Source organism: Alligator mississippiensis, chromosome 2, assembly GCF_030867095.1.
Source record: "Alligator mississippiensis isolate rAllMis1 chromosome 2, rAllMis1, whole genome shotgun sequence".
NCBI lineage: Eukaryota > Metazoa > Chordata > Crocodylia > Alligatoridae > Alligator > Alligator mississippiensis.
Window position 1 is genome coordinate 199,807,082 of NC_081825.1, and position 72,089 is coordinate 199,879,170.

The window sequence follows — 72,089 nt, forward strand, 5'->3', positions numbered from 1 at the left end:
ATCAATCTAAGTGCTGAACTATACATACACTCAAGGAGTTTAGCTCAGGCAAGAAATGACTGGCTGAATCTAACTTAGTTCACCTAAGGAGGTATACTATATACACCGGGCTAACCCATGCTCCATCTAACCAAATGTGTATACATGTTTGGAGCGTATCCCCAGGGCTGGGAATGCCTACCCACTTGCTCCAGCCCTGGGGCTGCACTGTCCTACCCACCCCCAACCCCGACTGGAATGTTTTTAGCCCTCACCCCTTGCCACTCCTGGATGGCGAACCCTCTGCAGACCCACAAACTCCCCCAGAGCCACCCCCCATGGACCTACAAGCACTGCCCCCATCCCACCCACCCCTCCCCCCACACCAGCTTATTTAGATGGCTTTCTTGGTGCAGCTCCAGGCACTGGAGAATATGTGCACAAGGAGGGACCCAATCTATGATTGTACAACTTAAACTAAGCTGCATGATCATGGATTGGGTCCTGTGAACATGTACACTGCCCTTAGCAGAAAGCAGGGGAACATATTAAGATAAATAAGAATTCTGAGGGGTGTCTAGTACCTGGATTTCCCACTTCCTTGGTGAGTTCCTGCATAAGAGAATGTCCTGCCTCCTCTAACATTTAACACTCACTAATCATGGGGTTTTGGTGGGTACAGTTTTGTGACTTGAACTCACCCAAGACAGGTACATACAGAGGTGCAATCATGCCTGGGTAGTGCACAGCTTTCTGATGTGCTTATGCAACCATGCTGCATGTGCAGTTGGATTACAAAATGTGTGTAAGTGCCAAAAATGTCACCTGGTCACTGCCATTGAGGTGCATACAGTGAAATAGTATTATGTCCTTCATTTCTACAGCAGCCAACAGTAGCATGATCCATGATTGGGAAATCAGGGACCAATGTACCTTGTTGGCAACTTGGATGAATGCATGAGGCATGTTGCCTCTGGAAGAGTAGAGCCTTAATAGGTTGTTTAGGCCAAGAATTGAAACTGAGAGTCAATGTACAATTTTTGTGGCAGGAGTATGTAAGGAAAGCAGGTTTGCTTGATCAGAAGGCTAGGTCTGAAAAGTGAACTGCAAAGAAAAGAAAAACCAATCATTTTGTTTATGTTGCTTCTGTATCATGTAGAAATAAATATCACTCCAAAGGTTATTTTTTCATTCTGCTCCCTGCCTAGCCCTGCCTCAAAACTATCTGGTTGTCCTGTCCCTTTTTTTTTTTCGTAAGAGAAGCTTAGCAAGATGTTCTAAATACAAAATTGGTGATGGAATATTGCACAAGCTGCAGCTCAGGCCTCCGCTCCAATTAAAACAGAAAAAGAAAGCAGTGGGGATCCTGGTCCTCAAGCTAACTTGCCTGTACATATTCTCCAAGGATCTGTAGCAAAGAGAGAAAAATGAAGACTGAATATATTAGATTTTTTGTTCACATTTATGAAATATTCTTTATTCTAATGGAAGAGTAAAACCAATGTTTGTTTTTCACTTCACTGTTCTCTTCTGACTTTTCAAGGTGCCTTTTGCTGAGTGCTTTGAGGACAGCACAGAATCCATTGTGCTAGCTGCAATGTGCTAAGAAAAAAGGTTTTATTATTTATATAATTATTATTTTATTTTTAAAAAATAATATCATGCAGAGCTCATAGCTTTTATGGCTTGTGAAGGAGTCAAGCCATGATCAGTTTAGGATCACCTGCCAAGTTCTGTGCATCTCTAAATACCTGTCCTGAGTAGTGTGCTGACTGGCTGGCAAACAAAGCTTACCTTATCGCTGCCTTAAATGTTGGATGCAAAGCTATGTGAATTTTCTGTTTCAATAAAGCAACTTTTTGTAAAATATTTTTGTATTCTTATTGGAGAATTCAAGCATTAGATATGAGAACATGCATGTGCACACAGACACATATATGTGCATGCAGACACACACAAAATATGGCTAGAATTGATTTAGAACTCTAATCTAAATCTTATGGCTGACCCATCCACCTAAAGGGTCAAAATCAACTCTCTGCCCCCAAGCCTCTGACTTTTGTGAAATACATAATTATAGAAATGTTGCGAATCTATTTCAGTGATCTGCACCTTTAAAACCTTAAGAGTTATCTCTTCTGGCTGGTACCTGTTTCAAACTGTTGCCAAAGAAACAAGCCCACTACTGTCTGATGGAAGCTACTTTTTGTTCTTTCTTTGTTTACTTTCTTCTCTTAATTTAAAATGAAACATTTGGACTTCTCCTTGAGTACACAAAACATAAAGAGGGCATGAAGTGAATCATTCAGTAATTATGACATTTTCAAATTGGGCATGCTCTCCTTTCTCTGTACACTTACTCATACGGCAGTGTTTTCAAAAATACTTTGAATTGGCCTAGCGCCGTTCCCACTGAAACTAACAGAAGTTGAAACCCCCTACTTATAGTGCTTAGAGGTTTGCATAACATATATTCTCAACAGTTGCTTTAGTTTTTAATAACAAGCATTATTAAACTTACTGAGTTTGGTGTAAAGAGGCTCTGTAATTAGAGAAAGAAAAAGAGAGAGAGCATTTTGGAGGAATCATAGGAAAGTAGGGCTGGAAGGGACTTCACAGGGTTATCTAATCCAGCCCCCTACATAAGCCAGTATTGTCTCTGATTAAGCCAAGTATCTGTCTAACCTCCTCTTGAAAATTTCCATGGATGGAGATTCTACATTTTCTCTAGGTAGTCTTTTTTACTGTTAACCACCCTGGGCACATCCAGATGAGTGCACATGTGAAGTTTGTGGTACCTCAAAGCTGTTTCAGGTGTCATAAACTGCATATGGTGCACATGCACCCATCCACTGTGCTGCTAATTTGCAGCATGGTGCCAAAATTTGACACCAGGAGGTTCCAGTGTCAAAAAAAGCCACATCAGAAAAGCAGTGTGGTGCACACGGCAGCAGCATATGCTTCCAGAAATGGAGCCTGGCCATCGAAAGTCATACTCTGGCTGCCGGCCAAGCTACGAGTGACCACATCAGCATCATTGCTGCCTAAGGAGGCCCCCAGGACCCCAGATAAGGCTGCTGCGGCCAACACAAATATGTGCCGCTGCTGTTTGTGCCATGGAAAATGCACATCCCTGCATGTGTGCACTCATCTGAATGTGCCCCCTTAATCAGAAATTTTCTCCTAATTTCCAACCTAAATTTCCTCTTCTGCAGCTCAAATCTTCTGGAGGGCCGACTTCTGTAAGCTAAGAAGGTTAGTAGGAGAGGCACTGGGGTCTCGGATCTTTAATGAGATGCGAGTCCAAGTTGGGTGGTTGTTCCTCAAGGAGACAATCCTCTGAGTTCAAAGGGAGTCAGTCCCAATGCGCACCAAGGGAGGAAAGAGTGCTAAGAAGCCCCTGTGGCTCAGCAAAGGCATCCAGGGATGCCTGAGGGCAAAAAAGGAGGCGTACAAACAGTGGAAGCAAGGGGCTATCACCAAGGAGGATTACGTCTCCGTTACTCGGGACTTCAGGGAAGTTGTTAGGAAGGATGATGGAGCTAGGGCTAGCAACCAGAATTAAGGATAATAAAAAGTCCTTTTTCAAATACATAGGAAGTAAGAAGAAGGCCCCTAGGGGTCCCGACATAGGGGTAACGTGGGGCCCCTACAGGATAGGCTTGCCAATCTGGTGATTACAGCAAATGAAAAAGCTGACCTCTTCAATGAATTCTTTGACTCTGTATTTCTGAACAGAGACCTGGACATCTCCCCCACTGGAATTGCGGACAAACCCAGGGGAGGCACCGCCATGCCTAGGGTCAGGGATGACCTAGTTAGGGAACTTTTGGAGGTGCTGGACGTGTTTAAATCAGTAGGTCCAGATGCTCTCCACCCGAGGGTGCTGAGGGAATTGGCAGGGGTCAGAGTGGGGCCCCTGGTATGGCTCTGTGAGCGCTCATTGGGCACTGTCCAGGTACCAGAGGATTGGAGAAGGGCCAATGTGGTCCCCAGTTACAAGGGGAAAAAGGAGGACCCCAGCAATTATAGGCCAGTCAGTCTTACCTCAGTCCTTGGGAAGACCTTTAAGAAAATTATCAAAGAGCATATCTGCAAGGGCCCAGCAGGGGAGGTAATGCTCAGGGGCAACCAACATGGGTTCATTGAGGGCAGGTCCTGCTTGACTAACCTGGTTTCTTTTTATGAACAGGTCACAAAGTCCCTGGATGAGGGTGTCGGGGTGGATGTTGTCTTCCTGGACTGTAAGAAGGCCTTTGACACGGTTTCCTACCACATTCTCTTAAAAAAAACTAGGTGGCTGAGGCATTGATGCCTACACAGTCAGATGGGTGGCAAATTGGCTAGATGGTTCCACCCAGAGAGTGGTGGTGGATGGGTCATTTTTGACCTGGAGGGATATGGGCAGTGGAGTCCCCCAGGGCTCGGTCCTGGGGCCTCTACTGTTCAACATCTTTATCATCAATCTGCATGTGGGTATGGAATGCATGCCAAGTTGTGGGGCAGGGTGGGCACGCTGGAGGGGAGGGACAGAATCCAGCTAGATTTAGACAGATTACAGAGGTGGGCGGATGAGAATAGGATGGAATTCAAAGCAGACAAGTACAAGGTACTGCATCTAGGGAGAAGGAACCATCAATGCACCTATAAGGTGGGATACACCCTTCTTGTCAACACAGTGGCAGAAGGGGATCTTGGAGTCATTGTTGATTCCAGGATGAACATAAGCTGCAAATGTGAGGAAGTGGTCAGTAAGACTAACTGCACCTTTTCGTGCATGTACAGATGCATCACAAGCAGGTCCAGGAGGTGATCCTTCCCCTCTATGCAGCATTGGTCAGACCACAGTTGGAGTACTGCGTCCAGTTCTGGGAGCTACAATTCAAGAGGGATGTGGCTAGCATTGAGAGGGTCCAGAGGAGGGCCACTCACATGGCCAAAGGGCAGCAGGGGAGGCCCTACGAAAGAGAGGCTAAAGGGCCTGAACCTATTCAGCCTCCACAAGAGAAGGCTGAGAGGGAATCTGAGGGAGGTTTAGAAACTCACCACGGGGGACCAGTGGGAATTGGGGGAGGCTCTGTTCCCTTGGGCACCACCCGGGGTTACTAGGAATAATGACCACAAATTGTTAGAGAGAAGGTTCAGGCTGGACATCAGGAGACATTACTTTACAGTTAGGGCTGCCAGGCTCTTGAATGAGCTCCCAAGGGAGATGGTGCTCTCTTCTACCTTGGGGATCTTCAAGAGGAGGCTGGACAGATATTTGGATGGGGTGATATGACTCCAGTACCTGTTCCTTCCCGGGGCAGGGGGTCGGACCTGATGATCTGTTTAGGTACCTTCTGACCCTAAGCACTACGATACTATGAGTTATTGCTCCTATGGCCACATTGAAAAGCCCATATCTATCCTCTCTATAACCATCACCCGTCAGGTATTTGAAGACTGTAATCAAACTTATGCTCAGTCTTCCCTTTGCCAAACTAAACAGCCCTAGTTCTTTCTGCTTTTCCTCATAAGTAATGCTTCTCAGGCCTCTAATAACCTTTGTTGCTCTGTGCCCAACTTTCTTCAATCTGTCCACATCCTGCTTGAAGTGTAAGGCCCAAAGGCCCCAACAGTGCTCAGTAGAGTGAAAAAATCACTTCTTTTGCTTTGTAGGGGACACTTCTGTTAATACAGCCTAGTATGCTGTTGGTCCTTTTTACAACAAGAGCACACTGTTGACTCATGTTCGGTTTATGGTTCACTCTATCCCCCAGCTTCTTCTTTGCAGTATTGCAGCCTAGCCAGTAATTTACCAGTCTGTATTTGTGCATCCAATTACTTTGTCCCAAGTGTAGGACTTTGCATTTGTTCTCGCTGAATTTCATCTGATTCATTGCAGACCATTTTCCCAGTCTATACAGGTCATTTTGGATCTTAGCCCTGCCCTACAAAGTGTCTGCTACTCCACCCAACTTGGTATCATCGACAAATATGCTAAGCACGTACTCAATCCCATCACTGAAATCATTAAAGAAGATGTTGAGCAATACCAGACCCAGGCAGACCCCTAAGGAACCCCACTTGATACCTCCACCCAACTGGCCATTGAAGATTACTCAAGGAGCCTGATAATCCAACCAGTTATATGTCCACCATACAGTACTTTCTTCTAGCTTACCCTAGCTTGTTAATGAGAATATCATGGGTGACAGTGTCAAAAGCCTTGTTAAAATCAAGGTTTATCCCATCCACTGCTCTCCCCTCATCCACAGAGCCTGTGACCTTATCATAGAAAGGAATCAGGTTGGTCAGAAATGACTTGCTCTTGCTAAATCCATGTTGACTGCTCCTGATCACCTCCTCCTGATCCACTAGTTGCTTTACAGTGGATTCCTTGAAGACTTGTTCCAGGCTCTTTCCAGGTATAGAGGTCAGGCTGACTGGGATCTCATTTCTACTTTTTCCCTTTCTTAAGGATTTACACTATATTTGCTTTTTTCTAGTCATCTGGGCCCTCACTCGATTTCCATTAATTCTCAAAGAGGATAGCTAATGGCTCTGAAATTACTTCAGCCAATTCCTTCAGTAGCCTAGGGTGCATAGCATCCAGTCCTGTTGACCTGAAAGTGTCTAGCTTCTCTAAGTAATCTCTGACCTGTTCTGCCATCACTCCAGGTTGTTTGTCTCCTTTTCTGTCTTTGCTGCCAATTGCACTTGTCATCTTGTAGCTGCCCATATTAATGAAAACTGAAGTAAAAAAGAGATTTCTGTATCATCTGTAACTAGATTGCCTTTGGCATTCAGCAAGGTTCTTATGGTTTCTCTGGTCTTCCTCTTATTATTGACATATTTATAGAATCCCCTTTTTGTTGTCCTTTATGTCCCTTGCCAGCTGTATCTCAAATTGTGTCTTGAATTTCCTAATTTTCTCTTTGGACATGGTGTGATACTCTTAAACTCTTCCCTATTACTATGACCAAGTTTCCACTTTTTGTAGACTTCTTTTTTGATGTTTATCTTATGGAAGAGAATACTGGCCTCCTGTTGCACTTCTCATTCTTTCATTGCATAGAGATAGTTTGTTTCTGCACCCTTAAAAGTGTCTCATTAAAGTATAGTCAGATTTCCTGGAGACCTTTTTCCTTCACCCTTGCCTCCTAGGAGATTCTGCCCACCAGTTCCCTGAGTTTTAGTCTTTATTCTGCTGCTCTCCTTCATTATTCCCCTTAGGATCTTGTGGTCACTGTCACCCAAATTGCCTTCCATCTTCACATTCGCAACCAATATATCTTTGTTTACGATCAGCAAGTTGAGAAGAGCTTCCCCCCTACTTGGCCTCTCTCATCTAGCTCAAAAACTTATACCCATCATAATGTCAGAATATTCTGGATTGCTTGTGTACTGTTGTGTTTCCCTTCCAGCAGATGTCCCAATAATTAAAGTCCCTCTTATGAACCAGGCCCTGCGATTTGGAAGCTCCCATCAATTGTTTAAAGAAGGCCTTGTTCACCTCTTCCCCCTGATTTGGTGGCCTATCATCCCCACTGCTACCCTCTGTGCTGACCTTTACCCAGAAGCTTTCAACAAGCTTACCTTCTACTTCATACTGAACCTCAGAACACATGTACATTGCCTTTATATATAGGACAATACCTCCTTTTTTCCCTGTGTATCCTCCTGAAGAAGCTATACTCATCTATGACTGTACTGCAGTCGTTTGTACTATCCCACCACATCTCTGTGATCCCAATTACAACATAATCCTGTGACTGTACTAGTACCTCAAATTCTTTCTGTGTGTTCCCTCTATGCCTTTTACATTAATACATAAACACTTTGGGCATGTCCAGATGAGAGTGCATGTGCAGTTTGCAGTGCCTCAAAGCTGTTTGACCAGGCTCTGGCTGCTGACCTTGTCCAAGCAGCCAGATTGACACTGCTACTTCCCCAGGAGGACCCCTGGTAAGGTAAGGTAAGGCTGGCCCCAGGTGCTGGCCCCAGCATTCCCTACCCACCTGGGTCAATTTGTTGTGTGGCACATTCAGGGGCATGCCCTTGGTCAAAAAGCAGTGGCACAAATATGTGCTGCTACTTTTTGATCTGTGGGAAACACACACCCCTGCACATGTGCACTCATCTGGATGCACCCTTTGGGCACATCCACACAAGCGCGCACATGCCTCTTGCCCCACCTCAAACCCCTTTGAGGCAAGGCAACAGGCACATGCGGGAACAAAAAAATGTTCATATGGAACGCCCTTTGGGTGCGTCCACACATACAAGCACATGCGCTTGCAGCGGCTCAAATAGAAGTGGTGCAAATTTGAGCAGGGGCTTTTTGCCCCAATGCATGTGCTCAGACATACACTTTGTTGAGGAGGAAACTGTGCCACTTGGGGCAAAATAACCCTGCCTGGCTCCTCCCGGATCTTCAGCCAGGGGGAGCTAGAGCCTGGGGCCAGCACCTGTGCTGTCCCCAGCAATATAAAAAACTGCCCTGTCCTGGCCCCAGCAGTACAAAAAGCTGCCCTGGCAAATAGCTCAGGGCTACTCACTGTCAGGAGCTTCTGGGCCCTAGCCAATTGGTACCTGGGGACACTACCCCTTGTGTCAGCTGGACTGCTGAAGCAGCCCTGAGAGTTCCCTGCACCCTCTACCCACTGCAGTAGTCTGGCAGGGGGGCTACTGCCTGGCTGTGACCTGCTGCACACCTGCCAGACTGGGATGAGGCATCTGGCCCTCTGGGCCAGGTGCCAGTGGGTTGTGGCTGCCAGGTTGGCCTCTGTGCGGCACTACTGTCCTGTGTGCCCCCTGCCTGGCCATCTGGGCAACTATTGCCCAGAAGATGTTCCAGGTGTGGTGTCCTGCTTTGAACTGTCAAAGCATGTCCTCCTGGCCCCATTTGGCCAGGAGGTCAGCCAGAGCCAGCTGGGTCCAAGGTGAGCTGAGCAGGCAGGGTCCTGCCACTGGCCTCCCTAGCAGGAATTCTGGTGTTCCCTATTGGAAAACTGAAAAATCCCTGATACAAAAAATCCCAAAGTCATTCTGTAAAATATCCCCAAATCCATGTTCCTCCACAAGTAAAACAAAAGACCACTATATAGAGAGAGAGAGAGTGAGAGACAGAGAGACAGTGTTCAGTTGGGCAATGTTTTATTGATGTATCTACAGTGTTAAAGCACTGGCTGTTGGGGGGCTATGGCCACACAGGGGTTACAGCTCCCAAAAAGGGGCCAAATGGCCTCTGCAGGGGCTCCCCCCCAGCAAGGCCCACATGCCCCACTCCAGCCCCCCAATTACTGCCCCACCTGGCCCCATCCCCCACCAGCTGTTGCAGCCCCCCCAATGGCTGCCTCGCCCCCCCACTCCCCCAGACCCTAATGGCTGCCCCGCCCAACCCCAGACACCAGCACTTTAAAAAAAAAGCCAGAAAAAAAAAGGAAAAAAAAGCCTCTACTTCCCCAAAGAGCAGGGGCAGGTGGGCTCCAGGACCTCCTGGCAGAGCCCCCCCCAGGCAGCACAGGGCAGGATGGCCCAGGCTGGGGCCATTGGAGCTGTCCCTCTGCCCCCTGCTGTGCTGGCGGGGCCCCAAGTGATCCTGACAGCAGGCGGAGCTGTCAGTAAGTGCCGGGGATTTTTGTTTATTTTTTTTTAAGTGAGCATGCTGGGGTGGGGGGGCAGGCCATGGGTTGGAGGGGCTTGGGGGGTAGGCGGGGGTGGGGCCTGGCACCACAGGGATTGGGGGCCTGGAGGGGCTGAGGCGGGCACCACAGGGATGAGGGGTCTCGGGGGGGTAGGCAAGGGTGGGGCTGGGCACTGCAGGGATTGGGGGAGTTGAGGGGGGGGCTGAAGGGAGCTGGGGCCAGGCACTGCCGGGATCAGGGGCCTCAGAGAGGCAGGGGGTGGGACCAGGCACTGCAGGGATTGGGGGGCTGGCGGGGGTCCCCCCATAGTCCCCTCCCCCCTCCTCTGGCTCCCCTGACCCCTTACTCACCAGCTTTCGAGCCCTGGTGCTGAAGCACTCTGGCAGCCACAGCATCTCCCTGGAGGACCCAGCCTCCAGTTTCCTCAGGGCTCCATTTTTTTAAACTTCAGTTCTTTTAGACCCCTTGATTATTTGAGTCTGGTCTGACGCACTGGATTTCCAGCGCATCAAAGCAGGCTGCATGAACGTGTATAGGAGCCCTAAGAGTATGTCAGAATGTGGTGCTTTGCAGAAATTGCCTGAGCTAGCTGTGAATGCAATGCCTCATGTATGAAAGTCTACATAGTGATTTCTTAAGAATAGAACATGAACAGCTTAGAATTTTATTTTTAAAACAATAATCTCTATCATTTAAGTTCAATAAAATCTACTAAGAAAGGTGCTTTCTGTCCTTCCAGCATGATGATGCAATCTAGCCATGTAAAGTTCCAGTCACCCATCCAGGTTGAAATAGTTGCTTTAATAAAATCATTTCACACTTTTCCAGAGGAGAAGTACACTTTGTGTTTGCCTGTAGGAACATAAACTTCTGTACAGAGCTATAAAATGAAAAGAAAAAGGTATCAGAAAAAACATTTGTGAATGTATTTTTTTATTGTTCCTGGCAGTTTAAATTACACAAGAAGTGAGTCCTTAACAACTGAGAGAACACCAGTTTAGAAAAATAGTCAGTGAGCCTTGTAATGAGGTAGGTATGAAAATAAAATAAAAGAATAGTAAAGAAAAGTCTAAGAAACTCTCAAGCAACAAATCAGCTTAAAAGAAAATTTTACAGTAACCTTTACCTTGAGTGTCTTCAAACCTCAGAAATATAAGGCTGTGGAGAAGTAATTAGTTTTTAAACATGTATATCATTTACTATTATGAACTGTTCAAAAGTCTTTGCTGCTAACAGAAACCAAGTTCACCAGCAAGGAAAGATAATAATTTTGATGTTAAGATACTAAAATGAGACCCAAAACATCTGGTTGGCAAATGATGATGGATCAGACATTGCCAAATGAAGCAGATAAGGTGTGGCAGGACACGTCCCACCATAGGTAATCAGCTTTATTGGGTGAAATGCACATGGCCTCATTGTCCTGCATCAGGCAGCGGCCAAGTGCCAGACAACAGGCAACATCTTCCCTTTTGCTGAGCAATCCCCTGTGCCCTTTTCTGTCTTGTGCCTCATTAAAGAACCTGTGCTGGGACTTGTGCTGACCCGTGTCTATGTATGAAGCATGGGTTGATGTGGGGGTTAGCTAGGAGCTGGGGGTGGCATAGGACCTGGGGAATTCCTGGAGCCCTGTACCTCAGTGCTGGGGCCTGTGCTGACCCATGCTTCAGGCAGAGGCACAGGTCAGTGCAGCCCCTGGCATGGAGGCACAGGGCACTGGGAATTCCCTGGATTCGGAGTAGCCCTGTGCCTCCTTGCTGGTGCCTGCAGAGTGGGTCCCAGAGTGGAGGCAGGGTGCCAGGGATTCCCTGGGTCCTGTATCTCCATGCCCAGACTCTCATGGGATTTCTCCACTTACAGAGGTGCACTCCTGGAAATCCTGGGGTGGATTTCCATAAGTGGGGAACCCTGACTTTTCCTGCTTACAGAGGGGTGCCCCAAGATTCCCCAGGGCATGTCTATGTAAGTGGGGAAACTGGGCAGGTCCTCCCGGGGCTTGCGGAGCCTGACCCTGCATGGTAATTCCTGGTGCACAGGATCGGGCCCCTCAGGCCTCCAGAGCAGATATTAGGAAGAAATTTCTCACCAAGAGGGTAGTAAATCACTGGAACAGGTTACCCAGAGGGGTTGTGGAATCTCCATCCTTGGGGGTTTTTAAGACCTGGCTAGACAAAGCCTTGGCTGGGATGATCTAGTTGGGAATAATCCTGCTTTGAGCAGGAGGTTGGACTAGATGACCTCCCAAGGTCACTTCCAAGCCTAATTTTCTATGATTCTATGAAATAGATGTCTGCTGCAACAAAGCAGCACTATCAACATTAGTTTTTGTCACAGCCACTGATTTGGCATAATGAAGGTTAAGGATGGCTATTTGCTCACCATTTGTCCTGCCATAAAAATATTTTTGGTGGCACAGATATGATATCAGGCAATGTCTGTTTCTACCTTTAGAAACTTCCTTTATGAACTTCTTCAAGTGTTTAATTGTTGCTGTGTCTCAATGCTTTTATTTGTAAAATGGACAGAGTCACACTGCATTTATCCGTTGTATGGCATGAACTGTTTCTTAGAATGAGTTCATATTGCACTTGCCCTAATCAGGTGGGTTCTCTGGCCCCTGTGTAGTCTGAATAATAATAAAAATGGCTGTAGCTCCACTACTGGGAAAGGAAAAGGATGGGGCTGAGAGCAAATCACACTCCTTGCAACCAGGAATTGGTTTCTGAGTGTGACTAACTATAATATGAAGAGAAAAATAAAGAGCATAGTTTTAAGGCAGTAGAGTACCAATTGGTGCTTTGAGAGTTATCTGACTTTCTTCCAAGTGGAATGCAAACTATATTGAGACTGATACTCAGAAAATCAGACCCTCACCATTCATCCATCATCTGTAAAAACAGAGGAAATTAAGTTTTCTGATTTATTTTAGAGCCCCTACTGGGTTTTTATAGAGATCAAAGAGCTAATACATGGGGGGTTTTATAAAATGTTTTTATTTTTACCTTTTAAAATCTGCTATAGTTTGATATTTAAGTGAAACTGCCCAAAAGGACACAGTACTCTTTCCCTACTCCAGTTTCTATCTTGCTAGTAAATCACAAAAGAGGCCCAGGGAAATTTTCTCTTTAGGGTTGCTTGCAAATTTGTTGTTTCAATTATTTACAAATGGGAAATGCAGTTTTTGGTCAATTATTTTTTTTTCTGTGTGAAAACCTTGATTTTTGAAAATAAAAAACCCATTGGAAAAACCTCGTTTGTTTGGGCTGACCTAAAATGTTTCATTCAAACCCTGTTCAATAAATCATTAAACTGGATTTTACTATCAGGATATTACTTTGTGGGAGTTGTAGCACAGGTCTCCTTTTTTTCCAGTAGGACTACATCTCTTGTAAGCCAATATAGATTTTGTCCTGCCCACCCTTTGTGAATAATGGGAGTCCCTTCAGTTTGGTTTGGGTATACTAAGAAGATTGTAGTCTAGTCATAGAGCCTGGCCTGTGAGGGAAAATGGAGACATCAGGTTCCCATGGGGCAATGAGCCTGAAAAAACACAGTTTAATGTTGAAATCAAAACAAAACATTTCAACATTCACAGAATGACGTATTTCTGAAATTTTTTATATAAAAAAATGCAATATTTTATCCCAAATTTGGCTGGAAACAAACATAAACTCCTATGGAGTGGAAATTACAAATTACAAATTTGCTCAGCTGTATTCAGCTTAACATTTTGTGAAAACACACAGATACTGGTAGAATTGCAAATGTAATTATTGATTTGGGGCACTTTGATTTATGGGTGTCTATCCAGATACACTACACAGGGGCCTAAATCACTTTTGAAAAACTAAGCTCACAGACAGTTGTACATTTGAAATGCTTCAAATTCCATTTCCCTGCAGAGTGCTTTAAATTCAGAGCCCTTCAAGGCCATGGGTAGATGGGCAGCCCCCAGTTGTACCTCCCCCTCCCCTCAATAGAGTGCTTCACAATTACTGTTCTGGCATGCAGTAGTGTGATCTTCAGGCAGGCAGGAGGCATGATACAGGATAGCTCAGTCCTATGGCTCTGCTCCCCCTGGACCTGGAAAGACTAATTCCTCGCATGGCTCTTGGCCTCCTGAGATTGCCAAAGATACCTGAGTACACCAGAAATTACGGATTCGGGTTCTGCCCTGTTCTCCTTACTCCCCAGGTTGGGTGAGTGGGGAAACAGTATTCGATGCCAGAGGACTGCGAGATCTTTGTCATAGTCCATAGGGTACATCCACATCACTAGAAGCACATTCAGGATGAAGCACTTCAAAGAAGTTGCTGTGTTTAATCCAGGTAATTTTTGGAGTTCTTTAGCCATTTTTAGGGTCCTTCATAAGGTGTATATTTCTGTCTGCTTGCCTTTTGCAGCACTTCAAATGTAATGTCTGTCCAGGGCCTAAAACATACTGCTTGGCATATGCCGGTGAGCTTTTTGTTCACCCACCTGTTTTTATTTAGTATTAGTGGCTTACAGGTACCATGGCACACATTGGCACAGGGTGGGAACTGTGCAGGTATTTAACAGGAGTCAGGCTTAACAGAAACATGGGGAAAGACTGTTTAGGCTCACTCAGGTTAAGGCATTGAAGCTGGTCTCATGTGCTGAGTTGTTAATACAATAGTTAATAAAAGTCTTTTACTGAAACCTGAGCAATTTGTTTTCTCAAAAATATGATAAAATACATGAGTGCAATTTTATATAGAAATATAAAGTGCATCTCTACCCTGCCTTCTGCATGACTCAAAACTGTCATTCTGATTCTTTCTTTACCGTGTGTATGATAATAAAGAAACACTACTCTGAAAAAAGCAATTTTGAACAGATTGTGTTGGTAATTAGACAGCTCAGGTTATATGACAGGATAAAAGGATGATGAAAGATCCAAGATTTTAAATACACCCATTTACTGTTTCAATTATTTTCAAGTAACAATCATTTTATTTGTTGGTAAGTTTTTGTTTTTGGTGAAACCATTGTGTGACAAACTTCTTACAGCCAAAAATATTAGTTTATGAAATCCCTCTATGTTACTCTCTTTTCACATTAATTCTGATGCTCTTACAGTGGGTAAACACTACGTCACTTGTAGTCCCATTGAAACCAATGGGACTACCCATGAAAAAAGTGCTACTCAGTATAAATAAGGTGACAGAGATTAGGTATAAATCCCTAGTTTCTAAGCCCAGCAGCCAGAATAGTTAAAGGAGGGTCTCTTTCCTTAGTCTAGTCATACTATACTGTACAGTTATAGGTAATAACATACGTTATTCGAGCTTCCCATATAGTGTGGGTATATGACACCCTTCACTTGACTAGTCCTTCATGATGTATTAAAGGGCTGGAGCACTATTTCAGGGTGGAAACACATCACCTGTGTGGTGCCCCTGAGCCGCCTTAAAACGTTTGAAGGTGGCACAGAGCCCACCCCTTCCCCCTGTCCTGTGCAAGACGGGAATACAGGGGGCCAGAAGTGCTGCCCGCATTGCTGTGATTGGTGTAGGGGCTACGGGCAGCTAAGCCCACTCCCCCCTTCCCACCCTCAAGAGAGAGCAGCCCCCCTGGCACTGTGAGAGCCTGCTTTACCTAACTCAACTGTGGCTAGACACTGGGGAAAGTTCCAGTTGTTCTTAGTTGCTATTCATTTAATTTTTCCCATATTCCTGAACCCAAGTTCAAGCCCTGCACCTGGAGATTTCAGAGCCCTCACGGAGAAGCCTGGGCCCCGATCACTGAGAGTGGTTGTTTCCCCAAGGCAACTTGAGCTGGGAGAGCCAGCTAAACCCCCTCTGCCCCAGTTTTTGGAGAGAGCCTGTGCTCAGGGCAAAAGTTGCTAGGATTGGATCAGTGGGGGGGTAGCCAAGCCACTTGGAGTCTGCCATTCAGCTGGCCTTGGCTCAGGGGATCCCTGCAGCCCAGCCCTCTTCTCTCCCACCAACATACTCCAGGATGGGAACATCAAGGCTGTGGATAGCTGGCTGAGCTCTGAGGCAGCAGGGCCCCCAACCCTACACCCCACAGGGAACACAAGGGGTCATGGAGGAAAGCTATGAAATCCTGATTCAGCTGCTTTGAGGGGAAACAGTCCCCCTGGAACTCTCCCCAGCCCAAGACTTGCCCCAACCCAAGCCTCACCCCCAACTCCAGTTGTCATCGATTCCCTCCCTCCCACACTACACAGGCACCTTAAAAGCCCCTCCATCACCCACCAGATTACACAGTTTGATGGGACACAGTACTTTATTACAAACAAAATAAGTGCTTTTTGGCAACAAACATGGAAGACTGAAAGATTTGCAGAGTCTTGGGGACTTTGATTTTTGTGTCATGGAGCTGCTCCCTGCACCTTGCACTGTGATAAACTCAATCTGGGAGGGGGATTGGAGTGGCAGGAGAAATACAAAGGAAATTGAGGCACTGTTACTTCTCCCATATTACAACAATTTTGCTAACCCCACCCAGTTAAAATTTTGCCACCCACCACTTTGAATAACCAACAAGCACATGGACACAATCACAGGTAGCCAAGACCCGCTCTGGCCCTAGACTGACTGCCTGTTCTTTCAGGCCGCTTGCTGGTAAACGGGTGTGATATACCCAGCTGCTTTGTAAACTACTTTAAAAGTGCAATGTGTGCTTACTAATGGGGTGTTATTTCTTTACTGTGAGACATTGTGGCACAACCTGAGCTCCCACAGCAGCGACATCTGTTTCTAGCCAAAAGATCTTAAGATCGCTTTTAGAGGTACAATCTCATTCCAGCTATAATGAGGAGGAGAGAAGGAGTTTTATACTAGTGTGCACTCTCAAATGTATCAGCCTGACACACAAATAATTTTATTTTTTCAGGCTTACCAGAAACTGAATAACCCATTCAGATTCCTAGATTTTTATCCTGTGGCGTCTTTTCCTTTGATGAGTCATGCCCTTTATTCAACAGATAAATAAACTATTTAAGATAAAGAACTTCATGCTTAACTGAACTTTAAGCTCATGATACACTTAATCTGACAAAGTTCATGAAAAAGCAATAAAATGCTGGATGCAACACTTTTAACTATAAAAAACTGGCTTTCATTGGAATAGTTTAAACCTCCTAAGGATTGCATGATCAAATATCTAATATAAAAAAGATCAAGTACTCTGGGGCATAATAAAAAATGTAGAATTTGAGCCATCAAAAGCTTCTGTGCAGTTAAAAAAAAATTACTGTTTGCAATGGGGAACATTCCATTATAATGCCAGTTGCCTGGAATGATGGTCTTTTCCTACAGTTAACAACAGTTAAAAGCATCCAGTATTAATTTGACGGGTGGGAATCTGTCAAAATGAGACTAAGATAGCCTAACTTTTTAATGCAAGTGAGAATTTGAGCACTTATTTTCTGCATCATTGATCCTGGGAACAAAATTGTGTGGAACAGTATGCCCATTTTCACAGGATTACAATCATTTGCTTTTGGAAAATTACAAAAGCATGTAGGATGCATCATAAATGAAGGTCTGGCCAGATTCTGGAATGTTATTGTAATGAGAACACAGATAGGATTCTGATGCAGTTTTAGCAAAAAATGATTTTTTGTGTGTGCCCCATAGGTCATTCAAGATTAAAATTATAAGTAAAATGGTCATAATCAGAGAATACTTCTCCACTTTTGAGTGCTGAAAATCTATGTCATACAAAGTTTGTAGATCTTATTTAATCAAATGTTTCTTTGTTGTACTGTATTGTACTTAATAGCCTTTTCTTTTTGGGTCTTCCAACACTATAATTTTGTAGTTTTTACTATTTGATTGAGATACCCTGATAGTGCAGGATTAAGTCCACAGTGAAGAGAAAGTGGTTTCTAAATTCTTATCCAATGTTTTCATTAGGAATGTGTTTTAACATACCTGCACTCAAACACCCCAGACATTAGTTTTCATATGAGCAATATATACATTTCACTGTGATTTTAACTTCAATATATTATAACCTTAAAAATCCAATTCTGTCCTTAAATAAGTAGATATACCCCTCCTGAGCTAAATACAGTAATAGCATTACTTAGACTAGTTCAACCTACAGTGAAATTGATGGGTAGAAAGGATGCAACTGTGGGTAAAACCAGTCCATTAACTGGAGCAGGAGTTAGAAGCTCTGTTACAAGTCCAAGGACTGAATCAAATTGAGTGTCTGTGATCATAGTGGAAGGAAGAACTGGATAAGGGCAGTTTAGCCTCCTGCATTTTATACCATTAGCTTCCTGCATTTTAGTCTTATTTAATACTCAGGTACAGATTCTGGCACCATTCTTCATGTGGAGTTGTGACTTACTCTGCAAGTAATCATGTAATGCAAGATATGGCATAAGATAATATTGAGTATAATATTGGCAGAATCTGGCTCTCAAGTGTGTTTGAGGAAGACTGGGAATGGGGGTGGGGGAAGGTGGAAATCCATAGAAAACCTGAGACTAGCTATCCTGGTGAGTTTACAGTCTGGACCCACAGTTTTTTTAAATCTCCAAGGAGGTCAGTAGCATTTAGGCTTCTACATTCCAAAGGAAACTGATAACCATGACAATGTCTTAAACTTTTCCACTGGCGTGACAAAAATTCATATCTGGTACCTACAAAATGAGCATAGACTGGGTTTTCAGAACATCATTTATGGTTTTTAAAAGCCTGCTATCCCAGTAGCATTGCAGTCCCCAAATACAGCTGGGAACTGCTTGCTTATTACAGTGTAAAATGTAAATATGAATCCCCTTCAATTCCTTTCTCTGTTGGTGTAGCTACCCAGAGGGCAAGCTCAGCAGCTGCATAACCTAGATACCAAGCTCTGGAAGATTTTCCAAGTACAGCATCTGCATCTTGGTTCCTCATTGAAAAATACCAGCATTTTTTGCTACCTAAATTTTAATTGAACTATTGCCTGAAGGCCTTTAATCGTCATCATCATCTGAAGGTTTGCTTGTGAGCATATGCAGCCACAAATTGTTATTCTAAGAGGAGAGGAAACTCTGCATTGATTTAAATATTTTCCATTGACAGGGTATATTATACGTTGATACTATGCAAAATTCAGCAAAAAGATATTCCAGTTCTGATCAAAATGTATAAGGATATGCCACATCTTAATGCCAACCATGGCTGCATACACACATTCAAATGGTCTGGGAGAGTTGTCCCAGGTTTGTTTTCCTGGTAGAAAAACTTATCTGGAAATGTCTGAACAGACATTTGAGTGCTGAGCCCTTGAAAAGTAGAGAGCTCGCAGTGCTGATGCTGCACAGCCAGGGCCTCCATATGCATACAGTGTCAGCCTGTTCTGCAGAATCCCCTAGTTTGCCCCGAGGTAGGTGTCAGCAGTGCACAGGGCAGCCCTGATTGGCTGACCCAGACTGCTCAGGTGAGTCTGTGTCTCCATGCAGCACTGTGTAGGACTGCACAGGGGCTGTGTCTCTCTGGCTGGAGCAGCAAAGTCCAGCAAAATAACACTCTGTCTTCCTGAGAAGCAGTGGGGGGGGGGGGGAGGAATGGGAGCAAAGCACCCTGGGATGTTGGAGAATTGTTTTGTGGATTTCCTCAAAGGATAATGTTTACAGGCATTCACTCTCCTGGGAGTGATTTAACTCTAGTTATTCCCAGGTTATTTTTGTCCTGGAGTAGCTATTTTAGCTGCAGGAGAAAAATCCTGAATATCTGTACACTCATGATTTCTCCTAGGAGAGCAACAACTTTCCCAAGAGAAACTGAATGTCTCTGTGAGGCCTATGTTTTTTAAAATGGTCTCTGGCAGCAATGATGCTGATTCTACTGGCATGTGATTTACTGAAATGGTGTGGTATTCTCTGTAGTGTTCATGATGTTAGCTTTGATGGCACTTGGGGAACCATGAAACTGCAGTGATAAGACCTGGATCCTGAACTAAGTTGGATTGACTGACTGAATCTACATACTGTGGCCAAACTATCTTTCTTGTCTGGTTATTTGTTGGGACAACTGGCCTGTCACAGTTGGGAAGGATTTCTCTTTTAATACATATGTAAACAAGTACAAGAAAGGTCACCATTGGCATGGATCATTTGTTCTGACAGGCCTAGAAATTTAAAGTCACGTAGCACTTTAGTTATTTACCACAGGTAACTTATATTCGTAAGCAGAAAGCAAGCATGGATTGTTAAAAAAAATAGGTTGTCTAACAATATTTTTTGAAGTCTGACAGATTTCGTATATTTGTCATTTACTAAAAGATACTACAAATATTCCTTTTAGTATAACCTGAAGGCACTGAGGTGTACATTGCCTTTCACTTGGTTAGAGAAGGGTAAAGATTTGTAGATTGTGAAGATTTGCATGTTTTCTTATTGTACTTTGGAACAAACACATCATTTTTGTTTTGAAACTTCCAATATTATTTAAGAATACAATTTTTTTTTATGATTCTTCTAACCGTGTGGAATTTGAGACATTTGACTATTCATAAACTCAAGATAGTTCTTATTCTGTTCAAAGTACTGGCTTATGCTAAATATAGGATATCAGGCATTCTTGTTAATTTAATACCACTATTTCCTTGGCAGTACTGACCAATTAGCATGTTATAATGCTGATGTAAAATCTGTCATCTTGTTGATACCACTGACTAAAACAGATGGAATTGAGTGATCCAGTAAGACCACAACAGCCTACGTGGCTGATTCAGAGCAATATAAACCTTGTCATCAAGCAGGTCACAACAAGAGTTACAAAGAAGTCAGAGTAGCCCAAAAGAAAATTGGAAACAATCTACTGTTCTAAAATAAAGAACATACAATTGTATTGTTGTGTATCCATTTGATAATAGAATAAACTATACCTTATATTTCAATCCATTAGTGAAAATATGAAAAATGTGTTAATGTGTTTTGTAATATTAAATAAAGGGAGTTTGGAAAGGATATAAGGATCGGAGAGGAGAGTTTGGAAAGGATATAAGGATTGGAAAGGAGAGTTTGGAAAATAAGTCAGATCAAATGCTGGAAAATTGAAGTGAAATTATTTGATCTTGCATTATGGATGCATCTTCTTGGTTTGGGCTAAATTGGGACTTATGCTACCTGCCTGAACTAAGTAGGCGATCATATTTAAAATTATTCATATTTTAAATTAAAAATAAATTCTAAGTAGTGATACTTAGGAGGGGGTGATACTTAGTATCACCTAAGGAGGTGATACTTCCCCTCTATCGGGCACTGGTCAGACCGCAGTTGGAGTACTGCGTGCAATTCTGGGCGCCACAATTCAAGAGGGATGCGGATAACCTGGAGAGGGTCCAGAGAAGGGCCACTCGTATCGTTAAGGGCCTGCAGACCAAGCCCTACGAGGAGAGACTAGAGAACCTGGACCTTTTCAGCCTCCGCAAGAGAAGGTTGAGAGGCGACCTTGTGGCTGCCTATAAGTTCATCACTGGGGCACAGAAGGGAATTGGTGAGTATTTATTCACCAAGGCACCCCCGGGGGTTACAAGAAATAATGGCCACAAGCTAGCAGAGAGCAGATTTAGATTGGACATTAGGAGGAACTTCTTCACAGTTCAAGAGGCCAAGGTCTGGAACGGGCTCCCAAGGGAGGTGGTGCTCTCCCCTACCCTGGGGGTCTTCAAGAGGAGGTTGGATAACCATCTAGCTGGGGTCATCTAGACCCAGCACTCTTTCCTGCTTATACAGGGGGTCGGACTCGATGATCTATTGAGGTCCCTTCCAACCCTAACATCTCTGAATCTATGAATCTATGAATCTATAAGTAAATATAGCTATTTTTAATATGCAGGTATCAATAGAACCATAAAGACTCCCATGTCAGCTCATCAGCAAGCAGTGATATAAAAATGTAAGCTGGGCATTTAGCCCTGAATCAGAGCACTCAGAAGCTAAAACCAAGACATCTCTGTAGGAGAACTATTAGCTTGATAATCAATAGTGGAGCACAGAGAATTATATAAAACATGGAGACAGTCAGCTTTAGTTAGAAGAGACTCATCTGCCAAAGAAACTTGAAATTTTCTGAACTGAAAAAAGGATGAGATTTTGGAGGAAAGTATATTGCTCAGATCCACTTTTGACAGAACATCTCTGAGCCTGATAATGAACTTGACTGTTTTTAGAATGCTGAGACAGGATGAAATTGTTGTAGAGGTTTTGAACAGTGAGGATGCCAAAATCATTTTAAAAGAATTGGACAGGCTCTTGTACACCAAAACCCACTGTCTCTTATATCACTAAATATATTACCTTTCTAACTATGTCTTAGATCTGGAGATTTCAGAGAATTCCTTTGTGCAGTGACCCTTACAGAGAGAGAACTCAGACCTATTTACTACTATAAAGCAAAAATATTCAAGGAGGATTAAATCAAACTGTGGCAGTTTGATTTAAAATGAAATATCCAAAGGGAGACAGAAATATATAACGTAGAGATGGAAAATACCTCATGGTATTATACGCAGTACTCCCAGTACAGATAATATGACAGAAGTTATTAGATAGCACTGCAGATCATTATGTTCTGTGTCATAGAATCATAGAAAATTAGGGTCAGAAGGGACCTCAGGAGGTCATCTAGTCCAACTCCCTGCTCAAAGCAGCACCATCCCCAACTAGATCATCCCAGCCAAGGCTTTGTCTGCCCAAGTTATAAAAACCTCCAAGGGTGGAGAGTCCACAACCTTTCTGGGTAAACTGTTCCACTATTTTACTACCCTCCTAGTGAGAAAATTCTTCCTAATTTCTAACCGAAACTTCCCTTGCTGCAACTTGAGACCATTGCTCCTTGTTCTGTCATATCTCCCCACTGAAAACAGTCTAGCTCCATCCTCTTTTGAACCCACTTCAGGTAGCTGAAGGCTGCTAACAAATACCCTCTCAGTCTCCTCTTCTCTAGACTAAATAAGCCCAATTACCTCAGTCTCTCCTCATAAATCACATGCCCCAGCCCCCTCACCATTTTTGTTGCCCTCTGCTGGACTCTTTCTAATCTGCCCACATCATTTCTGTAGTGGGGAGCTCAGAATTGTACACAGCACTCCAGATGTGGCTTCACCAGTGCTGAATAGAGGGGAATAATCATTTCCCTTGACCTACTGGCAACACTCCTACCAATGCAGCCCAGTACGCCTTTAGCCTTCTTGGCAACAGTGACACACTGCTGGATCATGTTCATCTTATTGTCCACTGTAATCCCCAGGTCCTTTTCCGCAGAGCTGCTGCCCAGCAAGTCAGCCCCCAGCCTGTACTGGTGTACGGGATTGTTCCGTCCTAAGTGCAGGACTTTGCACTTGTTCTTGTTGAACTTCATGAGATTCCTTTTGGTCCAATCCTCCAATTTGTTTAGGTCACTCTGAATCCTAGCCCTACCCTCCAATATATTAGTACTTCCCCCACCTTGGTGTCATCTGAAAAATTGTTGAGGGTGCACTATATGCCATCTTCCGGATCATTGATGAAGACATAGAACAAAACCCGCCCCAGAACCGACTCCAGGGGCACTCCACTTGAGACCAGCTGCCAGCTAGACATTGAACCACTGATTATTTCTCCCTGAGGTGCAGTAGTCTGGGAGCTGACCTTCCCTATGAAGACTGAGGCTTTGAATACTTCAGCCTTTTCTGTATCCTCTGTCACTAGTTTTCCTCCCTATTCAGTAAGGGACCCACACTTTCCCTGATCTTCCTCTTGTTATTGACATATTTGTAGAAACCCTACTTGTTACCTTTCACATGCCTTGCTAGCTGCAACTCCAATTGCATTTTGGCTTTCCTGACTTCATCTCTGTTTGCCGGAGCAATACTCTTATATTCCTCCCTAGTTGTTTGTCCCAGTTTCCACTTCTGGTAAGCTTCCTTTTTGTGATTTAACTTACTGAACAATTCCCTGCTAAGCCAAGCTAGTCTTCTGCCATACTTGCTAGTCTTCGTGTACATCAGGATGGTTTGTTCCTGCACTCTCAGTAAAGCTTCTTTAAAGTATAGTCAGCTCTCCTGGGCTCCTCTCCACTTCATACTGGCTTCCCAGGAGACCCTGCTGATGAGTTCCCTGAGAGTCCAAGTCTGCTTTTCTGAGGTCAAGGGTCCTTACTCTGCTTCTCTCTATCCTTCATTTCCTCAGGATCCTGAACATAATCATCTTGTGGTCACTGCTGCCAAAGTTGTCATGTACTAGTACATTCCCCACCAATTTTTCCCTATTTATGAGCAGCAGATCAAGAAGAGCACAGCCCCTTGTTGACTGTTCCAGCACTTGCACCAGAAAGTTGGATTGGAAGAAGTCTTGGATTCCCTGTGCACTGCTGTATTGCCCTCCCAGCAGATGTTGGGATGATTGAAATCTCCCATGAGAACCAGGGCCTGTGACTGGGAAAGTTCCACTAGCTATTTGAAACACCGTCACCCCCTGACGCCTCCATTTCCATTTTCACTGACTGGCTTTCTTGCCTGCATTGCATGCCAGCCTCTGACTTCTTTATTCCTTCCATCCTGGAACAGCGCACACACACACACCAACTGCAGGTGCTTCCTCAGCCTGACAAAGGGCTTTTCAACCTGAAAACTTTGTAAGATATATTTCTCTAACTATTCAGTTGGTCTGCTAAAACATACCAGATTAAATTGACCCAAAGGAAAGGACCTTGTCTGCCAGTGCCATGTCCTTATACCAACACCCCTAGCATCTGACCAGGAGGACTCGGGGCTCTGAGCACATCTAAGCCCCAGGGCTGGGCCTGGTAGGGAGAGTTCTCTGGCAGCTACTAGAGAAGAAGCTCCTGAAGCAGAGGAAAGAAAGGCTCTATCACAGTTTGACTGCCTGTGATGATGCTGGTGTTATTGTGTTGCTGCTCACTAAGTTATTATTTTATCTGTTGTCATTTAAAGTGGTAGACTGAGCTGGGGCTGTAGGGGAGGAGGAAACCTCATTGGGACACACTACTGTGTTGTGTAGAGGCCCCAGCACCAGTGAGGGCATACCTTAATACACACACAGAGTCACAAAGTAAGGGTGCACCTTAACACCCACACTGGAGAAGAAGCTCCTGCAGGAGAGGGAAGAAAGGCTCTGTCACAGTTTGGCTGCCTGAGATGCTGCTGGTGCTACTATGCTAGTGCTCACTAAGTTATTTTATTACCTGTTGTCATTTAAAGTGGTGGACCAGACTGAGGCTGTAGGGGAGGAGGAGTCCCTATTGGGGCACACTACCATATCTCGTAGAGGCCCCAGAGCCAGTGAGGGCGTGCCTTAACACACACAAAGTGTCACCCATGTCATGAGTTTTGCTTGTCAGCAGCCTCAAGGTGCAGTTTCCCAGAAACACCTGCACCTATCTCCTTGAAACTTGGCAGGCATAATGCCTCAGAAGGGGCTACTATTCCTGCAAATTTCATCTGAATCAGGCAAGAAATGACAATGTTATAGGCAGTTTTGTGCTTCCCCATTATAGCCTATGGGCGAAATGTCGGAACAGCTTCAAAACAGTTTTAATGAAATGAAATGGAACAGTGTTTTGAAATGAAACTTGAAATGAAACACTGGCCTGTCAAAACATTGAAATGGAATGGTGCTGTTTTGCACAGCCCTAACAGCTACTTTCAGATAGTTATACCCATAAATGTATTAAACAACAACTCTGAAAAGTTTCAGTAGAACTATGTAGTATCTTCATATTACATCTAGCTGGTCATTGAAATCTGTTTCTGTCTTGCATTTCCTTTGGGTGAGAGTATTGTCACCCAGTAGCCATGGTACAGTAGTGTGGGTAGAGATGTAGAATCAACCAGAAGATTCTACCTCCTTGTAATGACATTCCTAATTTGCCTTTGGACTCTTCCTTCAGTTCCATATAAATATATCCACAAAGACAAGTTATTTTATAACTGCCTACTGCAGTAGGCAATTATAGAATAACATGTCTTCAGGGAATATTCCTTTCTAATTACCATGAATTAAAGACTACACAGGGGCCTGATGAATGGGGCATGGGGAGGTGGTTATATCACTTCTAGCACATGGTTATTTTTCATAGTTTGTTATTTGTTACAGTCGAATATTCCAATGTGTAAAGGCTTTATAAAACAATCAGAAAATTTCAAAATGGTCTTTAAAATACAGGGCCATGCAGAAAACATGGAGCCATACTTTGTCAGCAAGGTAAATTGTTCACTACATGGAGCAGTTGTACACACAGAAGCAATTTGTGAGCACAAAGAGGTCTCATAATTAAATTAGAAAACACTGGTAAAAGATAATGGTTGCTGGGTGTTGTGCTGAAGCCTCTATCTGATTAAAAGTGTAGCAACTGTTGACCTCTCATTGCATTATGTGAAAACTATGAATTAAAACCACTCCTATTTTAGAGTAAAAAATGACTGCTTTAACTGGCAAGTTTTAAAGTTAGGATTAAAAGGATAGTAGAAGGAATCTTCAAAGCTTTGTAGTCAATGGAGGGACTTGCATTAACTTTAAAGGGATCAGACAACTGGGGAGATTACATTGTTGTATTAGCAGGACAGACATTGTGGGCGCATTCAGATGAGCACGCACGTGAATGGCAGGGCACAGCTCTTAAAGTGCCTGCCACTTTAAGAGCTGAGCTGAGCAGCCAGTAGGTGCTTGATTGTGGTGGCCATTTTAAATCTCTGGCCACCTATATAAACAGAGCAAGACTCCATGCAACAGCCTGGAGGTAAGCAGGAGCTGTAGGGGATGGCTAAGAGGCTCCTGGTCCTGGGCATGACCTAAAACTGCACCCTGCCAGGAGTGGGTGGCCTGGTGGGGCTCTCAGTGTCATGGGAGCCCTCACAAAATGCCAGGCCAGTTAGCTCCCCAGTGAAAGATGGGCTGAGCCCACAGGGGAGGGAAGCCCCATGGGGCAGTGTGGAGCTCCAGTGAGGGGGGCAGAGATGAGGAGCTCCAGTGAGGAGAGGCCAAGTTATGTCTTTGGATGCCTGAGGCTGCAGTTTGGGCCAGAGGCCGAGTAAGGGGGGCTCAGTCCAAGAAAGAAGGGTGAGTCCTGACCCCAGTAAGTCCTCCACCTCTGGGAGGCGGAGTGTGGGTTGAAAGTAAGACCTGTAGTAGAGCACAATGACATGCTGCTCCAGTGGGGAATGAGAGTCCTCATGAGACCCTGGAGCACCAGTCATGGTGTGGGTTAAGAATGAGTGGGGGCCAGGCACAGTTGCAACCACCTGAGCCCTGTGGGGTTCAAGACCCTGAGGAGAGGTAGTTGGGGCTTGGCACGGCTACAGCCACCTAAGCACACCAGGGAGGGAAGCCCCATGGCCCCAGTGAGGGGGCTGTATGGAGCCCCAGTGAGGGGGTGAAGATGTGGAGCCCCAGTGAGGGGCAGTGTGGGGCCCCAGTGAGGGACAGAGATGTAGATCCCCAGTGAGTGGGTGGCCCCAGTGAGGGGGCGGAGATGAGGAGCCCCGGTGAGGGGAAAACCAGAGGGCTGGGAGCCCAGTATGTAAGAGTGTATAGAGTTGCCCCGGAAGGGGCCAGGACAAGCTTAGACCCATTCGGGTAATTAGCTGGCCACTACCCCGGTGAGGGTCGTTGGAGAGGCCCAAAAAACGGTATGTCTGCCACCCAAGGTATGAGTTAGCTAAAGCCTATTGCCTAAGGGGCCCACTCCAAGAGGGAGAAAGGCAGTATAAGTTGTCGACGTGTGAAAGAGACCCTGTGAGAGAGGATGGAGTGTGAGAGGCCCTAGTGAGAGGAGGGCAGTATGAATGTGTGCGACTGAGGCCTGACAACGGGGCTTAAGCTTGGTCTGGCTGTAGGCTGAAAGCATTGTCATCTGGATGCCATTTGCGAGGCTTGGACTGCTGTGTAGGGGAGGAACAGAGCCGCAAATAGCGCCCCCTGGCATTGGGGCAAAAATGGGCAACCTGCCACCTTAATTAACAAATTAATTAACAGCAAGGCATGGCAGGGAAGACAAGTGGCTGGCGTGCCCAAAGGTAGGTGGGGAAACTAGCACTGTGGCTGGGCAGGGACCCCCACTTCGCCACAACGTGCCTCTGACTGTGTCTCAAACCCCTGTGAGATGCAGCAAGAGGCACGTGTGGGAATGAAAAAATGTTCCCCATGCTGCAAGTTTGCAGTGCAGGGACAAAATTAGACCCCTGGATATTTAGGAGTAAAAAAAAAAAACAACACTCTGCAGAACAGCAGGTCAAGGCACAGTCCCAGACTGTGCCTGGAGCAAACATAGGAGTCAGTCTTCCAGAAGGGATGCTCTGGTTTCGGCAAGAGCATCTTTGTGGTGCTCCTGCTGCCCCCCAGCACTGTCCAAGGTAAGTTAGGGAATGGGGTGGGGAGGTGCGAGTGTATGTGAGGGGTGGCAATGGGATGTCAGGGAGATGTTGGGAGTGGACTCCCCAAGAACTCAGGGTTCTTGGGGACTATGGGGAGTGGAGGAGGATGGGGAGTGGTGGGGGGGGCATGTCCCAGTGGGGGACGTGGAGGGGCTTGAATGGGGGCTGTCACATGCCTGCCCCTCCACCCTGTCTCCATGGTGCCAGTGGCAGCAGGCAGCCTGGTTGTGGCTCTGCTGCAGGCACAGTGGGCAGTGTTGCAGTGCTGTGTGACCTGGGCTCCTACATGCTGAATGGACCCAGCCTGGTCCACTAGTGCATGGCCTTGGAAGGGCCAGGCTGGATCCATTCAGCATGTAGGAGTCTGGGTCACACAGTGCCATGTCACTGCCCACCTATGCCTGCCACAGAGCCACGGCCAGGCTGCCTGCTGCCATTGCCACTGCTGGGGTGGGGTGGGGGACAGGTATGTGGCAGGCCCACGGCTTGGCAAGGGCATGTGGGGGTGCAAGTGGCCAGAGCTGGTGGTGCGTGGCAGGACCCGGCATGGCCTAGCACCATGAGACTCACTAGTCTGGCTTTGCACTGGAGCAGGGTGCATGGCTCCTGTGCAAAGTCATACAAGCTGCACAGCCTGGGCCAGATCAGGCCAGCAGGGCTCATTGGGAAATGCACCCCACCAGCCTGATCTGGCCTGGGCCACACAGCTACTTTTGCACAGGAGCCGCATGACCTGCTCCGGTGCAAAGCCGGACTAGTGAGTCGTGTGGTGCTGGGCTGGGTCCTTCCACATGCCACCTCCCCACCTGCACAGCAGGGCAGGCAGCACTGCTGCCAGAGACTGGACCTGGCACAGTGCACAGGGACCATGCACGGAGCCATGTTGGGTCCTACTGGCATTCGGGCTGCTCACACTGCCAGGCTGGCCCAGTCCCCGGGACAGCCTGGCTGCCTGAGGACCCCAATGCTGGAAGGAGCTGGCACAGCTTGGTGTGCAGTCCCTGCATGCTGCGCCAGGTCCTGCTGCCATGGGACCGGGCCAGCCTGGCTGAGTGAGGTCCCCAGTGCCGACAAGACCCAGCGCGGCTCAGCACCCAGTCCCTGCTGGACCCTGCTGGCATGGACCCTGCCAGCATGGTCCCTGCTGCAGAAGATAAGTTATGGGCCTTGTGCAGGTGGGCTGTGGCCCTGCAGGGTGCCTGGGACCCTGCACTGGGGGGCTGTAGCCCTGCAGGGGGGAGCTAGGGCCCTGTGGGGAGGGGGGCAGTCCATGTGCTGTGGGGGAGGGGGCTGCACCCTTTGGGGGCCAGGGGACCCACCCCTCCTGAACAGAGCCCCCAACAGGGTCCCCCCACACCCACAGTCCACCTGCAGTCGCCCTATACCCACATACCCACCTGCCTCACCCCACACACCTTCCCAGCCCCTTTCTGCAAACCCCGCATCCCACATCATACACCCATCATGTGCAAAGAAAGCTAACAGCACCCATTCATGCATAGAGATATTTAGAATTAATTTTATTATAATGATAGAGACACTGGTAGGCTTCCAAATTGCTTTAACATTGTAAATATACTTATAAAGCATTGCTCAACTGATCGATCCCTTTCTTTCTCTCTCTCTCCTCTCTCGCTCTATAAATATGTGTGTGTGTGTGTGTGTGTGTGTGTGTGTGTGTGTGTGTGTGTGTGTGTGTGTGTGTTCAGTGGTCTTTTGTTCTAATTGTGGAAGAACATTGATTTTGGGGTATTTTAAAAAATGGATTTGGGACGCTGCTGCAGCAGTCCAGCTGGCACAAGGGATAGTGTCCCTAGATACCAATTGGCTGGGCCCCAGAAGCTCCTGAGAGAGAGTATCCCTGAGCTGCTTGCTAGGGCAGCTTGTTATACTGCTGGGGCTAGCACAGGTGCTGGCCCCAGGCTCTAGCTCCCCCTGGCTGCAGATTCGGGAGGAGCCAAGCAGGGTTATTTTGCCCCAAGTTGTACAATTTGCTTCACAGAAAAGTGCATGTCCAAGAATGTGCACTGAGGCAAAAAGCTCCGGCTCAAATTTGCACCACTTCTATTTGAACTGCTGCAAGCACATGTGCTGGCATGTATGGATGTGCCGTGTGAAGATGAGACAAGTGCCCACAACTGGAGCCATCAGATGGTTTATTTCCTTGGTTAATTTTTATCTCCCCCATGTTAGCACCAGAACAATCAGTCATTTCTAACTAGCTTTGGTTAAGATTTACAAGAACCCTAGAGCTAGACCTGATTTAAGCATGCAAAAAGTAACAACTTTGACAAAAGGGACTGCCAGCATCCTCTGCATGTGCCCCTTAGAATAATCTGTTCTCTTTACTGTTAGATCATGACCCTGGGGAGTAGAAAAGGTGTGTAAAAATCTTTTCTGGCAGAAGAAGGAACTGGACACTGGTTTCCCACTTTCTAGGTAAACTCTTTAGCCACTGAGCTGTTGGTTAAAAAATGGTTATCAGCACATCTTTTAAAATAAAGCAGGCACCTTAGTCCAGAAGCAGAGCAAGATCTAGCATTTCCTCAGTATTATTTATCAGCTACTTTCAGCAGCTCTACACCCAACACATTGATTTTTTAGATTACATTCTTCAGCATCTATACTTTCCATGTGTTCCACCAAGCATTAACTTGGATGCTACAGATTCCACTGAGCACCAGGTCACTTCTAAGGTTGGCGCAGTATGATACTTAATCGTCACATGTACAAGCGCCCTTCACCCCCCCCCCCCGCCTGTGAATCTAGTCTTTGAAGGCTATGTATTAGTATAAGCAAAAAGAGATGTAATGCATTCATAACCAAACTGGTAAACATAGCTGTTTAAACAAAATTACTTAGCCAATTTTTATTTTATGTTGTTCTTATCTCATGACTAAATATGAAAATATTTTAAGGGAATATGCACCAATGAGCAGAAGGAACTATTTCCAATGATACTAGGATAGTCAAGTATCACAGATTAAAATTCAAGCTAAGTATCAGGAAAAAAGGTACCTGGCAGTGGCAGCTATTACTCCCTAGGAAATGGTGGGGATTTATTACTCTGGACATTTAAAGCTATATAGGGACATGTACTAGAGTCCATCAGCAGCTGGATGGGCTAATAGGCCCTTTCCGTTTTTCACTTCTATGATTCTCTGACAAAGGCTTTAGTTTTCTTTGATACTTTAGTAAAACCAGTTAGAATAACCTCACTTTTCACCCCTGGAAATTGCTCTTGATAAGAATAAAATAAATGGTCTTTGAGTTTCTAATAGTCTAATATTAATGAAAAAGATCTTGCTGAATAAAGCCATCAGTTACATAATGTCCAAGCTAAGGAAGATGTATGTGGTTAATAAAGAATTCTACCAATATCTTGTGAAGGAAAACATTGTTCCTTTGAAAACTGAAGGATACAAACCACAAACTTTTCAGAAATAGAAAGTCTTTAGCACAAGTTAATTTATCCTTACTACATATACAAATAAAAAGACTGAAAATTACATGTTTTCCCCCATCTTTTCTTGATTTTTCACAGAATTGTATTTCATATGTTTCTAGAAGCTAACCAGATTACATGACATTGCTATTCAATCAAGGTAGAGATGACATTTATTCTGTACAAAGATAAATATTGGGCCATATCCTTTGTGTTACATTGGTAAATTCAGAGTAAATTGATTGAACTCAGTGACTGACAAGAAAAATTGGCCCACGAGACAGAATACTCTGTATGTGTTTTTCTTTCCTTTTGGAATAATGGCTAGGTTCATGATATTAACAAGGTTACTCTGCTTCGCATCATTAATCCAGCTGCATCCTTGTTGGTAACTAGATATCACTCATGCACACATATGAGATAATATATTATTAGTGAGGCCCATTAATTAAGCATGCCAATTTGTTTATAATTAACTTGAAAAATTTATGCCTTTGGAAAAACAATTACGGTAGCTGATATAAACACATTAGGTAATGATAGCAATGCCAAGTTTAATTGCTTCGAAGAAAAATTACTAATATTAATACCATAATCATCTCTATTCATGTTTGACAGTATTATGTAAATGTAGCAATTATTAGTTTTATGCTCCAACTTTTAAGAGTACTTTAACTATCCAGTTGCAGACTATTAACTTATTTTTGTAAATGTCACTGCAAGCCATTCCCTGGCTATAGGACTTTGTAGCATAAAATGTAAGAGCCCCATACCACATAACGAAGGAAATCTCTCTGAAATTCCCACCATGGTCCAATCAAAGAGAAACATTTGCATTTATCTTGCCTATGCACATTTTTTACATTATTATGCATTTAGAGTTTGGATGGAGAAATTTTCTTGTGAAATAATTCATCTGATTAAATGGAGAAAACTAAAAAAGAGGATAGTTTGGTTAAAAAGTGTGAAAGCAGCTCTTGAATATGAATCTATATATTGGAATAGTTTGTTACAATTTTCTCATTAAATAAGCATATCTTTTTTTTTTTTTTTAATCTCAAAGATAGCAAGTTTGTGACCTTTCACTGCTGAATTATATAAAAAGGACATTTCAAGGAAGTATTACATTTCTGCCTATGCTTTATTTTTACCAAATAACTACACTTTCCCAAGTTAGTCTCCAATTATTAATATGACTAGCTTTTGTCATTTTTAAAGCCACCTTTTGTCAACCATTAGTATTTTAATCATTTTTTCCCAAAGGCCACTACCTAGAAGTCAATTAAGTTCACATTTCAAGATAACAATAACCTTTAGATAAGAAAAATGGCAATTGATGACAATATTTCCCTAAACTCTAAAAAAGTACTGGAACATGGGGAGAAAAATATCATAATGTGAATTACCAAGTTTTTACTTCCCTCATTAGTCTTCAGAGATGTGAAAATATAGCATTACGGTGAATGTTGATTTGTTAGCGACTTAAAAAGTGTTGATGACTGCTCTCTAATTTATGGTCATATGCCAAAAAACGTGTAAATTGTACCTGTTTAATTTTTTTGGTCTGATTTTCTTCGAAGGTGTTGAGTACCTGCTGTTCCCATTGATTTCAGTGGAGCATACAGTTGATTAGCACTTTTTAAAATCAGGTGCTTGAATATAAGACAAATATAGTTAATTAGTATTGGAGAAAATGGTTTGAGTCACTGTAATGCAATAAGGACAATCTGTAGTAGAAAGAATTTGCAGAGAAAATAAAAGAGCTTTCAAAATATGATTCTGATCCTTTCCCCTCTACACCCCAAACCTGGTTACTAGACGTGCTGACATCTAGATATGTTCATGCTGGACAACTAGCTTCATTGTGGCTTGTTTTCAGTTACTGAAAACTCAGGTCCCATTGAAACCAATAGAGCTTAGAACCCTTATAAATCAAGCTTCTATTTAAGTGATCAGATATGGATCTAGGACCAGGTGAAGAAGGTACCAAGCTTCAGGGCACATACGGTTCTGTTTAAGTGGCTTGCTAGACTAGGGCCCTCAAAAACTCCAAACTTTTGGGGTTCAAAACCCCAAAAAGGAAAATGCTGAACTCTACTTTTAACCAAATATCACTACAAAAAAATCACATATCAGTGTACAGGGTAGAAGGAATGTCCTCTTCAGTGAATCAATGGTGAATGGATGTTGTGGCCAAAATTTAAGCCCATATCCCACTCTCTCTATAGATGCAAATGTTACATGTCTGCATGCAACAAAAGTACTGCTGTCTAGCATGGAATTCTGGTGCAAAATTAAAGAAGGAATTTTGAAGCATGGCTTGAAAATGTGTCAGTACTTAAATCCATTGTTTTTAAAATGTGATTATGTGTCTAAATATAAATTTCATAGGGGCATGTGTGTGTATGTTTTGAGAATGCGTCCACTTTTACAGTATGGATTGTGTCTAATTTGGCTGATACATTTTTTCCAGGGTAGAAATGACACACATCTGATGTTGATTGCCTTGAAAAAGACAAGTGACTGTTGGTCACAACAGTGACTATGTTCAAGAGCAGAATAAGTGCTGCCTATTAGTTTTTCCAATTATTTTAAAGCAGACCTTTCATTACAAGAAACCACAACAAAATAACAAAATAGATAGTAAGTTAAAAGCAAAAAATATTATATGTGCATGTATGCATATATAGTTCAATATTGTCCTAAAAAGTATATTGAGCTTTTTGAGAACTCAGCATCAGTAAGTAAATGTTGGAAAGTCGTCTTCAATTTTTTTTGTCTTCATTTCTCCCATATTTATAGAGATTATTACCACTTAAGTGGTTGAGGAAATCAAAGACAGTTTTGTGATGTTAAAGGGAAGCTTTTTTCAACCTTGTTAGCCCCTGGAAAGATTGTACTCTTTTGGTTCAAGAGAGAAAAAGTTGCTAAATACTGAAGAACATGATGCTCCAGTATGGCAAGAAAATTCTTAACTGTCTTCACAAAATCCAAACAGTATTTGCAATTTAAAACGAGCTGCCAAAGGCCCTTGTTGGCACTGGATTTTTGACCCAGATAACTTGTTCTGGGTGGACCACAACCCTTAGACATACCATGACTTCTCTATTCCATAATAGGCAAATTTTATTGATACACAATGATAGCAGATAAGAATAATGAAGGCAAGGCAAGCAAAATAACCCCCCAATTTATATCTATCAGTACTAGGGCTGTCTCAGAGAGAAGGTACAGTACATTTGGCCAGTCTGTGAGTTTCACCCTGTGGTTCTTTCTTGAATGTCAGATGTAAACAGCTTGGAGGTTGAGTGTCTAGGCCCACCCCCCTGCCACCAGTGGGGTGGTGAGATGGGCTGGTGGTATGCCTTCTGTCCATGGTGGCCTCAGATTCCCCCTTTGGGGACCCTTTGCTGCTCTGAAATCCCTCCTTTTGTGTTCTTCTTCTCCTCTAATGAGTCTTCATCTCCAGGTATCATTGATTGATTTCCTTGTGGTTGTCATACTGTCTGCGTTCTGTCCTGTCAGCATATTCATTTGTTCCAACAAACCCATCACATGCACACATCTTAATTTCGTCATTTACCAGTGTCTTAATTTGGCTCATCCACCAAAACTGGAAATCCAAGTGTCTCTACAGTTGGGCACTATGACCTACCCAACGCAGCATGGCCCCTTATCTCATTATGGAACAGCGTGGTACATGTCTTCAATTTCCCAGCCTGCGTGTGCCCACCATGTCTGTTGGCCTCAGACAGGGTGTCCGCTGGTTCCAGACACAGTGGGTCTTGAAGGAAAAATTGTCACAAACAGGCTTTTAGAAACCAGTTATCCCTTGTCATTCCCTTGGACCATTGTTCTAATGCAATATCTACTTTACCTACAAGCCAATTCCTAAAAGCAGATCTTTAAATATCATTTTTTAGCCATCAGTCCTGGATTAGATATCTTTGCATAGTTGGCCTATTTGGCCTTATATAGTCATCATAAGGCAATGGTTTATTCTGCTCTAATGCCTCCTCCTTCCTTGTTCACTTTCATAGGAACTGTGGGGCAAGAAGAAGGCATAACTGGGAAATTTCTCCTGGTAAATTTGGGAAATCTAAATGCAATGAGTAAATTTTGGTTCATTTTGTGAAGCTGTTGTTATGAAAATGACTCAACATCCACACAAACGTAACAGAAATAAAGTAGTCTGGGCCTGTATCCACCAGGTCTAGGACAATGGACAGTCATCCATCTGAAGTAACTGTACTCTGAAGAAATTTGGTAAGGAGGCTGGCTGCTTTTGGGACAAACTATTGTCAGAGAAGAGATTTGTTTATTTCAAAGTAAGTATGGTATGATTCACTCTGGCATCGCTATATTTTATCTACATCAGTAGGTCAAACTAGTGTAGATTCCCTTGTATTATGATGCACACATGTTGTTTTTGTTATGCAAAGGAGATTGAAGACATGCTTCCTTCCTCTACTGCTTCTTTTTTGTTTAATTTTTTTAAAAATGTAAGGAATACAACAGCACAGATAACAATAATGCAGTAGTGACACATTATTGCTTGTACAGCACTCTCCTCTCCACAGCCTAATAACTCCTCTTCAAATCACTCAGATTACATTAGAGGGTTGTTCTAGTTACTGTAGGAGCCATAAGTGTATTTTTTGTGTGAAATGTGCTTTTTAGATAATATCTTTTACTGTTCATTATCATAAAAATGTATCTGATGGTAAGAACTAGATGGCATTGTTGCAGTAAATTTTCTGCTACCTACTGACATGAGGGAATTTAGATTAGATTTCTGTGGACTCTTTGAATGGCTACATACAGATAGTTTCAGCTTAGGAAAGTACTCAAGCACATGGTTAAAGCTAAGTATGTGCTTGTGTCCTTTTGACTTCAAAAAGACTGAAATACCTGCTTAATTTCAGCAAGTGCTTAAATTCTAGACCATATAGGGATGTTTCCTGTGTATGTTCTGTTGACTTATACTGACTGCGGCCTGTTATTATGAAGTTATTTTATTTGGCTGTCTTCATGAATTGAGTAACCACAATTTAAAGGAACTTCAAAATCTATGAAGATTCATGGCATCTAAGAATTTTTTTTACATCCTGAAAATTGGCATAATGGTACTTCTTTATTTTCCTGCAGTTGTTGAAGAATAATGTATTTGCTTGGTAGTGGTAGAGTGATATTGTAGCCATGATGGTCCAGGAATAATGCAAGAGGCAAGGATTTCTTAGGGTAATATCTGCTATACGACCAACTGCTTGGTTGGAATAGAGTTAGACAAGCTTTTGAATTCAAGACATTCTTCTTCAGCCTAATGTATTTGCTTCTCATTTAATACATAGGAAAGCATTCCTCAACCTAGCCAAACCTCAGCAAAGCTTTCACTAGTGTCCCCTGATTGGGAAGGTTCTTCCTGATACAGCAACTATTTAATATTTCTGTATATTTCAATATTACAGATAAGTTTATGCAATGCATTTTCTGTTTTTACTGGGCAAACAGATTGCCTGGGCCCTTAAATATCACGTGTATTCTCCTTCATCCACACAAGGTTTTTCCTCTACTGGGACCAACTCAATTAACATATAAATAGCTCCTATTTTTTTCAGCCTAAATTAACATTCTCCCCTTTTCCAGAGTATGAGCATTCTCCAATTTAGTTGTTCAGTCAGTAGGTCAGTCTTTTTCAATCACAGTCTGAAAATTACAATGATTACTTTTGCTTAATACTTCCATATTTTCTAATCTATGGTCAATACAACTTGGTTTCAAAGGAGTGTCAGTCAGTCACAGTTGGTTATTTCCTCTTATCTCAATGGAATTGTAAGAAGGCCAGTTGTCACAGGAGGAGTTGTAAGAAAACAAGATATAATAGAGATATGGCTTATACCCAAGTTTGAAACTGGTAAGGTTTGGTGCACGCAGTGTCTTTGGGGCTACTTTTGGGAATTTCTAGTCTCCTGCTCAATGGTGCTGCCCTGGTGCTCTCATCTTCATACTAAAGTTTGAGTTAGTGCATTGAGCTCTCATCTTATTTTTTTAAAGTTCTAAGATCCATCAGGCCTATAATTTTACATACAGGCAGCATTCTCTGTCAGGTGACAGATTATTGACAGACTTAAATTTAAATCAGTATATAAAATCTGAGATATCATATATTTTAATTTTAATGGGATATTTACAAGTGATCTACAGAGAAGTGCATGAGGTATAACTCATTAAGGAGATTATTCCAAGATCTGAAAGGTATAGTATTTTGTCAGACAAGGTTCCTTGGGTGAATTTGATATCTTTTATTACACCAAGCCAAATGGTTGGAGAATAGTTATTAAGCAAGCTTTCGGGTTCAAAAACCCTTCGTCAGGCTAAGGAAGCTTCAGCAGTTGGTGTGTGCTCTTCCTGGATGGAATGAAAAGTAAACAAGCCAGGGGCTGGGCTGGGGAGTCAGTTGCCAGGCAGATTGTAATGTATCAAAAATCCAATGTCTATGTTTAGTCCATGATCTCTAGTATCCAGCAGGTTGATGAAATGGAGCTCATAGGCTCGTCTCTGGGAAGTGTTGTGTAAGTTTCCCTTGAGGATCAGGACTGAGAGATTGGAGAGACAGTGGCCTTCCTGTGAGAAATGTGCCCCCACCAGTAATTGAGTGTTTCTGTCTTTGATGGATTTCCGGTGTGCATTCATTCTGGTGTGCAGTTGTTGTTTGGTCTCTCCTACATATCTTCCATCAGGGCATTTGGTGCATTGGATGAGGTATATTACATTTCTGGAGGTGCAGCTCTAAGATCCTGGGATGCTGATGGCTCTGTTGTGGGGTGTAGTAATAGTGGGGGTGTTGGAGATCTGTTGGCAGGTTTTGCATTTCTTGTCCTGGCACGGTCTGGATCCTTTTGGTGTGTTCTGGGGTTGAGGAAGTTTGCTTCTGGTGATGAGGTTGGCAAGGTTCGGTGCTTGTCTGAAGTCTAGGATGGGTGGCTCTGGGAAGATCTTTTTAAGAATAGGGTCTCCTTCTAATATGGGTTGCAATTTTTTGAGGATTTTCCGTACAGGTTCAAGGGATGGGTGATATGTCATAACCAGCGGTGTGCGATTTGTGGGTGTTTTTCTTCTGTACTGCAGCAGTTCTTCATGTGGTATCCAGGTGGCTCTTTCAAACGTGCGATCTACCTCTCTGGAGGAGTGTCCTTTCTGGGTGAAAGCCTTTTTAAGATTGGTGAGGTGGCGATCCCTAGTGTTCTCTTCAGTACAAATGCGGTGGTATCTGAGGGCTTGGCTGTATATCACAGCTTTTTTGGTGTGTTTAGGGTGATTGCTGTTTCTGTGCAGATATGTATGTTGGTCTGTGGGTTTCTTGTATACTGTGATCTGTATTTTACCCTTCTGGATACTGATCGTTGTGTCTAAAAAGGAGATGTTGGTGCTGGAGTATTCTAAAGAAAGTCGGATGGAGGGATGGTGACTGTTGAATTTCTGATGGAACTCAATCAGAGATTGCAGGTTCTCAGTCCAAATTATGAAGATGTCATCGATGTATCTTAAGTACAGCAAGGGTTTGATGGTGCAGTTCTTGAGGAAGTCTTCTTCCAGGTGGCTCATAAAAAGGTTGGCATACTGTGGGGACATTTTAGTGCCCATAGCTGTTCCCATCATTTGGAGGAAGTGTTGATTGTTAAAAGTGAAATTGTTGTGTGTGAGGATGAAGTGTATAAGCTCAGTAATATCTTTGGGTCTGTATTCTGGGTTGTAATCTTGTTCCTGTAGATATGTAAGGTAGGCTTGGATGCCATCCTGGTGTGGGATGTTGATATATAGGCTGGTAACGTCTGTGGTGGCTAGGAGTGTGTTGCTGGGAAGGTGGTCTATGTTTTTAAGTTTCCGTAGAAAGTCTGTAGTGTCTTGGACAAAACTTGCTCTGTGGGTGACAAGCGGTTTTAGGATTGATTCAATGAAACCTGATATTTCCTCAGTTAGGGTCCCATGGTTGGATATGATAGGTCTGCCAGGGTTCCCTTGTTTGTGGATTTTAGGGAGCATGTAAAAAGTCCCCGGGTTAGGTAGCGGGGGGATCAAGGTCTGTAGTTTTTCTTGTAGTCTTGATGGAAATGATTTGATGGTATTGTTGAGTTTTTTGGTGAAAAGGAGAGTAGGATCTTCTTGTAGTTCTTTGTAGTAGGTGGTGTCAGAGAGCTGTCTGTTGGCTTCCTTTATGTAACCCTCACGGTTTAGGATGACTATGGCTCCTCCTTTATCTGCTGGTTTTATTACTATTTGGTGGTTAGATCTTAGAGATTCTATGGCCTTTTTCTCTGGTAGAGAGAGGTTGTTGTGGTGGCACATGTTGCTGATTATTTCATTGTTCATTCTTTCCCTGAAGCAGTCAATGTAGCGGTCAAGGTTAGGGTTTCGTCCACTGCAAAGTGTCCAATCTGATGTTTTTTGGGGCTTTTTGGCATTGATCCTTTCCTGAATGTTGTCAGAGAATGAGTTGTTGTTGGGAGTGGGTTCAGTTTGGTCGTGGAAATATTCTTTGAGGCGCAGGCGTCGGAAGAATTCTTCTAGTTCTCCACATTGAAGTATTTTGTTAGGGTGTTTTTCTGGACAGAAATTTAGGCCTTTCGAAAGGACAGATTTTTCAGTTTTGGTAAGCGTGTGTGTGGAGAGATTGATAATATTTGTGGGTTGGTTGCTGCTTTCAGTTTCATCAAGTCTGAGGTTGGAAGGTCATAAGGTGTTGGTGTTGTTCCTCTGATGGTTGTTTTGTGGGTGGGGAGCTTGTTCTTGGAGTAATTTGTTCCATTTCTTCTTTTTATATAGGATGAATGCTGTAGAAAGTTTTTCGTAGTCTCTTTGTATCCACTGTATATTGTCAGGGAACATGCATGGATTTCTATCTTTTAAGTTGTTGTAGTGTATGGCAATATCCTTCCTGAGTTGGTCTCTTTTGGAGTAGAGTAGGTGACGTAGATGATTTCTAATTTTCTCTGAAGTTCTTCTGCATAGCTGTGCAGCATATTTGGAGTTGTGTGTAGTAGTCAGGGGATTGTAGATGTTCAGTCCTCGGGGAATGATGTTGTGTTTCTTGCAAAGGCTTAGAAAATATATGTCGCTGTTGAGTTTGGCTTCTTTCTTTTTCATGTTGTACAGTTTCCATTTCAGACGGCTGAATTCGATATCTTCCATGTTGCAGGGGTTTGGGTTGCAGCCATGTTGGTCTAAGGCCATAGCCAGACAAGGTTCCTTGGGTGAATTTGATATCTTTTATTAGACCAAGCCAAATGGTTGGAGAATAGTTATTAAGCAAGCTTTCGGGTTCAAAAACCCTTCGTCAGGCTAAGGAAGCTTCAGCAGTTGGTGTGTGCTCTTCCTGGATGGAATAAAAAGTAAACAAGCCAGGGGCTGGGCTGGGCTGGGCTGGGCTGGGGAGTCAGTCGCCAGGCAGATTATAATGTATCAAAAATCCAATGTCTATGTTTAGTCCATGATCTCTAGTATCCAGCAGGTTGATGAAATGGAGCTCATACAAGCCATGGCTGGGCTGGGCTGGGGAGTCAGTTGCCAGGCAGATTATAGTATTTTGTCAGACAGTTTTGCAATTGATTGTAATTGTTGTTACTTTTTAAGCAAAGAATAATAGAAAATATCACTTATCATAGCAAAGCAAACATCCCAGAAGCAAAACCAAACTGGAAAATAGCATTGGAGCAGTTGAATATATGGTGGAACTAGATTCTTGGTCTCATTTACACCACTCTGGCAACAGGCATGTGCGAGCTGTGAGTTTAACTATACTTGTATTGGACTAGATGACCTCATGGATGTATTCAAACAAGCATGCATGTGCAGTTTGCAGTACCCCAGAGCTATTTGAGAAACTGCACACGACACATGTGCACCCATTCACTGCATTGCTAATTTGCAGCAATGTGCCACAATTTGACACTGGGAGATCCTGGTGTAAAAAAAATGCCACAACAAAAGGTGGTGTGGCACATGAAAAGCACTGTGTGCCCCAGAAATGGAGCCTGGCCATCCAGAGCCATGCTCTGGCTGCCATCCAGGCTCCATGCAGTCATATCGGTGCTGCAGCTACTCCTGGAGGCCCCCAGGATTCCAGGTAATGCTTCTGGGGCCAGCACAGGTGGCCCTGTGCTGGCCTCACCTGGGACAATTTGGTGCATGTCAGAGAGCACGTGCAGGGGTGTGCCCTGGGGCACAAAGCAGCATTACAAATATATGCTGCTGCTTTTTGTGCCAGTGCAAACTCACGTGCCTGCAAATGAGAACACACTTCCTGATGTCCCTTCCAGCCCTACTTTCTTATGATCCTATGATGGTATAACTATTTTATTATTGATGAGGAGACATTTGGCAGTAAACTTAATTGCTTCATGGATACCTTTATTGCTCTGCCAAAGTTTTGTTTAATTATTTTTGTAGTAAGGCATGTATAAAAAGGAATATTACACAATTACCTTTTCTTATTCCTTCAGTCAAGTAGTTTTGACTTAAAAGTCCAGAATGAGACCACCTTCCTGCAAGCATGTCTGAGTGATAGCTTCAGGTGACTGTAGGGTTACTTCAATTATGCATATGCTAACAGGTTCATAGGATTGGGTCCTTGTAACAAGTCGCCCTTCCCAGCGCCATCTTCCTAGTACTCTGCGCCTTGTGTGGGGTGCCCTTGGATCCTTCTTTAGGGTTCTTATGTCCCGCCCTATACTCGCCTGCCACATCTTGATGGAAATTATGATGATGTTCTTACGAGCAGGAGGCTGCCTATTGTATTGGGTATGTTGGGGCCTTTCCCCTATGTGAGACTGACCCCTGATTTTCTCTAGCTAGGCCTCCCTGTCTAAACCCACTAAACAGGGTTTGACTCCGAGGCTCTAGCCTTTTGTATTGTCTTGAGACCCGTGGCCCCTTTTCCTGCTCCAATCTGGAGCCTGACCCAGAGGCTCAGGCACTAGCCCCACAGCTGGAGGGTCGCAAGCTCAAAACCAGGGGACGACCAAGTGCCCGCAGCCTCCCAGGCCACAAAAAAAAAAAACCAAAAAAAAAAACCTACCAACACCAAGCTGCATCACAGGTGCACCAGAGCTTCCTGGCTTCTTTAAGATCGCGCCTCACTGCTGCCAGGGTCTGTGCCCCTCTCTGGGGCTTCTCACTGCCCCCCCTCTCTGGGGCTGGGGTTCCCACAATGCCACAGGTCCCCTATGAGGCCTCCTCCAACCCCTAATAGCCTCACCCAAGCCACCAGTATCAAACAACAAACAAAACAGGCCGCCCTATAACAACATTCACCCTACTGGGAAATACTCCGTCCCTCTACAGTGACAGAAGATGTTCCTGCAGCCAGGCCTCTCACCTTTGGTTGTTCTAGGAGAGCTCCTTCCCCTTTGGCAGCCCAGAGGGATCTGCCTCCCTGGCCTCAGTCCTGGTGTTTAAATGGGAGCCAGGCCCTCCCCTTCCGGCCAGCTGACCACTAGCAGGTGTGGGTCACTGGCTGCCTCTGGTCACCCTAGCAACCAGCACCCGAGTAGATATTCTGGCTCTCCAAGTAGCAGGTACCTTAGTGCACTGCTACAGTCCTAAACTCTTTGTTATGCAAATATTCTCAAGATCATAGCCTTATAAAAGCCCTTCTTTAAATGTAAGTATCAAAAGACAAAGAGTGTAGCTGAGTAAATCATTAGTAATGAAAAATCCTTCAGTGTTTCTGTTCATGAATAATATGTGAACAAACTGTAAAATTACCAGATTTATTTTCCATTGAAAATTATTTATGAAATTGCACCTGGAAAGGTGAATCCAGGCCATCTTTCAATGTTAAGTGGTTCAGATAATTGAAGAAAAGCCTTTTAATGCAGCAGCCTAATAAATATAGTCCAGCATGAGCAATTTATCCTTTTCCTCACAGGCAAAGCTAAACATTGCTAATTTTTCTCATGACTTCTCAACACACTGTTCTAACAAATGGTCAAGTATTTGTTTGCCAACCTGTGACAGCATATTATGTAGGACTGGGGTTGTGTCCCTTTAAACAGTTTGCAAACTCTTTCGATTTCACTATGTTCTATGTTGTAGAAGCTGCCAATACACAGTCAGATCAACAGTATATGCATAGTTAAGCTGTGCATAAATTAACATGGTTATCTGGAACTGCGCTGTGTTGGTTTCTTTATATTGTTGTTGTATAAAAGCAAAAGACACAACAGGCAAAAAATGTCAAAATCATGTACTTAAATCATTTAAGCATGTGAATTCCAGGATAAAAACACTCTAACTTCCTTCTGAAGCAAAAAGTTTTATTTAGAGTCTTGTTCCAAGGGTCCTGGCAGATGTTACATTTATGGCATGATTAATGTGTTAATTATACTATAAGTTGTAGCCTTGCCAACTTTCAGGCAATTAATGGTGTGATAAAGCAAAAAACATTACACATGGAACATATATGAATTTTCCATTATATGCGGAACATCTTTTTGATTGAATTCCACTGTATCTTAAACTGAACATACGGCAGACTAAAGTCCTGCCATGAAGTCTGATGTCAGCTTCATGGTGGGGCTTTAAGATTACCAGCCATCTTGCAGATATCTCCAATCCCCAGCCATCCAATCCCAGCTGTTTTCACTGCCTGTGGCCTGAGCAGTGCCACAAGCTACCACCATTAACTTTGGGTACCAGTGCATCGGGAGCACATTAGCCCATCCCTGTGGGCTTCTTGTCTACCTGTCATGCAATTGGGATTAGACAAATTTTATACCAGATTCAAAAAATTGTATGTGTGTGGCATGACAGGACACACAAGTTTTGGGATCGGGAATAAAATTGTCATATCTTGATTACACAATTAAATGAACATCTGCGGGGGTTTAAGGTCATCAGAAACAGATAACATAAGGCTGTTCAGATCCCATAAGGCTATGATTCATCAAAGGCTTATACCTTCAGAATAGCTACATTGATATCAAAATTATATTCACTAAACTGAACACAATTGTCTAACATTAACACCGAAGGTTGCAAATTATGGCATGTGTTCTCAAACTATATTGTCATAAGCAGTTAAGTTAATATTGTTTTGCATCATATTGTAATGAAATGAAGTTTTACAATTCATTTTAAAATCATATTTATCATGGCATTGTAAGTTCCCATGGCATTCGCTAGTATGTCTGGCTCTTATGGACCTCTCAGGTCTTGCCATCTTTTTGGGAACTGGATAGCTTGATATTAAAGTATTTATCTTGGAAGGCCTTCAGGGGCTTCTTTCCTGCCATGTCTTTGATGGAAAATAAGTTTATTATTGTGAGTAAGATGTTATGTCTTGCCTTCCCTGGGACCCTCCTTAACTTTGCTTGTCCGGTTTCCTGATTTGGGGCTCCACCTACTCTACACCCCACCTTACGCCAGCCTTAAGTTGTTATCTTCTAGTCACCGCTAGGGTGAGCCATGGTGGTAATTTTTGTCTTGGCCTTTTTGACTTTAGAAAATAGGATGTGGACCTTACTTGGCCTGGGCTCTACGCAGTATGATTTATGGTCCTTGCTGTACCCATGATACCTTGTTTCCAGGGATGTCTCTACTTTCCAGTTGTGTCACTACTGTGGTCCAGACTCCTGGCTCTCTTTTCCCTTTGCAGGGTCCCTGGCAGTCCAGTCATGTCCAGAGACAACAGGGATCCATGACTCGGCTTTAGGTAAGTATCTTAGCCCTTGCAGGTTTGTCTCTTCTCCAGGTGCCCCATCCTGGGGCAGCCACCACTGCTCCTCTCTGGAACTGTCTCCTCTTCAGGGCACTTCTGGCCCCACCAGAAGCCTCATATCTGGTCCCCCTGGCTCCAATCCCGGCTGAGCTTTTATCTATTCCTTAAGGGACTGGGTGGTGAATCGGCGCTAGCACGCTGCCATAAAGCAGGTCCATGCTGGGGTAGAGCCAATCCCAGCTCTTCCTGGACCCGTTGTTCTTTTTTTTCCCTCTTTTGTTGCCAGGGCATTTTTCCCCACCGCAGTTTCGCTCCCGCCAGGCTTCTGGTTCTTGTCAGCGTCCCGGCAGCTCAAGAGCTCTTTCTTTTGGGGTAAATTTTCCCTTGGGGCATTGCTCCTATCACAGGTATCATGCACTAAATTTACTTAAATGGAATCAAAGGTTATGAGCTAATATTTTATAATCTATACATCATCCAAGAGATTAAATTAATGGAATATTTTAAAACTAATCTTAATGAATGGAAATAAGGAAGCTAATAATGCTGGTATTTTCTGAGTCAAATTAAATTATGCTTCCAATCTTGTATCTTAATTAAAGAAATAAAAACTGTTTCAAATTTTAATTAGAGAGGGTGTCCTGAAGAAGTTTAAATTAATATGAAAGACATATCTCTGAGAGAGCACAGTACAGCAGGTGGTCACAAGGGCAAAAGAGATCATATATAATGGAAATTGTGTTCCTACAGTTAAACATAAGTGTCCAAATATCTTTTTTCTCAATACAGAAAAAAAGAAAAAAACATACTTATTGTACATTTAACAATAGGATCATACATCACTGCAGAAAAATCTGTTGTATTTTTAATGTAAACAGTAATGTCAGATTTTTCTGTTTGTATAATGTTTATTTTAAAGGAAACATTATCTATTTAAAATATATGATATTTTCCCAGAATTATATCTATAAGAGAGCCTGCAGAGATAACATTTCAATCTCCTATTTCCAGATTTTTTTAAATTTTTTTTAAAATTACATGATTCCATGAGCTAAACTAAGCAAAATAGCAAAAATCACACAATTCATAATAAAATTGCATGAATTGGACTGCTAAAATGATAACAGCTACACAGGTATGTGCACAATACCTTTCTTTTTGTAAAATCTCCATCATGGATCACAGAAAGCTTCACGACTGCCAAAGAGAGAAAGAACTGCATGATTAACACAAAGAGATTTGCTCTGTTTCTTATCTGAAAAAGTAAGAACTGGGAAATATTGTTTTTCTTGTTAAAATACCTGGTCACAATGTGTTCTTCCATATGTCATCCAATTTCTGCAGATCTAAATGAGTAAGGAAGATATTTGATGGGCATGGCTACATGTCATCATACGGCAATGTTGCTACAGTGCTTTGCTTTAGTACTTCCTTTTGGTAGTATTAAAACGTGGCACAGTAACCACCTGTACTGTGCCATGCACATAGCACACAGTTAGTTTTTGCTGCTACATCACCATAGCGGTGCATTAAAACAGGGGAGCGTGCCACTATGGCAACATAGCTGCTGATCACGTGTAGATGCACATGATCACTACATCACCATAGTGTGCTGTAAGGCAATGTAGCATGCCACTTTACGCCATAGGGTGGCGTGTAGATGTGCCCATTATCTTCCACAGAGTTCTCACATGCTCAGGAAAAAGCCAGAATAAAAAAATAGATGAGTTTACATTTTGCCTGCTTATCAGTGTAGCTGTAACTCCTCTGTTCTACTTTATTTTATGTTTTAATTGTGTTAACTTTATTAGTGAGAGGACCTGGAAATAAAATATACCATTAAAATAAAAATCGTATATGGCCTGATTTTAAAGGTAGTTAAATAATTTTTATATGATCCTTACTGAAGTAAAAATTCTTGTTGACTAAGGAATAAGTAAGCTTCATAAGATTTGGCCAATTGTTGACAATTGTGTTTTCAGTGAAAACAATATTCTTATCAGCTAACAGAAACATTGTAGACTACTGTGAGTTAAATCCTGGCCCATTGAGGTCAATAGTAAAACTCCCATTGATATCAGTGGGGTTAAAAATGGGGTTTTGGGCAATATATACCCTTACAGATATGAGAGAGAAAACCTGATCACTCTGGGCTAGATCCAACAAAATATTTTTGTTCCTGAAACAGAACTTCAATGGATTTGAGCTGCCTCAGTCCAAAATTAGAATCCAAACAGCAGGAAAAAAATAAAACCTATTTCACTGCTACCTGAACTCATTAGGCACCTCCATATTTCTCTGCAAAGTTCCCTAGGCTTCACCCACCTAACCTTGATCAAGATATAGGAACTAGGCCTTTTCCCTCACAAGTGAGGTACCTAAGTGTGTGTTTTCTCATAACATGCTTATCATGCTCACTTTCTTTTAAAACAGTGGTACCAGAAGAACAATTTATATAATAGCTGACTGTTTAAAGCCCTTGCAACAGAAATAAGAGATCTGGATGTTATGTCCTCCTGAGCCTGAAAGGCCTGAAGTCCACAATTCCTGCCCCGTACTAGGGTGCCCTAACCACAAGGTTATAGTGTATTCTGGGTGCTGGTCAGGATGCAAGAACAGAATGCAAGATTCATGGGGTCACAGAAAGAGAGCAATCCAGAGGAAGCATGATGGTAGGCTAGTGTATTTTACATTCAACAGTAGGGCTGTGCAATGCTTCAGGTGCTGATTCAATTTAGAGGAGACTCAGCCGATTCGGTGGCTGAATCTCTGAATCCAAATCAGGGGACCAGTTAAAGGTCTGAATCAATTTGAAGCTCTCCAAATTGATTCGGAAAAGATTAGGAGATTCGGGCAGTCTTCACTGGCTGCAGGAGGGAGCTGGACCTGGACTCCATGCTGGTAAGTAGGGGGCATGCCATGGGGGACTGGAGGAGTGGGTAGGGGACCATGGGGGGACCCCTGCCTGCTCCCCTAGCCCCCCGAGTACCCCCTGACCCCCGCCAACCTCTCGCACTTCCCCCCACCCCTCCATTCATGGCTGCCCTGCCTGGCCCCAGCTCCCAGTTGCTTAAATAAAAGCCCTTACTCACTGGGTGCTGCCAGGTGTGTGGGGGGGGCAATCCCTGCTGCCCCCCACTGCCCCATGCTGCATGGTGGGCTCTTCCATGAGCCCCGCCCCTTGCTCACCCTCCCAGCTCCGCCCCCCCTACAGCTCTTGACCCTTGAAAAAAATCAGAAACAAAAACCCCAAACTCACTGGGTGCTGCAATGACCTTGGGTCTTCTGGGGGCTCATGGAAGAGCCCCCCCACCATGCAGCACAGGGCAGTGGGCATCAGTCATTCTCTGTGCACCCAGATCCCTACCATTGCAGCCCTGGGAAGGCCCTAGCTAAGGCTGCTGGTACCAACCCAGGTGCTGGCCCCAGCCTCCCCTCCCCCACTCAGGGAGTCTGCTCTGCATCAGAGCATGAGTTCAGGGGCTTTCCCTGAGGACAAGTTTGTCCCTAGGGAAACACATGTGCACGCTCACCTGGATGCGCCCTAGGAGGCATGGAAGGTGCCCCCATTGAGGTGTCCTCTATAGCACTTCTCTCGGAGGTGGAAGATATGGATTTGAAATTCCTTAGGCTGGGCCATTGAATTCAGGTCTCCCGGTTCCTGGTGGAGTCCTCTAACATATAGGCTATTACATAAAAGTTAGACAGCATGCATTTTACGAGAAATAAATAAGCCCTTCTCACTCCTTTTTAAGCAAAGTTATGGAGATGCTTACCTGCAGGACAAGATTTGGGGCTATGAATCCCAAGGGGATTGAGATATCTGCCTGTATGCCTCAGTCAGGTACCTAAGCCCTTGAGAAGTGAAAGGCTTCAGACTAACTTTCCTATAGCCTAGCTCTAAGGAGCCACCCTCTTGGAAAGCTGTGGGTGGGTAGGTGGGGGGAGGGAGGGGGAATTCATCACCATTTTAAAGCAGACTCTTCCTATACATTGAATAAGAAACTGAGGTGCCTAACACAAATTCTGGATTCCACTTAGGGGCCAGCTGCCTGAAAATAAGCCTTTGTAGTACCTAACCTGCAGGTGCTAAAACCCTTTAATTACCGAACCATTCAATCTCAACCCAAGGAATGTTCTCTTTTATTCCAAATCTATGTGGACTATGGTTATGGTTATTAAGTGAACCCATTGGAAATGTTCAGAGCTCAAACAAGAAACCAGTCTGGAGGTAAAGATGCGCTGTTTTTGAGGACTGATGCTCTTTGAAAATACTAACTGATTTTTTGCCTGAATGTTTTTGCTTCAGTTGACATTTATTTACTATAAGCATTTACAGTGAACCATTCTACTTTACAGTATTATAGGTGTTTTGAAAACCCACATAAATGCTCCAAAGAATTTCATTTGTTGGAACATATAATAAAGGGATGACACTGTGGCCACAAAATGCCAAAACATAATAAAATACTAACATTTTCCAAGTCTTTTAGCAAGAGCTTAGACATGGTAATAATATTTCAAGTATATACATTTATAGCAATTTCCCCTCCCAAAATTTCCCCTACTTTCAAGATTACACACAGTATGTTCTCTCTTGAAAAGCAAAAGTCCACTTGTAAAGCTTCACTAATTTAAATTACTATCTACTAAAATCAAAAGACAATCATGGGCCCTTTTGTTTTAATGGACAATTTTGTGACATGACAAACTGTCATGAGGCAAAGCACTCTTCATTCTAAGCGCCTAATTACAGAAGGAAGAAGCATGCTATAGTTTTGATTCTAAATATAGCAGATAAACAGTGCTGGTCATTAAGGCAAATTGTTTGCTAAGCCTATAGCACATATTGTATATTTGTTCTGAGATATTTGCAAAGGGAATATTCTTGAGTAACAAATCAACTCCTCACAGGCATAGGATGAAATAAGAATGCGATGGCAGAACAGTTACGATACCTTTATATGTCTCCATCAGTGTGAATTGGAGCCCTGGTTTGGATTCCTGCCAAAGTCCATTCCCAGTAAACCCAGCTGTAAATGGGGACCTGATTATTCTGACAGGGCACCTGGACATAATGATAACCTCATCACTGCAAAAACTGGGATGCTTTAGCCATATAGATTGCTAGGCTTGGGAGGGTTTGTGACCTTGACCCAGAGCATCAAATAAGTCAACAGCTAATTTGCAAAACATGAAGGCAGCCTAATGAGCATATTAGCAGGCAATTAAATCCACATTACATAGTGAGGTCAGGAACCAGCAGATATCAAATTTATCTCTGTTGAAAGTCAACCGAAGTCAATAATTTTTGCTTTCTTACACAAGGGCTGAATTTATCTCCACTAAATAACATTTTAAATTATATTATTTATTACGTAAATGCCAACAACCATCACAGTACCCTGCAAACACAAACATAAAGGCAGTCCTTGGCACAAGGAGTTTATGGTCAAGCAAGGAGTTTATAGAAAGAGAAGGTCAGCAGCAGCTACGCTGGCTGGTTCAGCTGCCTGCCAAGATGCTATGCTGTGCCAAGGCACCCACAGATGTACACCCTAGAAACAACCTCTTATGAAATTACCAGGTAGCAAAGGAGCGTATTCTAGGACATTTTGTACAGTCACAGAATAGTAAGCAGCAAGCTAGCAGATGATTGGCACTGCAGTCTGCCATTAAAGCCACAGGCAAGAGCATTTATTATAACAAACAGTGGAAATAATGGAGATAGCAGTCAGAGGTCCACAAATGCAGAACTGTTAGAAAAGGTGAATTGAGCCCAAAATACACACATCACAAAGGTCTGCTTTGCAATTCTGACTAGCCTGTCTATTCAGGAAACTCCACAAAAGTGTGTTGATGGATACTTACCAAATATCCTCACCGTGTACATTTGTATTTACATTACTGCCACTTTTGCAGATTGTGTATGTGCTGCATGCAATTTAAACGTAAAGGCACGATTGCCTCATCTGTTTTTCATTTCTGGTCCAATCTAGAGCCATAACATGAGATATGATGCAGGCTTCTCATTCAGGGATTGAGTCACACTGAAAGTATATATACACAAAAGCACTTACCACCACATCTCAAAAGGGCTTCTGAAGATCCAGCTGCTACTTAAGTATTTGTTCAGCTATATCACCTGGGTAAATAGTGAAAAAAATAACAATGGTTTTAGACAATATTATGGAATTTGTTACATACACCATTCAATGATTGTTATTCAACAAAGATTTGTGAGGGGTGGTAATATTTTTAACCGGACAAAACATTTTTATTGAATTTTTTATATAACCAGTAAAGATCATGCTTCAGAACATGATATCATTAATGCTGCCTGCACTGTGCCAAATCCACTGGGTTTGTAGATTTTTCCCGTTGTCTTTGTATTCACTGGATTTTTTCTCTTTTTCTTATATTTACTGCCTCACTAGGATTCATTGTAAACTTGCTCAACAATCCTTACGAGTCCGAATTTAATTGCTTTTCATCTTTCTCCCTCATCTGAATCTGGTAAAAAGTGCTTGAGATTGTGATAAAAACATATGACAGATATAGAATGTTTTAATTTTGAAAACCATTGATCTGTCATACAGTGACAAACAGCATATGTCTATCTAAAAAATGTTACACATTAATCTTGCCTTAGCCTTGCATCCTACCAAATCTATATTGTCCACGCACACTACATCCACACCAATAGATCATCATTTGGTCATTTTGTCAGCCAAAGGGTGCTTTGTCTCTTATTACCTTTCAGCTTGATAGTTAATTACAGTGTCATAGTTCAATGTTATATTTCTTGTGTTTGTGCCTCAGAAAAAATTAGGGGCAACAGGGCAACAGTCTGAATGTGATGCCTGATCTTGAAAACCCTTACATGCTTGAGTAACCTTACCCACATTATTGAGCCCAATAAGACCAATACCAGTCTGTCCACATAAGTAGGTACATGCAGAACTGGTTAAGTTTGCAAAGCTGCAGTGCACACAACTTCACATACAAAACAATGGCCGCTATTTACAAGATATCTTTAATCTTACATTTCATTTGCATTCCAAATCAGTATCTACAAAAGTATTTTGAAAGTAAATTTCCAAGAAAAGATACCATGTGACATAAATATATAGAAAAATAGATTTACAAAAATATTGCTTAAAATAATTAATAAAAAATATTTTACCATGCTAGTTACATGGACTAGCCTTTCTTTTTAAGGTAAAATGGGTAAATATGTAAAAAAAGGTTTAACAATAAGATTCTACAAAAGCAAAAAGGCTCTCAAAATTTTTATCACAATATCATAATATAGATACATAACTTTATTTATTTTCATGAGAAAAAAGGTGTAATGCATCTATGCAATGGTGGCCAAACACAAGGGATCTTTGCATTTTGTTCCCTCTGTACCCTTAGAGTCAGTGTGCCTCTGACAGGCTGACCTTCCTTCCTCTTCCACAGACTTACATTTTCTGTGCCCGGTTGTCATAAAGCTGCTAAGCATACACACACATTTGCTGCACCAAGAAGTCACCTTCTTAGCACAAGCATCCAACCCATCAGAGCATCAGTTGAGAAGAAGGATTAAGGTATGGAAATCACAGCTCCTTCAGGTCAAGCAAAACTGCTCCACACACCTTTCCTGCAATGTATGGGTGCATCCAGATGAGTGTGCACATGCGTTTCCCCAGGGACAAATAGTAGCGGCACATAGTTGTGCCACTACTATTTGTTCCTGGGGAATGCCTCTGCACACAAGCTCATGGCAATTTGCCCCGGGGTGGGTAGAGGAAGCTAGCAGCCTTACCTATAATAAGGCTGCTCCTTTTGCCTCTCGGGGCTCCAGGAGAGGTGATTTAGGCATGCAAAGCTGGGCATGGGAAGTTTGTCCACAGCGAGACAATGTGTCCCACAAGAAGGGGTACATGTGCTGCAGCACAAAGCAGCAGCACAAATTTGAGCATCACAGGGAAAGGAGTAGGACAACCTGGTTGAGCCAGGGTCAGGCACTTTTGTTTCAGAGGAGCAAATTATTATTTTTTCCTTCATTCTTAATAGAGAAGTTTGGCCCAGGGGAAATCCCATGGGTAGAGGGGCATTTGAAGCACTGAGGTGGAATTGGAAGTACTGATTAGCAAGGCCTGTGGCTGCTCTAACCGTTGCTGCTGCTCCCCAGCTCTTCAGAAGCCAGAAGTACACAGCCCCATTATCTCCGCTTTTCTAGTCCATGTTGTGTTCAGGCTGCAGCTTCCGCATGCGCTCCAAAAAAGTGCAGCCAGAAAGTGTGCTTTAAACCTCACTGCCAAGGTCGAGGGATCCTCAGAAGTAGAAAACTGTAAGGGAGTATGGAGGGAAAGATGAAAAACACTAGATTAAAAAGGGGGAGAAAAAAGACTTGGAGATGATATAAAAATGATAGACTCAGCATCATCCTCAGCTGTCCCAAACCCAGGAATACTTTACTTAGTGTCTTCTGGTCCCAGAGACATCCCCTCAGAATATTTTCCTTCTTCTGGCCCTTTAAATGCAGTATTTCTTAGCAGCAGTAGCCATCAAGTGCCCATTTTAGGACTAGGAGCTGTTGATTCCTTTCTCCCAGGTAAGACTGTAATACACCTAGGATCTGTCCCAGGTAAGACCTGAATATGGTATTACCACGGAAGATGGAAGGAGGCAAGAACCAGCAAGAAGAAACCCCAAAATTTGGTCAGTGGCTTTAATGTTCGATTTCCTTCTTCACTTCACTATATTTCCCCAGCAGATAGTCTGTGCTTCTGTGAATTTCAGGATGGAAGATGACAAAATGTTGCTGCTTAAGCTCTGTTACCACTGACATTATTCAAGATATCTAGGAAATAAAAATATGCTGAGGCAGCATATAAAACCTATGAACACTGGGCAAATTGACCATTATATCAAAATTTTAAAAAGTTAGCCATCTGTGACAGGCACAGAATTAAATCCCTGCCAGAATATTATCTCAGGCAGATGGCTTTCATGGCTTTACAATTGGTAAGCTGTGGAAAATCTATTTCAGAATTTATTGCCAAATGCAAGGCATCTCAGGCACTCTCGGCATGTTTAGAAAGCACTGATCCCTTGTATAAGTAGTCAGGATTTGCAGAAGCTCATGGTGCACTTCCAGGAGAGCGTGCCTGAAACAGGCATGCTGTCTCCTGAAGGTCCTTGCTAAATCTGTGAGTGCAGCTGCTCTTATTCATTGTAAGGTAATGCAACCTATTTTCTCCTCTAGCCAAGACGAGTCTCACCTTTTCCCTGCCCTCTTCATAGTGGTTAGCACTTGTGATTTTTCTAGGAACAGTTCTTAGACAAGCAGGGTTCAAGGAGGAAAAGGAGAATCCTCCCCACTTTAATTTAAGAGCTCATGCTTCTCGGTGGATCAATTAACTTTAAAAGAAAATGGAAGGAAACATTGCTGCAGTAATTGTGGCAGAGACATCGAGTTTTAAGCTGTGTAAAATTTAATATGTGTATAAAATTGTGTCACAATTCTATATTGCTGCTTCTGCGTTGGTGCCTTTATGATGCAATAAATTTGAAATTAGAAGTAGGAAACTGTGAGCCATGCAAGATAAATAAGAGAGGAACTTTTTCTGGAGACTAATATTGTTGTGTCTAATACTACTCGTTTTCATTTTCATGTACGTATGCAACTCACATAACTAGTGCATATTTACTTGTGAGTCAGATGGTTCAGCATTCGGGATGATCAGACACAGAAAGAGAAAGAGGAGATGCATGTTGTTTGGTTTCTTGCTTGGACATTTTTTTACTTCATTTGTTGTATGCTTTCTTTGCCTTCATGGCTTTTTAACTGTTTGGATCAAGATTTAAGGGGTGGAGTCAAATATGCAACTACCTGACTTTAGCTGAACCATACAAGGAATGGAGCCTACATTTTCTTTTTTTTTTTAATCTCAGCCTAGGAAAAACAAAAAAAGAAGTAAATCTTCACAAACCGGGAGCAGCATAAAGTATGGAAAGTTTGCGTTAGATGATATCATGGTTTTTACACCCTAGTCAAAGCCAGGAATTATTAGGAAAGGTGAAAGAGGCTATCTTTGAAATATTCATCCCTTGTTTTAGAGTAAATAAATGTGGATTCTTTTCTGAACTTAGGAAGCTTACCCATAAGTGGGATAAGATCTAAAGAATGAGGAAAGGGGCTAGAAACTCGGGCTATAACATAAATATTTTTGGGATCTGTTATTACTTTATTTATTTGCATGTCACATTGCCCCAAATAATAATAAACACTCACCTTGTTTTGGGGAGGAAGGTTGAAGAATTTTTTTTCCAGACTCTTAATAGTCACAGCATGGGCTTAACATGGCTGAATGCTGGCAGGAGGGGTAGAGCCCAGTCCTCACTCACTCAATTTCTAGCTGAAGCTTTTAGAACTACAGTTCTACTGCTCAGTGACTGTAACAGGGTTAAAATTAACTGTGACCCTGAAGGGTGCACTTCATCTCTCCCTCTTGGGCTGGGAGAGAAGCAGAGCCTGTGGCAGTCCTTGCAGGGAGCCATTACATGGCAGCTTCAATTCTAGGGTAGAAAAAAATAGCTTTCCAACTTGATACATGCACTCCAATTTTGAAGGGCTGATATTTAGGGAAAAAGGGGAAGGTGATATGCGAGTGAACACAGTGTTTCCAGGTCTATAGATTTGATTCATGAGCTCAGACAGATGAGACTTACCCTTTTAGATCCAGAGAGTTTGTGTTCAGTCTCCACCACTAACCTGCCCAGGGGTCTCATTCCACTGAGTGTTCATTGCTCCCAATGACTTAAGTGAGCTGCAGTTTTTAGAAACCTCTGAAAATCCAGACTTTTTTTTTTTTTTTAATATGAAAACAGATTGTCTTTAATGTTTCTCAAACCCCACATCGGAGTGGCCAATGTGATGGGCTATGTAAAGCCTAAAGTTTGGCTATGAAATATCACAAAGACACCCCCAGAAGAGGAGGGCTAACTTGCAGGGCTTCATAAAGGAATGTCAGGGTTTGCAATTAGTCTTGTGTAGGGCGGCTTTGTGCTTTTAACAATGTGATGAATGGAAAAAGTTTAAATTCCTAAAGCACTAAAGTAGATAACTAACCTGGAAAATTTGGTTTTGGGACAAATTTTGATAGTACCATGGTGATTTCTTCTTAATCCAAGGATTTTGTTTAAAAAGAGAAAGTGAAGATTTAATGTAATAACAGTGCTAATAAGCAAATAAGTAAATTGTTGCCAGATACTGGTCTAGATAGTACTCTTCAGGGCTAAAAATAATTTTTATGTGTTGTGAGAACAAAGCGTATCAGGTTGAGCCAAATGAAACATTGTCAGAGGTCAGTGTCTCCTCCACTGGGAGATACCAGAATGTTTCTGTTGCAATTCATATTCCTAGCATTTATCTTCTTAAATGCCACAGTGAAAAATTGCTTCCGTGGGACAAATAAAGTGGAAACTGTAGTGGAACAAAGAACCTTACTCTGCTTGTCTCTGTGCCTTTCTGCATGTGTTAGGGTACATACAGATATTCTGGCAGGTTAGGGAGAGGTTGGATCGCATTAAAAATGGCCACCTGATCTAAGGTAAGCCAGGATGGTAGTGGTAGTGGGGGGGGGGGGTTCAGAGGAATAGGGGGAGCAAGCAGGTTTCAGGAATGTATCAGGGATCTAAGGGGGGGACTAGGGAAGCAAATGGGGTCCAAGGAGGAGTTAGTGAAGTCCAGGAGGGTTTGACAGGATTGGGGGGGAAAACAGGGTGCATGGTGGAATGGGAGGGATCAGAGGGGCTAGCAGGGTCCACAGTGGGGATTGGGAGGGTCCAGGAGGGTTTGGTGTAGATCAAGGGAGCTAAAGTGGTTCATGGGGGTATTATAGTGCTAGAAGGATCCAGGGGGAATCAGGGGAGGCACAGGGGGCTTGGTGGGGTCCAGGAGGGTTTGGTTGGATCAGGAAGGATAGCAGGATCTGTGTGTGTGGGCGGGGAGGGGGGAGGGAGAGGGGGTTGGGAGATGCTGGGTTCTCTCCACAACCCCCTGGGACCAGGGGCTATTTTTAGTCCCCCCTACCCCACCCCACCCCTCCCCACCATTGGAACAACTCCCCCTCCAATGAGCCAACACGCCTCCTGCCCACCCTTTCCCCCACCCCAACTTACTTCCTTCACTTGTTGCACTACCAACGTTGGTAAAACTGGAACCAGGAGTGGCTTGCAGAATGAGTTGGTGGAGAAGGAGGGCTCATCCCCTGGGGGAGGGTTGTCTGGGGGAGGAGCTAGGGGCCAAAAATAGCCTGGTGCTATGGGTGTGGGGGGTAGGGAAAGCTCAGCCCCAGGGTTGTGGCCAGTGGCTGAGCTTTCCCAGGTCTGGGGCTGCACTGGGAATGGTACAGAAGTTCAGTTAGATTGATCTCAGAGGACCCAATCTAACTTAGACTACCTCCAAGGTAGTTAACTTTGATCAGGTCAGCCATTTTTAGATCAAGGCAACCTTCGTGAACTTCCTTACCATTTGCACTTAGATCCACCTAACTAAGAATCTAAGGGTGTGTGTAGATGAAATGGGAGCCCTAAATTGAAGCAGTAGGTTTTTAAAAACACCGCTTCAATTTAGGGCCAATTAAACCCTCATGTCGTGCACACCCCCACTTACCTACCTCTCCAGCAGTAGGGAGGGGAGGGTGAGCTACCGGCTGGCAGAGCAGTCCCTGTGCTGCATGGGGGGCTGGTGGTTCTCTCTGTGGCTGCAGTAGTGGCAACTTCTTCTCAACCCCTTCACTCACGGAAAACAAAATCACACTGTTAAGCCCTGGGGCCCCAAGCTCTTTCCCTTTGTGGGCTTGGTTTGGCTAATCCCATCCTCTCTCCCTCTCAACACCTTCACGCACGGAAACAAAAATCAAAACCAGTAATGAAATTCTAAAGTGCCTTGCTTGGCATCAAGCCAGGGCTCTAGGTAGTCCCCTGTCTACAGATTCGGGGGCCTCGCTCCCTTGGGGTCCATCCCAGGTATGACCCCTGTGTGCCATACACCCGTAGTCTCCTCTCTCCGGAACGGCTTAAGCCGGGTGTCTCGTGGCCTCCCCACACATGGCTGTTCACCTTCTGGATTCAGGGCAAATGCCCTTCTTTGCGGTGGCTGTCTCCGCAGCCTGCAGAGACTGTGTTTTTAATTTGTTTGTATAGCTGCCGGCATGCTCCCTACCTCCACTGGCACACTCCTCCTCAGGAGCCTCCTCTGGCTTCTTATCCAAGGCTTCGTGCCTCCTAGGGATTTCCAAGCATGCGTTATCCGCCCGCATGCTTCTCCAGCTCTCTCCTCCTCTCCCCTCACTGCCAGTCGCCATCTTTATCTTCGCCGGCCAGCGATTATTGATGACGTCACCAGCCAGTCTCAATTGAATAAAGACGTGGCTGACAAGCCACGCAGATTCCTCCTCTTGCTCCTGCCTTGCTACCGCTCCTGCTGCGGGTAAGTGTTTTTTTCTTATTTCATTTCTTTGATTTGTTGTGCCCCCTTCTTGTTCTTTCCTGTGACAATGTTCTTTCACCACCTTGTATATTATTCCAAGGATGGCCAAAATTCAGCTGCGTGTGAATGATATATGTAGTGCCTAAATGATATATGAGAGTCTATGTATCTGTATACAATCTATGCCATGTTTTCTAAACAAAAATAGTGTAAATTGAAACAATACTAAGATTACAAGTAGGTACTTAGTCATATTAGTCTGCTAGTCTGCAGTCAGGCAGAAGGCAGAGCAGGGTGAGTCTTAAAAGCTAATTCTTTAAGAACAGCATAAGACAGGAGCAGGCAATTATTTTGGGCAGAGGGCAGTTTACCAAGTTTTGGCAAGCTGGCAAGGGCTGCATGGGCAGCTCCACCCCTTGACAGGTTCCCTGCCCCCTAGTTGCCATTTTGGGACTGGAATTCTCTCCCCCTAACCCCTGACCTTTGCCACCAGAAGTCCCTCCCCTTGTCCCCAGAAGTACACCTTTGAGCAAGGGGTTTTGCCATCCCAGAGCCAGAAAAATACCAAATTATATTCTAAAAAGTGAACATCTAAAATATTCATTAGTTTGATTTCTAAAAATATTTTTGTCCTGGTTTACATGTGCTGTGTAGTGTACATAGAGGTGATTGTATAAATAGCTTAAAATGAAGTGTTACTCTTGTATATTATGGGGGTATAGGTTTGTGGGGGGCTGGGGGGGTGTGGGTATGTGGAGTGTAGGGAAGGGTGCAGGAGTGTCTGTGGGGGTGTATAGGCATGGGTGTGGAGTGAGGGAGCATGTGGGGATGTGTGTGCCTTTGTGGGTGGGTATGGGGTTTGTGGGGGGAGTGTGGCTGGGGTGTGTGAGGGGTGTGGGTGTGGGTGTCTATGTGTATGGCAGTGTGAAGGGGGTGTTGGTGTATGTGTATGGTGGGGGTGTGTGGGACTCACCCTATGAACACACACACAAAGTCCCTCCCTACACACATGTGCACGCACACACACACACACACACACACACACACACACACACAGAGTACCAGTGCAGCCCCGTACTCCCATTCTGGTGATGCAGCCAGGGACCACATGATGCTTGAATAGGGCGGGGGCAGGAAGGCAAGGAAATGGCTGGACTCCTGTCTCCTGCTGCCAGCTCCCCCTGGGTCCTACTGCCCCTGGCTCTCATCATCTTTGACACGCAGCCAGGAGCAGATAAATATTTTCTAAATTTTTGGGGTGTCCTGCGGGCCAAATAGAATGGCCTGGCATGCCACATCCAGCCTGCAGGCCATATTTTGCCCACCCCTTGAACAAGATTTTGTAGGCAATAGCCTACTTTGTCAGTTGTTGACTGAGCTAGACTTTAAGTTGCCACCCTGCTTTGCCTTCTACCTAGAAGATTACGAAGCCAAGCATTGAAAAGTTGGGAAACAACACAGTCTTAATTCTTCCCTCCTGAGTATGCATTTCAGAAGTCTTTGTTGTTAAATGTTATTTTGCTTTGTGGATGCTTATCTCATTTGGTGCACACAATGGACAGTGTTCATTGAATGAGAGTTGTTCAATATTTTTTATAAATATTACTTTTTTATTCATATCACCTTTTTTTATAAGCCATATCTAAGACCTGCACAGAATAAGGATTTTTATTCCTTCTTTATAGGTGCTTCTGTGACATGCAGCATATTATCTGAGTTCTTCCCAGACTCTAATGAATTTAGCCTCACCTCTTATGGTTAGGACTGGGAGTATAAATGCCCCTGTTTTGCAGATGCTGAACTGAGGCATGAAGAGATGAAGTAGATCCAAGACCAGTGCATTGCACAGCTTTACCTCACTCTCTGTTCAGTGTGTGAACTGAATGCATCCTGTGGGAAAATCTAGCTTGTGCCCATGTAATGAGAGGCTGTATCTTGATACACATACACAATAAGGCAGAGTTAGAGTTGTGGAAGGAATCTTAATAAGGCATTTTGAGGGCTTTACTTTCGAACCTAAAAACTCACCTTGTAGAAAATTTCATATATCTTGGTGCTTGTTTTTTCTTCATTTATATGAAGAGTATTTGGAAATAAAATAAATAAAATCATCATATGAAAAGATTTGTGAGGCAGCAATAGTACTCTGTACAAGGTAACAATGTGAAGTCAATGAGACAGATACTTTTGCATCATTTAAAGCACTTGGCTATTCAGTCATATTGTTGATTATGCCATATGCCTAATTCTGTATTCTTTACTCTGGCAAAATTCTGACGAAGCCACAAAACTAAACTTGGTGTTTATTTTCTAAACAAAGAACATGACTAATCACTAGAGGTCTCCTTGTTAGATTGTTACAGTTTATGCACAATGTCCAAAACCTTCCAGATAACAACATTGGTACTAAATAAAAATTAAAGTTTTCTGGGAGGAGGCAAGCAAAATCTAATAATTACCTCTCATGATTTTGATTCTGTATCCCTTGATAATGACATATGGGGAATTGTTTTCTGAGACAGAGGATTTCTTTAGATATTTTAATTATTATCATACCTGTAAACTGGTAAGGAAAACTGGTATATTTAATCCTTAAAGTAAAGTTTAACCAGATTCCTTGAACCCAGTCCTTTTTCTTAGGTGATCAAAGCAAAAGGAGATAAAATGACTTTCTGAAGGTTGCACAATTTCAATACCTCACTTTAGATAAATATCCTGACCTTTTTTACTTCTTTTTCATCTGACCTTAGCAAATCAGGTCCACCATAAGTTACAGGCTGGGGTGCAAGAACTGTTTAATGAAATTCTATGGCATATGTTATGTTGCATGTTGGATCATGGCACTCCTTTCTGGCATTTAAGATCTGTAAAGTATAATATTTTCCGAAAGATAGGTCACCTAGGAAAGGAAATAGATACCTAGCATAATATTGAGTTGACTTGCCATCTATGGCTTTAGCAGATGCAGCATATGAGAATGAATTGAGTTGAGCATTGTGTGGTTTAAGGAATGCAGGTGGTCCCAAGATGATAACATGCTCATAGGTTGACATGTAAAGGAAATGTAAATATGAGAAGACTTCAAAAAAGAGATTTCTCAGCATGGATGAGTCAGGAAAAAGGTCTTAAACTGGCATTGAACATTGTAAAAGGTATAGTGAAAAGTAATCCATCTCTTATTTGTCCCCATAATCTGAAAAGAAGATATTTGTTCCTACATTAAATTTTCATCACCACTTAATTTTTTTATGTGATGTGATGTTATATTTTGCAGTGATATAAAAGCTCTATCTCATGGAGCTTTTGGCTTTGGGTTTGTTCTTGTGGCCTCATTAATCATTTTAGAGAGGAATACCCCTCCTCCCCCCCATATGTCACTGAATGGTATACTTGTCTCTTGCTCTGTAGAACATTTCTCCATTCAGTTGCATGGGCATGTGTGTGTAGATTCCTGTAGAGTCCTGAAATAGTTAAATAAAATGAGAACACTTTTCGTTTTTGTTGTAAATGGCAATGACTTCATCATATGTACTTTTGTCCGAGACAAAATTCTAGTTTTTATTTTATTTAAGAGAAGTTTTTAGGTATGAATTTGAAGCTGTCCCTAGCTGTCTTATTTTAGGACCATTTAGATTCTTATTCCTACATTCCTTATTACTTTATGCATATAATTTTTATGTACACATGGCAAGTAAAGGGAACAATTTTTGCCTCTCGAGACAGGGACATAAACCAGTATAAGTGATCAAAAACAGGTTCAAATCTGTAACGCAACAGAAGTTCAGTGCATATAAACAACTTTCAAAATGGCCAAAAAACAGTTTAAGATAAATCTGGATGAATGTAGTATCAGATTTAAGTGATTTAGGTTAAATGAGTTTATTAAACTTCTGTCCCAGATCCTCTCTAGATTCAAGTTAACTCAGTCCCCAGCATCTCAGAATGCTTTGCACCTTCTTTGCAAACCTCTCCTTGCGGGGTGGGTGGTCTAAGATGGCCTAAGATGTCTGCTGCAGCCAAGCAGGGGGGCATGCTCTGGTGCCCCCTAGCTTTTAGCCTGGCCTACTGCAGGCATGTGGCTGCATTTCCAGAATCAAAAGTGAATGTCTGTTTACTTGCTTATCGGTTCAATCTATGCAGCTTAGACTAACCTGCAAAGATTGAATTGATTCAGCCTGGGCTTTTTGACTGTCCATACTTTAGTACTTAGTTTCAAGTAGTGAAGCAAACATTTCTGGTGGTATCACTTTGTGAACTTCCACATCCTGAGGAAAAAAGTCCTGTCTGTAGGTCTCTTTTTGAGCCTCCAAAAAAGGAAGCACAGCCACTTCTCCTCCACAATTTCCCTTCTGTTATCTTTAGAGAAGGAAATAAATTTTGTGACTGAATGTTCGTTCCCAAATATGGGTAAGTGGCAAAAATGTTTGGAAGAAGGAAGCAGCTTGATACCTTAGCAAAACATGGTTGGTTCAGGGAAAAGAAAGGTCCTGAGTTTTTGTTTTTAAAAAGGTTGAGTGTTTGATGATTAACAGATGGGGGAGGGGGGTGGGGAGAATGGGATGGGACTGTACACCACCAGGCTGCAACCCACAGGCCCTCTAGGCTGCACACCATACAGACAGGTGCACCACATGCCAGCACCTCCTGCACTTGTCCTGGGAGAGGAGGGTCAGTGCAGCACAGTGTGGGGAACTAAGCATGAAGGGCTGCTCAGTGCAGTGGTTGGGTGTGTGTGGTTGCTGGTGTATGGTACACCAGGAGGTGTCTGCTTTGGGTACAGTCAGGAAAGCCTGTGGCTTGCCCGGTGCCATCTTTAACAGCAGGGATAAGGTAATTCAGTCCCTAGTAATTTAATCCCTTTAGACTGAATCTTCCAACAAAAGTACTTGCTAATTAGTTGCTAAATTTATGAGACTGAAATAATCCTGTAAATGATAATACTGTAGTCAGTTGGTACTACTTTCCCACCACTGCTTAGGAGTTCAGAGATTTTTCATGGGCATATGACATGGTTTTTTGCCACTGATTTCATAAGCAAAGAATCTTGGATAATGTTTATTTCCTCCAAATATTCATTTGGATTAATATGTAAAAGGAAGAATTAAATAATATATAATTCATGGCAGATCCTAAAAAAAATAACAAAGCATGTTCTTTTCTGAGTCAAGATGCTGCAAGGGGATGTTTGAATAATTGTGCTTCTTTGCCATCTTCAGAGAATAACTCAATGTAATCAATATACACTATACAATAATAGACAAATACTTAATTTCCATGAGAGAGCACAGTATATCTGACTCCCTCAGAAACAGCAGCTATCTTGATCTGCAATGCTTAAAAAATGGAGGTCCTCATAGTGTGGGAGATGTACAAACATCTTAAAATCATGGCACTCAACAATCATAACCATTGCTAACCAGCAGACATATGCAGAACTTTTCCAAAAAAATCCATAGAAATAGCATTTAAAAAAACTTGCAAATGGACTCCAATTATTTTGGGGTATCTAGATGCCACTCTCCAAATGACAAAATTATATTAATCCCTTCAGTGTTCCAAAATCCTCTTTCCTGGAGGATTGAGATTTGAAAAGGAGAGCATACTGACAGATATTTAAGTGAATGTTCTTTTAAAATATTTTTAAATGAAAGCCACTTGATGTCATAGCTCCTATTGTTGTTTTGATTAGCCCTACTTTGCAAAGAAATTTCTAAGATTTGAATATTTTAGCTGTCTTTATTTTTTTTTCCAAGTTATTCTTGACTTCCATGTCAAAGAGCTTAGTTCTATGAATATCATTAATAGAAGCCTGCACTCTTTTTACCCCCTTGTGGGAATATATCATGAGTAATTAAATACAAGAAAGGAAAAGTAAAGTGAAAAGTCTTTCTTTTTAATTTGATTGACAATGCAGGTGCTGGGAGCTAAGTCTGCTGTAAGTTTTCCATTGAGAGGCCATGAAAAAGCAACATTAGAGTTTTTGCTCTGAGCAGCTAGGATATTGGTACTGTCTGATGTGAAAGCATAAAAGCAGAAGAGTGCTTTTCCTCTTTCCCCCTCTTCCGCTTTCATTAGTTCCTAAATAATGTTTACAGTATAGCCTCTCAGTACCTGGTAAGATTTGTAGGTTGAGTTTTAGTAAAAGTGAATTAGTCTGTAGTCTTGGCTTATTGCACTGATTTCTAAATGACACCTGGATATGACTATCTCACTGCTCTTAGATATGAGTGCTGCAGCAGAGAATTTGCTTTTTTGTGTTGGCCACAGCCAGCTGTACTGGTCCATTGTTATTCTGAATTTGACAGAATGTGCAGAGGGAGCTTTCACTATCAGCAGCTGCAGGTTTTGGAAGCAGGCGGGCAGGGTAAAAAAATTAAATGCTGTGGACAGTGTTAACCTTCCATTTTTCCCCCAAAGTCAGAATTATCTAAAAGTTTGGGGAGATCCCTAAGAAGATCTATGCCAGGTTTTGGCTTTGGCTAGCTGAAAAGGAATTTGTTTTTACAAAATATTTCAAATAAAAAATGTATTTTGTTGTGTCTTGAAACAAAAATTAAACCCTTGGTTGATGAACATAGAAATAAACTCTGTATAGCCATGGGGTTAATAGACGATTTTAGAAAAAAATGACATTGTGAACTTAAGAAACTTTTTCAAGAACATTTGGTTGAAATTCATGTTTCTACAAAACATTTGGTTTTGCCAAAGGAACATTTTTGATGGGGAGGCTTGTGTGGAGTAGGGGGAGAAGTGTTGTTGAGAGAAATTTCAATCTGCTTCAGGTGACCCTGCGAACCTTAGCATTTACTCTTAAGAGTAGCCTCACTGAAGTCAATGCGTCTTCAATACAAAACCTACTCATGTATGTAGGAGCCCATAGGACTTGCTTTTTAATATTTTGGGTGCAGTAGTGAACAAATGACAAAAGCTCTGATGTGAACATGACAGCAGAGAAGAGCAATGGCAATTGCAATGGCAATTGCAGCTGTCAAGATGAGAAAGTAGCCAAGATCACTGTGATGCATGTCCCAGTGCTGTTAGTGGGAAGATCTGTGAGAAGTCTTATGGCCATCCTGATCGCTGGATAAAGGAAGAGAGCCAAAAACTAAGATATAAGTAGGGAAAACAGTGAAGAACAAGGAGAGAGAGGAGAGGATGAAGCAGGAAGAGAAGGGGTGAGGATCTTCTGGAGCAGGGCTGTCCAACTTTGGTGCAGCTGGGGGCCACCGGTGGTGCCAGCATGTGGTCCCTCAAGCTGTATACCACATGGGCCACATGCTAAGGGGGTACTCCCACTCCACATTTTCCCCATGCAGCAGCATGCACCCTCCCTATCCACATGGCACAACAGCACACCGCCCCCCACCTCTGCTGTGAGACAGACACAGGTAGCATGCAGACCCTCAGGTCCTCCCCCACCATACAGCAACCACTGAGGCCTGCAGGCCATATGTTGGACAGTCCATTAAAGATTTATTTGGTAAAGGATGGCTGCTTTTTCCTATTGTTTAAAGGACGCTAACCTGCCTCAAGTTGAAACGGGCACTCCTTTTTTCCTGCTAATCAATCAGATTGTACTGAGCAGGGAAACGAGGAAAAATGAATTTAGAAGGTTGAAACCATGAAAGTGGCTGTTTTTACACATTTGGGGTTGGAGCCAAGAGGCTTCTCATAGTTTTGAATCTGATTGTGAAAGCAGTGACAGCAACAGGTAGGAGTGATCTCCGAATTTGGACCTATTCTGTCCACCAAACACTATTTCTTGAAATTTAGGAGGAAAAGGAGTCTGATCAGAACATCAAATCTCCAAAATAAAATGGTACTTACAAGCCTTAACTACTTAACTACAGTAGCTGCCATCAGCTCTCTATATCCTGTAGCTTTTTGTAAATGATTGCTTTTGTTTTATAACTTCCTAATAGTTTGGAGTTTTATAGATCTCTGAAAGTCCATTTTCATAAAATTCAGCTGAGTCAAGCAAGCAGCTATTATGCTTATCTGCGTGCTGTTTAACCATGCTTTAAGGCTGTTCATCAAAGAAAAACCAGCATAATATGACATATTTCCTTTAATACTGATAAAATTGTATTTCAGATAGCTAGATAAATTATTATTCTTTTGACAGTCATCCAAAAGGTAGCACAAAGGTTTTATATATGGATATTTAAAGAGGGATATGGAAATTGGAACCTTTTTGATTAATTTATACAAAAAAAAATTATTTGGCACTTTTTTTTAATTTCCCCTTGATTATAATTTAGGCAGTTGTGGTGAGAATAAATACTTTCTGCCTCACAGCTCACATCCTCCTACCTTTGCAGATTCATGAACTGAAGTCATGATCTGCTGGCGGGGCTCCTTCTTGCAAGTGTGCCAACAGGAGTTGTAAAAGCATCTGTGAGCTGCTGGTTAAATGGCTGTACTTTGTAATACATGACCCAAGAGAGAAAGAATTAGACTAAGGGGTGTGAGAGAGGCAGGCTGGATGGCATGTACACTGAATCATGCTTTCCTACTGAAACCCAGGCTGTAATGATTGTCCCAGCAAGTTTTTTACCTTGCGCCCATTGATTGCCTGTAAACTGGAAGGAGTTAATTTGTCTGCGAACCTACTTTATCTGTGAACCTAGTTTTTCTGTGATAAACTAAGTTTCTCTGTGATAACCTAATTTATCTGTGAAATACCTGTAAACCACAGTTTAGAAACATCCCAAATTTTGAGCTATGTGGCCAAGGTGTTGGGGACTAAACCACTGAAGATGGCACTTGAACTTGAGGAGACTGAATGAGGAAAAACAACCTGGTATGTGGTCTTACAATTCATATGCACAGTGGGGCTGAAATAAGGTTTCAGGTCATCCTGAATCTTAGTGTTCCCTAATTTGTTAACCTTTTTTGATCAATTTTAAATATCTATATGTTACATTGGTGAGATAGAAATGAATCAACAGCTGGGCACTCTGGTAGGTTAAATATTAGATAAAAAACCAAAAGTCACGTAATTATTCTACTGAAGGAGCTGTGGAAAGTTGTAGAGGGAAAAATAACCCCAGAAGTTTGAGCCAAAGGCCACTGAAGTGAATAGAAATATTCACTGATTTGAGTGGGTACTGGAATATACCCTACAGAGGCAAACTCTCCCTACAGCAACTGTGGAGCTTAGTTGCATAAACACTGGAGTATTAAAGAGATTATTGGAAAAGACTTGTTTTAATATGTTATGGTTGACTACTTGGTTGCATCTTCCATGGCCTTCCACTTCATATTTAATCTGTGCTGTTTAATTTCCTATCCTTGAATGCAGGACTTGACATGTATTCATTTCCTAAAATCAAACCGCAGTTCATTCCCTCCAGTGCACAGCACCAGTTTTGTTTGATTTACTTTGTTTGCTATACCTTTCAGATTGATCACAGCTGAATTTACATCCATTGAGACACGAATCAGCTATTCAGCATGTAAGAATATACATTGTTTTTACTTGTTTGTTTCAATTTAGCTGATGTGTAGAATGATCAAAGATACTTTTAAAGTTTTAGACCTAGGCTTGAACAAGCAAGAAGTTTCACATTTTGAAATAGGACAGGTCTAGCACTTTCCCAAGAAGTTCACTGACAACAACTGAAAAACTATTGCCTTGGGTTCCTGAACCTATTGAAGTTGTTAGGCTGACAGTGACTTCAATGGACCCTTAAATTAGGTTTTTTCAATATTTTTTTCTTAACCCAGTACAAACATCAATCTAAAAATGATCTCTAAGTATCTACCTGTGTCAATACTGCTTTTATTTTTAAAAAGTCACAACTTGTATTATCTCATCATGCATTGTATACAGCATGGAACACCACTTATCACAATAATGATAAATTACTGTGAGTCAGAGGGAGGAAAAAAAGAAGTATGAGAAAAATGAAAATACTGATCAGGAAACAAGAAATGTGTTAAACCTGTGTGCTTGCTTTGCCACCTTTTGTTCCTGTTTTGCAGATATTGAGGTTTGCTAGTCTTTCTTTACAATCAATAATAACATGTATACTGAATGTGCATTATTTATAATATAGTTGCTAGAAGCATTCTTAAAAGCAGAAATACCACTTAGTTCACTTGTGCTTAATCTGTGCCTCATGTTTTGAAGGCAGAGGAGTACAACTGAATATGTAGTATGACACCAGGCATTGATCAGAAAAAATAACATGTAGGTGTTTGGGGAAAGTTCAGAGACCTTCAGTTCACCTGGAGCAGCATGCACTGCTCTTTTGGTTAATCTGAACCACTGGCTGAATCTGGCCTGGTGAAGTGAGTGCAGAGATGGAGTCTGAAGATGTTTTGTGTAGTAACTAGCAGAAGATAAATAAAGGTGTACCCACAAGTATTTTGATTAGCAAAATTACTGAGAAAAGGTCAGAACTGACTGTCATCTATTCTTGTGAGACTGTGGAGGATGTAAAAGGATGCAACATTACATTTCATCGTGTTCTGCATCCTGCTGTTGCTATGTTACTTCTGTTTTCTATTTATCGGCATCTTCATCTGTGAAACTAATAACTATACACCTCATGAGGATTCTTTTAAATCTAGAATGAGACAGACCCAGATAAATGCTAGGTGTTATTTTTACTGTTTTTGTTCTGTTTTAGTACACCACAGTACACTAAAAATAGGGGTTAACATTTCTCCAAACTCCTCAGATGTCCTTTATCTGACCACCCCACAGGGCAGCACTGAACAGATTATTCAACATTTGTAACTGTGCTTAAAAACTTTTGGAATTACTTTATTGCAAGGTGAAATAAATGGAAATAAAGTACCACTGTGCAGCACTTGGAGCATTTAGTAGCTTCACTGAAAGTAGTGTCTACTTAAAATCAAATGAAACGGGAATATAAACAATCGAAAGTGATGTGTAATCTAGCATGAGCATAATCTTCACTTTCTGATGAGATATTTTTACTTTCTCTGGTTCTTCAGAAATCTTTCACTCCTGTAATGTTTCTGTAACTTAAATCTACCTATCTTGGTTCATCTAGAGTGTTCATCACAGCAGTGTTCGAGACAACTGATTTTATAACCCTAGTTATGAGGTAGGAAATTTAATTTACAGATTAAGTATTGAGGCACAGTGATTTGATTTACCCACAGTCCCACAGAGACTCTATAACAAAGGGTATAAACAAACATCACCAAATGAAGAGGTTCAGCTATGATGGGTTTTGTCCTAGCACGGGTGATCCATTTCATTGGGCAAAACAAACATTGCCCCTCATCCCAGAGGGCCAGGGCCCTGCCACTCCTGGGAGTGTCCGGGGCCTGATCCTAGGGGACAACACTTGGGACCCCCCCATCCCCCCTCCCTGGTTTTCTTGCTAGCAGAGGAGTGGCCAGGGGATCCCTGAGTGCTTCTCTGCTAGCAGGGAAACCCACGGTTTCCTCATTTGTAAAGATGCATGCCCAGGGAGTCCCAGATGGGGGAACCCAGGCAGGTGCTTCTGGGGCTTCAGGGGCCCTATGGAAATTTCTGGGGAGCTCAGTAATGAGCCTCTGAAGCTCCAGGAGTGCCTGCCTAGGGCAGCTGGAGAGTGCCAGTAGCTCCAGGCTGCCTGCCATCTCCCACCTTAAGGCAAATATACACTGGCCACAAAATATCAGCATAAGATCATACCACCTATATCATGGATACAAATTTTGAGCACTTGTGGCGCATGGATGTCTGTTTGCTTGGCTTTTTTTGCCCCCATAACCATTTATGGTGGCACATAGGTGACAAGAAGTGGATCCTATAACTATAGAGAACTTCTGGAACTTCAGTAAGAATTGGCTTTGAGAAATAAGGGGTTGGAGATGATGGGTAGTTAAGGAATGAATTCTTGCATTCAAATCAGTCAAAGCAAATGGTATATATAGTGGCTGTTTTAGGATTTTTCAAGTTTTCCCTTGACTGTTTGAAAGAACTGTGCTCTGAACAGGAGAGACAGATCAGCTGGATACTCCAAGGAGATAGGCAGCCTGAAGTCTAGCATCCTGTAACTTTTGAGTATTAGATTTTACAACATTAATGTAGTCTACAGTATACATAATGTTTTAAGGTTTAAAAAAATGAAAAAATAAAAATATGGCATCATATTGGGGCTTACGTGGTTGTTCTGCAATCTTGGAACCTTCAGATCCATGGTACAGACCTCTGCTACTTAGCTCAAGTGATTAAAAGTTGTCAAACAGATATCTACCTGAGCCAGCTGGTCTGTCTGGCTAGCATGGTTAAGACACAAGTTTCTATAGCCAACAGTACAAAAAGGTGTGAGTTCACTAGCACTGTGGCTAGTCTGGCTGCCTCTGACTCCCCAACCCAAATGACTCATAACTTGGCCAAAGAAGAGGTGGCCTCCAGCACTAATTTACAGCAAGGCATGAACTTACATCTCTGGAACAGTGATGAGACACTTCACACACTTCTGCCACTACAGCTCAAACTGACAGAAATAATAGGTTGTTATCTTTTGTGTCAACAATTATGACAGGGGGATGAGATTCACTTATCAAGGGTCCTTATTCTGGGTTCTCCATTGGTAGATTCTACAGGGTGGAATCTATGGGCACATCTATAAATGCATATTAATGTGGTGCAATAAACTCTGGTCCATAATGGAGTTGACTGCTCCAGAGTTTATTGCTCTCAGGCGCCACGTCTACATGTGCCCCTGAGACCATTGCATGTCAAGCTGGGTCAGAGCAGCCCAGACTAGCAGGGGACTTCAACATGCTGCAGAGGGGCTGGCTGGGGCATGGGGCTGCTCCAGCGTGGGGCTAGCCAGCAGGAAGCCCTCGCACTTAAGCACACTTGTTCCCTAGCCAGCTGCATCAGCATCTACACCTGTGTGCTGCAGAGTAAAAAACTCCACAGCAGGGTAGTGCTTGTAAATATTTGTACTTGTAAGTACGTGTAAATACAAGGATATACTTGTAAATACAAGTACTCCAGTATTGTACAAGTATTTACAAGTACTACCGTGCTGCAGAGTTTATTGATTTGCCCTGCTGCAGAGTTTATTAGTTTCCTGCAGCCAAGCAGAGGGTCGCTTACTGCGGAGTGAATTATTCTACTCCACAGTATATGTGTCGTGTAGACATGACCTGTGAGACTAAACCAGTGGCAGAGCAAAGCTGATTTAATAGGCAAGTCTGATGGAACTGGTAGCTGAGCTGAATTCTGAACTGACTTCACAGTATCCTGTAAACAAAATTGAAATCATTACCTGGACCAAGTAAATGCCGGCAAGTATGAAACCAGGTGTCTTGAAACTACTACAGATGGGGAAAGGAGAGAATAATCCCTATATGCCCTTAAATACCACTGAGGCTACCACTGGATGTCCTTATCTCCATAAATTAAATATGTAATATACTGTAGTTGGATTATCCAAACTCCCAATATGTTGGCTTGGTTTACTCCATTTCTTTTATAACATTATA

The 72,089-nt window shown here is 42.8% G+C and overlaps 1 long non-coding RNA gene across 1 annotated transcript; it reads right to left on the reverse strand.

Moving 5' to 3' along the window:
* Positions 1-10,261: 10,261 nt before the first annotated feature.
* LOC109280455 (uncharacterized) lies at positions 10,262-42,299 on the reverse strand. Its single transcript, XR_002086778.2, has 3 exons — positions 41,901-42,299; positions 32,966-33,071; positions 10,262-10,491 (listed from the first exon to the last, which is right to left on the reverse strand). It is a non-coding gene; the product is annotated as an uncharacterized LOC109280455 (long non-coding RNA).
* Positions 42,300-72,089: the final 29,790 nt, after the last annotated feature.